The sequence below is a fragment of the Zophobas morio genome, unplaced genomic scaffold (assembly GCF_036711695.1).
Source record: "Zophobas morio isolate AGI-343-1 ecotype UQ-CSIRO unplaced genomic scaffold, CSIRO_AGI_Zmor_V1 ptg000113l, whole genome shotgun sequence".
In the NCBI taxonomy this organism is placed as follows: domain Eukaryota; kingdom Metazoa; phylum Arthropoda; class Insecta; order Coleoptera; family Tenebrionidae; genus Zophobas; species Zophobas morio.
In genome coordinates this window covers 128436-194956 of record NW_026972218.1, presented here as the reverse complement: position 1 = coordinate 194956, position 66521 = coordinate 128436, and the positions used below count along the sequence as shown (strand labels likewise).

Here is a 66521-nt window from a genome sequence, read left to right as displayed (position 1 = left end):
GTATCCCAGAGTTAATAGTGGCAAAAATCCTGATAATTTTAGATTTTCTTCTTGTTCCATTAAAAGCATTATGGAGGTTTTAAAGGAGAGGGCTTATTGTTTACAATCTTATTCCTCCTGTGGCAATGGGGTCTTGGATGGCACTGAGGAATGCGACTGTGGATTCAATTGTGAAAAAGATCAATGTTGCACGGAGCAGTGCACTTTGAAAAAAGGGGCCCAATGTAGTCCACATAATCATGTGTGCTGTACGCCATCTTGCCAGATTTCCAAAAACAAAAGTATCAAATGTCGAACTGCGTCAGAGTGTCGTAAAGATGCCTACTGCGATGGCAAGAAGGCTGTATGCCCAAAGAGCGAATTCAAATCCACATCTAACACCTGTGGGAACGACGCCTACATGTGTCAACCCTCTAGACTCAACCCTGGGGAAACGGAATGCACTCGCGATGTAAAAAATAATGTTTGCTTGAAGTATCACCTTGAAGGCTCTAACTGTCTAAAAAATTCCTTGGGTGAAAAAAATTATCATCCGGATTGTGTTGTTTGTTGTAAACATAGACTTAATGGTAATGAGTTGATCACTTCGGCTGTAGGATTAGCTAGATATAACAGCTCTTTTAAGCCCCATTTTTATCCTTCTGATAAGACATGTGCTGACAATACTGGATTTTGTGACGGAAAAGGGGGGTGTAGGATTATTGGTGACGTTGACGTCATTGGCACAATAGAAGGGTTATTAGGCGTCTTGCCTCCCGAGGTGGATAAAGCTTTAATGTTTATACAGAAGAACTGGTATTACTTTCTGCTAGGGTGGTTGCTTATTTTACTAATTTTTGTGGGCATCCATTCTTGGGAGAGAAAATGTAATAAGGAATTAGAAACGGAAATCAAGGGATAATTAAAAGGACTAGGCGCTTAGTGCGAGGAGCGCCTTAAATCGAAAATATTAATGATAAAGTACTATATACCATTAGTGCCTCTCTTATTTTAACTGTTAATTTAGTCTTTATAATAGCAATAAAATGCGTAAATATCATTGTGGTCTTGGTTTAGAGTTGCAAATTACCCTCTTATTGCCAAGTAATAGCGCAGTAGAGCTTATCTTTGAGTTAGCGTCCGAGTCACAGGGCTTTCCTTAGCTGTGTAGCTCCTGTCTTAGTAGTTTTTTGTGGCTAAGATAGTGTCATTCTTTTCATACTTCTGCTATGCTGGGCCCTCGTATTTAAAATACTTTTTCGAGGCTGTAATCTTAGCAACTAGTTTTTGGATAAGGAATGGTTTGTCGCTGTTCATGATATGATACCTTTGAAAAACAAAAATTTTTACAGTTAATAAAATTAATAAAAGTTATAGTATGATAATAATAATAATAATAATAATAATAATAATAATAATAATAATAATAATAATAATAATAATAAAAGAATATAGAAATAGGTAATAGCATTACAATTAAAACCATATAGCTGAGCAGAGAAATGTAGGACAGACCTTTATTAACCACCGCGATGTGAATCCCCTTAAGTGAGTTATAAAAGGTATCGGAACCGGTGACATTAAAGCCGAGCACAGTCTTTACTCTTCTCGCCAACCGCAGAAGCTCAGGGAAGTAATACTTACACTTTTCATGGCTGGAAGATGCTAGAGTTCAAGCGTACTTGGATTGTGAAGGTGTGGGGGGTGTTTTCTGGTTTTCGTAAGTAGCATGTCGTTAAATAATATAAGTCTTATGCGTAGAAGCTTCTAACTTATCGAGTAAATTTATTATTAACCTTTCAATATATATATATTAATTAACATTTTGCCTTTTTACCTAGTGCTTATCATTTTTGGGATACTAACCGCTTTTTCATTGAACTTTAAATGTTGGTTAATTGGATTTTATACTATGTAACTTTTAAGTTTTTAAAATTTATTAATATTTACTATTGTATTAATTTTTTTTATAGAGTTTTGGGCATGATTATCGCTTCATTTGAGGCATCCTTCATCGAAAGCAACAGATACACCATTTTCCTTTCTAAATATCTTCAAGATTTACAGCACTGGCATAAATGCCTCTTTTACTTCATGTAAGGTTTTTATTCCTTCCTGTCGTCTTTTATAATCTTTATGTAGATCGAGTATTCCCCTCTTCTTTTGCTTGGGAATCTCGGGTATCCTGGCCATCATACTTCTTTTTACAAATGGTATGGGTTACTTTGTATTAGTCATTGGGCCTAAAGGGAATACATCCGTACAAGCAACTACAACTGGACCTCAACGCTTTGAGGACAGTGAAGATGACGAAGAAAATATATTTAACGAGGGCTTACAATTATAAATATTAAAATAAATTTATCTTTATATATACTAAAGATTTTAGACTTATTCCCTTAGAAAATATAAAAAATCAGATAGGTATAAGCCGCTTCATTAAAAAGAAAATAAGTTGTAAGGAACTTATTTAATTAACCATATGTTATATTTTTATCTTGTGCATTCATAAACATGAGTTTAAGTTTACTGCTTAATTTATATAAACACGTCCAGTTAATATTCTTGAAAGCGACCCCAAGTTATTAGTAGAAATTATTCTATGCCCGCCAATAATAGATTAGGAATTCGTGAAGGACGTAAACGAGCTACTCTAAAAGCCTTGGTGAACGCAATAAAATACTTCAAGATTAGATCGCTTAATAGTTATATATGCATATAACGTATATATATTGAAGGTCGAGGACGAGGACCCCAAAAAGTGATCTTTAGCTATATTGAGTAATAGTTGGTTTGCCGTCTATCTAACCTGGTAGAGCACTTTTTCAGTTAGAGTAACAAAGTAGTGTACAATTAAAAGTATCTTTGTATACACTAGTGGCCCAAGTATTCATCTTAATTTTTTATTGCTTTTTTATAAAAAGAGGGCTATGCTAAACAAGGGTGTAAAAAGTCTTTGCTTGAATAAAAAGAGTTTTAATTTGCACCTAAAAGAATCTTAAATGTAAAGTGAACCTGTTATTGGCAATTATATCTATGAAAAGCTGTGTTTGCTCGGTATGGATACTCTTATGTCGTTATTATCAATTCTGAGCGATGACCAGTCTGCACCCTTCAATCTTACAATTGTTTTGTAACCTTCAGTTTTTGATGGTGAAAGTTATAATTCAAACGGTGTAAGTTAAGCATGTTTAGATCCGTATATTGCATTTAGCTTAGTTCGTTGAAAATAAGATTAAGTGAAAAAAAATAAAATTTAAGGTTATAGTGCTTCTATTAAGGGTTTATTTTAGCCTCTTTGACTGTCTGCAAAAAAAATTTTTACTTTATTTTCATAATACTATATTTAACTAGTCTCTTCTTTTTAGGTTACCAACGACAATTTATTTTTAGCTTAAGTAAACTATTGGTTATGTTTTAATTCCACAGAAACAAGAAAATCTTTGTAAAAGTAATCTTTTAAAAAATTTGAGATATGGTGCAGCGTAGCCCTATTATTACTTTATTCTATCACAGAAGAGCGTTTCTATACTAAGGATGCTGAAATAAACAGTCAAATCATAAGTTAACAGAAGACTTGTGGTGTCCGCTTCTAATGTATACTTTCTTACTCGTAACGTGTCAAGTGGCGAAAGTAAGATTCTTGTAAAAGCGAACTTTTTCCTTAATAAATAATAGGTTTACAAGTCTTTTAAGGCAGGACAGCTGCGCAAAGATATGCCAAGAAAGTGATTAAAATAAGGCAAGGGTAGAACAAAAGTTACTTTTTATTCGCCGTTAGTAAATTGAGAAGGAAAAAAAGCATATCTGCTAACTACAAAGTAATATTCATGTATTTCCCATAGTAAGCTTTCTTCTTATATTAGTATTGCGCGAAGGAGGCAACAAACAAGACAAACTAAGACCAAGTATCGTAAAAAAATTTTTTTTTAGACCATTAGAATTATTGCTATCTGCGCGTTAGAGGGCGTTACAGCGCAATTAATATTTGTTCAATTGCTTTTTTTAAAAACAAACTATTTCGGATGTGTGCGCGGTCAAGCGAAGTAGTACCTAGTACCCCGTATTACTCGTCAGATGTAGGCGCTAAAGTTTAAGGGCCGAAAATACGCATAAGGAGCTGGAAACTAACACTGTAAAGAAAAAAATTAAAAGAAAATTTACATAAACTTTAATTTATTTAAACAGTCTGGTCTTATCTTGGGTTAAAAGGGGGAGACAAACTTATAAAGTAAATATTTAGACTTGAACTTGTGGTTTCTTTTTAATAACAAATATAAAACATAATACAATTGTTCTCTTTTAAAGTTAAGTAGATGGCTCATAAGATATTATTTGAACACCTTTAATAATGCTTTCATACAATGAATGAAACCAATACTCGTTACCTGAAACAATAAGATTTGTCAGCAACAAAGTTATAATTTCAACTAATAATATTTACCGGATATATAAGAAAAAACAAGTAGCCGGAAGCCTTTCGAAAAGAGGCTTTCCCTTATTATTACTTTGAATTTCACTTTCTTATAACCGAAATAGTGATGCTGGCATTTAAAAACGTTTCCATTAGAGTTAGATCTTCTGTTCAGAACATGGTTCAACTTTATTAGGTGTATTATATATATTATTTATAAGGCTTATTTTTTTATAAAAACAAATCAAAAGAATTGTACTAATAAGATAACTTATACAGCTAAACTCAGTATTAAGAAAGTTCTTCGTGTCTTTCTTGGGGCTATTTACTGTAATCTGTCTGGTGACAACTAAAAGGAAAGAACCTAAGTACTTCGGCACTTATGCTAAGCGCTGCACAAGCGGTAAATCTTTTAGAGTATTACTGATCACGGGATTTAAAGCTGCTACATGCGTGAAAATCTCTACTAAGACAGCATTAAAAGCAATAGAAATACTCAAAAAACCATATATATAAAAAAGAATGCCGAAGGCTGCGTAAAACCTCTAAAATTTTGGGCACTTCCTCGAGTAAAGTAAAAAGCTCCTTTTTAGTTTCGAAGTTAATAACAGTCTTCTGAGTGCCCAGACCAAACAAGGAGCCAAACCAAGAAGACCTGGTCTTTGCTTTCCTTCAATAACAAGATTAATATTGTTATTTATAATAATATTATTACTATAAATAACATAATGTGAAGAGGTGGCGAAGAAGGTATTCTCATAAAAAGAGGGGCAGAGTTTCGCAACGGTAAGGAGTTATATTTTTTTAAGGAGGGAAGTGCAGCCAATGCGGGTGTCCTTTAGAGAAAGTAATCATAATAGTGTCAGTTACAACTGCTCACCAAATAAAAAAAAGTTAATAACACGGAACGACTCTTGTCTGGCCTATAAACCATCCGCTGATACTGCAAAAGCGTATCAAATTGGCGAGCACTGACGCTGCTGTCCAAGCGCTTCCTCGGGACATTCACAGGCGAGTCCCGCGACGAGTCCACGTGGGTATCCAGAATGGCCGGCCGTAACAACTTTCTTTCCAGTAATAAATAATACAACATTTTTTCCACATTGCCTCTGGCGAATTTTTATGTGAATGTTTATTTAATACATAAATTGTATTGACGACCCTTCTTCGCAGAGCTTCTTAATTAAATCCTCTTTGGTAAACTTTCCCAGATGTATAATGCTCTGCAAGACTTCTTGATCCACAAGTTCGTGATGAACTATTGACTTTAAATAAAAAAGAATAAGGATAATTTGCTTGTAGATGAAAATGTCGTAAAGGGCTACTATAATAAGTTTCCTTCACAAATTGGTCAAGCAGTTTATAAATATTATAAGAAAAAATATACAAATTAAATTAAACGTGAGTTTCTCGCTTTTAAAACACAAAAGAATTATCAGTACTCTTGAAAAGTTTAAGAGACTTGGTTGTGTGCGCTGCATCAAGCCGCCGTTTTTAAAAACCACGGATGTTGCTTGATATCAGCAATCTTATAATATGAAAATCAAAAATAATATCATAAAAAAGGGAATAAAATGGTACAGTGTAGCGTCTCTTCGGATCAACTATTAGAATCTTTTTGATTAAATCTTGAGCCGCTGAGGACACGTGGTGGGGAATATGAAAAATGCCTATTTTGATCTGAAATTTTTTAAAAAAGTTGTAAATAAATAAAATAAATAAAAAAAGGTTCAAAAAAAAAAATTAACTTTCTTTAATAAACTTGAAGTATTATCCTCGTCAAAAGGGAGAGTCCCTAATATAAAAAAACCAATTATTTATAGCTATGACTTTTACTGAACTTTATCAAATATCACAGTATTTCTTTACAATTACGATGATATATATATAATAGTGTTAAGCAGTTCCAATAACTCCCAATAGAAGCCCTAACAACATGTGGGAACAGCCAAGTGGGCATCCGAACCTGTTAGTAAGGCGTAGAGAATGACACCACAACTCCATACGTCCGCCAGTCGGCCGTCGTAGGGATGACCGGAGATCACTTCCGGACTGGCGTAGTGGGGCGACCTGGAAGTAACCATTAGTACTTGTGCGCAACGTTGGCTGTAAAATTTTAAACGTTTAAACAGGAACTATTAGTGAATTCTGCGACAAAACTGAATTTCCAAAAGGATAACATATAAAGAGGTTTAAGTATTCTAATCAAGTAACTGCTGCAGATCTTATAAAAATTTTACTCACTAAAAAGAGAAAGTTTAGATACCCACAACTGGTTCTGCAAAATTCCTCATTTAGTTGTATACTGGCCATTCCAAAATCAGCTATTTTTACTTTCTTGTAGGAATCCAACAACAAATTTTCTAATAAAAATTATATACACAAACGTGTAAAAATAAAGTATGGACAAGCGATGACCTGGCTTCAGATCGCGATGGCAGATGTAGTGATGATGACAGAACTCAAGCGCGCTAATGATCTGCCTAAAAAATTCCAAGGCTTCCGACTCTTTAAGTTTTCCTTGCTCAACCAAATAACGAAAAAGTTCTCCCCCTTTTACGTACTCTAGTATTATATATCTTCTAGGAAAGTTATTCAAGGGAATCCGATCATAATCAAGAAGGACTACAAGTATTCTTCACTCTCGTAGACGTCAAACAAAGAAAGCACATGAGGATGATTGATAAGTTTCATTATCGTGATTTCACGCTCGATATTAAAAATATAAGACTGTTTTTTCTTAAACAAATTCTTTGATATAATTTTTACAGCAACGGTGAAGCCAGTTTTCGCGTGAACCCCAAGTTTCACTTGGCCTGAAGTAAGATAAAATAAATTTTATAACAATTATTGAACAAAACTTTATAAAAGAGAGCAATAATTTTTTAAAGTAATAAGTTAAAAAGTTTCTCAAAGATATTATATAACTTAAATAATATATCGTTTTATCGCACTGATAACGACGAATACCAAAAATAATACTCTACTATCTTTCATGAATAACTAAAGGATATGTTAAAATCATAAAAGTGTAACATGCCATTGACGGTTATAATAGATGCCCTATACGATAATATTTCAAGTATAATAAACCTGCCAACTTGTACTAGGCATTCTATATATATGTGTCATTAAGTTAAGAAAGCAGTAAAATAAAGCCCACAGATTTCTTAATATATATTCTATAACTTAAGGTAAAGAATACACGTAAAATAAATGAATACCCGTCGAGCCAACACCAATTGTTTTCTTAAGCTCATAGGGGCCAACTCGCTCCACTATAGTATTATTTTTCTCAATATCTTGCATAACGGAACTACATAAAATTTCAGGCAATCTTTCTTAAAAAATAAACTTATTGTAGTCAAGTAGGAGAACTCACCATGGCGCCTACAATGTTTTAATAATATTGCAAAGTAGTTGTTGGAAAACACTACACACGATGGCGTTACTATCATTAAACCGCTGCTATGTATGAAGTGAAAAATCATAATTGTAACTTAATTTTTTAACCCCACAAGCTGTATTGTGGTTATGTAGAACCTCTTAGGGGGTATAATTTTAATTGACAGCGTTTATGTTTCTAAGCCATTATAAATTTTCAAGTTAGAGTAGCATTTTACAAACCTGCAAGGCTACTGCTTGTACTATTTAGCTTAAATATGGATGACCCAGGCAAAGGTTTTAGCGGCGATAATTTTTAGTGGTTTAAGTAAAGTCACATGAAATGACTCTAATAATCTATATTTTGTTGGTCAACTTTTTAAATGTAATTAGCCATCATCATATTATAAAAGAAAGGTTTTTTAGTTTATAGCAGTGCGACTATTTAAGTTGATAACAACGTAATTATTATGTTTGTAACAGAGTATTACATTATTCTATCATTTTTTTTAGTTACGTCATTTGGTAATATTTAGTAAGCAAACTGACTCTTAGTTATATATATTCACTATATTAATATAAAGACGTGAACTTTGTATGTAGAAAGTACCGCAAAAAAATTTATGGCTAAGCTGAAGTCGGTGGTACCCCCTAAGATAGATGCCCCAATATTATATAATCTCCTTTCTCCTACCCTACTCTAGGAACTTCAGAAATTTTTTGAGCATACTGTGAAAAATATATATATAAAAGATAATATATTAGAAATATTAATTTTTTAATTATGCTTAGGAAAATTATTAATTTGGAATAATTGCTTTGCCTTTACTAAGAAATGACGAAATAGCACTCATTTAGTTCTCATAATTATCATTAGTTTGTAACATATATTTTAAAAATCCATAGTTTTGAAAAGTGAATATTTCTACTTATCCCCCCTAACGTTAAGTTTTCAGACTATAAGCTTTCTTAATACTTAGAAAGATTTTAGTTGACTTTAACCAGTTAAACACGTAAGGCCATCATACCGGGGTTGAGAGTTGTCATCGTAGCTCAACGGTTAAGAGCATTGATGCGCATAGGTCTAACAAACAGCTTAAACAGAAACCCTTAAGCCGTGCTGTGCTGCAACTAAAGTAGCAATAACGAACGCCAACCATTTTCCATCACTCTCCCTCTACAGGGTGGTTACAAGCTAATGCTAGCCGAAACTATCACATTTGATTTATTTGGTTATTTAATAAAGAGTTCTACTTGAGTAGAACTAGGGCACATTAGTGAAAAAGAGATGCAAAGCAAGAGATATACGTACTTTAAAAGCATACACACTCAGCTAACCAGCACTATATAAATACCTCGCCCTCGCAATGCAATCCGTGAGGAGTTCATTTTACTGTCCAGCTCGAGTCATTCGTTCACTCGAAGAAAAGCAAGGATCCAAAAAGTCCAAATGAAAAAGGAAGATTGTTAAATCGTTGGCACCCTATTGAATTTATTTAAACTGACATAACTTTTATTTTAGGCTTCTAGAAGCAGTAATTAATGGTTTGTAAAAAGATTATTAGGGTGTCATTGTATATTAGGAAAGACAAAAAACTAATAAGGGGTTTTCTCTTCTCTACGTTTTCTATTAGCTCTTTTTGCATTGATTTCTAAAGAATATGAAGGCACATTAGTATTTGAAGCCTAGAGGGCCTTTACATATTAACTAAAACGAGAATTATAGGCATAGAGATAGACCAACCCTCTTAAAATCTAACAATAAGTTTTACAAATTCATACAGTTTTGTAAATCCTATATTTTTTTCCGAGAGCAACTAACTCAAAAATCCAGCAATTTAATAACTACAAAGCAAGAAATATTAAAACTTTAAAACGTAAACAAAAAAAATTTGTGGCTATTCAAAATTATGAGTTGTGAATGGTTGCAAAGGTTCCAATTAATGAAAACCACTTATTAGTTTTGTAAAAATAGTTTATAAAAATATTAAAAATAATAGTATTATTTAATATTTAAAATTATATGGTTAAATATTAGCTAAACAAAAAAAAAACAGACCAAAAACTGGTTATGAAGAAAGTGTTCTTAAAATAATTGTTGGAACATTTTCATTATAATTTTATTATATAGGTTGAAGTTTTAAAATCTTTTAATTCCATTAGTTATATTTCAAGCAAAACCTCTTTTGCTACTGTGTTTGATTTGTCAAAGCGCTCCCCGTAACTGTACTGATTTAACATTAAAAGGTTTTTTGGTTCCTTTTAAGGCGCGAAGTACTGTCTTTAAGCTATTTTCAGTATTTTTGGGTTATAAAGTCGGTCAGTTTCTCTTTATTTCATGTTTTAATATGTGTGCTAACACTCTTGTAAAAGAAATAAGTTAGCATATACTAAGATAAGAACTATTAAATTGTTAATATTGTCGATCTAGATAAAAAGCTCAAAAAATCGCTGGTAATATATTATGACCAACCTTTTTGTTCGAGAGTACCACTTTATTTTTTAATTAAAAATTTTAACGTGCCATTTTTTCATTTTTTTTTTTTGCATTCTTCTGAATATAATGCACATATGTACCCCTGCCCTACATTTTCAACTAAATTGAATAAAAGTAAAAGTTTTTACTTTAATTTTTTATATAAATTCTGTCAAGGATTTTATAATAATATATATTTACTATCCCAGTTGTAACCTTACAACTAAATTACTACTATAAAGTGTTGAAATATTTACGGGGTTTCAATTAATGTCTCTCTACAAGGTTTATCTTCACGAGGTTTTTTCTTTAAACCGAACCCCATGCAACCCTTCTTTGGAGTGCTAAGCCAAGGATAGTAAACAAGCAAGAGTTAAACACCAGCGAACAACTACAAGCAAAAAAAACAGAGCTAGAAGAGAAAAACTCTCTTATCTATTTTACCCTTTTTTTTATTAGTGATTTCTTAGCGCGCTCGATCGGGTTGTAAAAGAAAACACCGAATTTACGAGCTCTCAGCAGGGTGATATTGTACACTTTAGCATTAAGCTTCTGTTAAAGCAACTCCCATATATGTATTAATTCTACCCCTAGCTTATATTATCTATTTAGAGCTCATAGCGCGGTCAGCGATAGCGTGCGTAGGCCAAGATTTTGTAGTTGGCCTCATTTCTCAGTACTCGATTGGTGTGCTGACTGAGCCGATAGTAGGTAGCGATAGCCTTGTCTCGAACGTTACCCAGAGGTTCAACCTGAAAGTCTTTATGTAAGGCATCGTTGCGAACAAACCAAGGCGCAACCATCATAAGGCTTAATAGCTTGTTTTTCTCACTTGAAGCGAAGAGACTATTGCCAATGAGTCGTGGACCCAGGCAGTAGACGCCTATGTCATGATCTGTAGGATGCACAGCAAATACTAGAGCCTCTTGTTGTGCAACGAGAGTTTGCATCGAGCACAAAGTAAAGGATAAAGAGTTTGAACTACCGCCTTGACCTTCACCGCTATATAGTTTACATGCTGGTCACCTCGAGAGTTTATTGTCAATAATGACCCCCATTTACTTTTTTCGCCTGAGAACACCAAAGAATACCTCATTTACATAGGTCAGCGGCAGTAGTGGCGTAAAGCGCTCCTCTGTAATACAAAGGGCTTTGCTCTTTTCCGCTTTATAGTAATTTTCCAAGGACGACACTAATTGGCAAGCGTCACTAGGTTGTACAGCAGATGCTGGCGTAATAGGGCAAGTGACTTTGACGGGAGTAAATCGCCATGCCTTCTGCATATAAGGCAATCCGCGCGTGGAGGACATCAAGCTGTGGTTACGTCGCGTAGATAAAGTGCAAAGAGTAAGGAAGACAAAAGAGATCCTTGAGGGGCTCCGGCTGTTATTTCTATACCGCATACGAATTTTTTTATTAATAAAAAGAATAGCTTGAACATCTTCAAGACGCTTTGTGATAATTTTTTCGGAAATTATTATGAGTGATGAGCGCGCATCGTCCACATGTATATATATATCGAAGACGCGGTCCTCCAAGTAAGATTTGATCAAGTGAAAAAGAATAGTAGGAAGGGCTATGGCACGTAATTCGCAAAGCAACCCTTGTGCCAAACTCGGACAAATGCTTTTTCGACATCAAGAAAGACGGCAACCGTTGTCTTCTTTAAAATTAAGGCAAGGGCCGTCCACTCTGTAATGCGGAAAATTTGTTGAGTAGTGGAGTGTCCTTGTCGAAAGTCAAATTGAAACACAGACAGGGAGTGGCTTGCATCAAGAAATTCTTTCAAACCGGGCCGTATGGCCTCCTCAGTTACTTTGCCAGCGGCTAACAAGAGACTGATAGGCCTGTATTTGCCTTAAAGTAGAAGCTGGTGTGGTGCCTTCGGGAGTATCACAACAGTTTCCGTCTTCCAGTGCAATGGGAAGGTGCCGAGCCATCGCAGAATTGATGAGGCAGCATAGGCGTTCTACAGCCACAATTGGTAACTGCTTTACATCACGTTGGTGATACCGTTGCAGCCAGGCGCCTTCGTCTTTCGTCTCGGAAAAGAGTAATAAAATCTACGACCCCCACTATAGTGATTGGCTGATGCTATTCCTCAGCCCCAACAAGGAAGTTTGATTCACAAAGCGCTTCAGCTGCAATTAAATAAGCAGGTGTCATACACTAAGTAGCGAGGTGATCGGCAAAACGTGTCTCTTTGTCAGTAACATTTTTCGCCAAAAAATTGGCTTCTCGCATAGTAGGTAACGGTAAAACCGCTCGGTTTTTGTATTTCCTTATGAAGTTCCAGAAGGGACGCTACCGTTACCATGTAACAAGCTTTGTCCCTCAAAACAGCTTACGGGGCGCCAACAGCCTTTCCCTAATGCACCGGTGTAGTCTGTTAAGCGCTAATTGATCTTCAGAGCGCTACGATACCGTGGCCCCTCGAATAAGGGTCCAACTAGCGGAGAAGGGCCTTCGATCATCAGGCGAGCAGTAAAGGAAGTACTTAACTTCACGTGTTGCCGAGGCGGTTGATACGCTACGGCCAAAGTGCCTTAGAATTCAGTAACAGCCACGTCAAGTTAGGCGGGCATATTAAGCAAGGCGGAAATTGTTGAAAAGGTTATATCAAGAGCCTCAGAGAATTGAGCCTAGTCCGTAAAAGTTCTCGTATAAGTCCTTAGTAACCCTTTTCCTCGATCAAATCAAGCAGAACTGGCAGATGGTCCGATAAGAATTCGTAGAGAGCTTCAATTGCCGTTGAAATGTCAATATTATAAAAAGGCGATACCTAGTACGTCTGATATCCCTGTCCTCTCCATGTACGTTAGGTGCTGTAGTCCTAAGACACGCTGTCCGCGCTCGTCGGTGTAAGATTCGAGGATTCTGCCGCTTGGGTTATCGACACGGCTGTTCCAGGCGGGATGCTTGCAGTTAAGGTCCCCACATACAATAACTGAGAAACAAGTTATAAAAAGACAATCAAGATTTGAGGTAACCTCTGATTTATATATCTTATTAATTACAATTAATGGTGCTCGATCGAGTTAAAAGTTTCGAATACTCGAGCTCCATCCGAACTGATTGCAGATATATTAAAAATAGCATGCAGGGTGTCATTATTTTTTAATATTAACAAAAGAAAAAAAAGGTGCTTGAGCGCATCACGTGGGCGACGATAACGTGCCCAGTCCCATGGCTAGCAAATAAGTTCGCTCAACCGCAGGCGATTAGTGTGCCTGGTAAGCCTGTGGTAAAGGACCACGGCATGGCGTTGGAAGACAATGTTTAGCTGAAGGCGCCGGTGAAGAGCATTATTTTCGCACAACCACAGCGCCTTTGTCAGAACACGCAGCAGACGCGAATGTCATTATTGACTAGATGTAAGACAAATACAATTGCCGTTCGTTTCGCAGAGAAAGCTTACTCTCGCCGCAGAGCAAAGGATAAAAACGCCTTGGTTTCTACCTTGACCTTCACCACTACGTAGACCACGTGAGGCCTTCAAAGAAATTTGTTGTCCAATGAATATCCCCAAGTATTTCGCTTGAGAACATAATGGAATCTTCAGGGCACCAACAAAGGGATGCGTTTCTTTGAAATTAATATAGCTTTGCTCTCCATGAAGATTTATACTAACCCTCCAATCACGGCTCCTGTCAGCAGGGGCGTCAAGATAGGGCTATAAATGCTTACACAGCAAGGAGGGAGACTTCGAAGAAAAATATACGATTGTACCACCGGCGTAGAGGGTGATTTGTATTTGGGGCTGGACGGCAAGGGGATGTCGCTCATGTAAATTGCAAATAAAAGGAGCGAGAGAAGCGAATCCTGAGGGGTCCCTGCTGTCAGAGATTGAAATGGCGACCGGGTACCTCCCACGCGTCCGCTGAAGAAGCGACCATTCAGATATGATTTCAGCACTTTATAAGGGTCATGAGGAGCGGATAACGAGCGCAGTTTGTGCAGCACACCTTCGTGCCAAACTTGATCAAATGCCTATTCAACGTCAAGGGAGACAGTGCCTGTTGCCTTCTTATGGTTAAAAGCGCGAGTGATCCATTCAGGTAAGCGGAGGAGCTGCTGGGTCCGTTGAGTGCCCTTGCCGAAATCTAAACTGAAACCGGTAAAACTTTCCGAGACACTGCAGTAAAATAGTCTCATCCACTCTACCGGCCGCTGACAGTAGGCTGATGAGTCGGTGCTCGCTAAATGCTGATTCCGGTTTAAGTGTTTTTGGTAGCATCACAAAGATCACCGTCTTCCATCGAATCGGAAAAGGGCCAAGGAGCATTGAAATTTTTATAAGCTAAAGATAGTGCATCCTAATATTGCAATATTCTTCAGCACCTCATTAGTGATTCCATCGGGGCCAGGCGCTCTTCGTTCAGGTAGCTCTTCGAAAAATGCTTGCACCTGGTCAACATTAAGTAGATTAAGTGGTTCGTAGTTAAGGGGAAGAGATAAACTGAGTTGTGGGAACGCATCATCATTAGCAGTACAGTGAGCAGCTGGCACGTTTCGGATAGCAGGAACATTGGCGAAAGCATAGCTTTATCTCTACCACTTTTGGCCACTATATTTCCTTCACGACGAGGCGGTAGTGGTGCAAGCCCCCGATTTTTGATCCTTTTAACAAATTGCCAAAAGGAGGAGCAGCCGCTGCTGCCTGATTCTGATATACGATGCTGTTTGCACTCCATTTATTGTTAATATGGGTCAATAGTTTTTTTCTAATGTACCTGTGAAATCGATTAAGCGCAAGTTTGTCTTCGGCACTCTGCGGCAACATGACTACTCGAATAAGACCTTCACTTCGACAGTTAAGTGTCTTTAGTATGTCAGGTAGCCGATTGGGGAAGTACATTACTTCATGAGTTATTGTGGCAGTAGTGTGAGCCATGTTCAGTGCGGTTTCGAAACGGCAATAGCATTTTCCAGCATGAAGGGCGTGGACGGTAAATGACGATCACAGAGGCAGCGTGGTTTTTAATACATCAGCATATTTGCCCCAGTCGGTGAAAATACGGGTAATGGTCTTTGTGTACCCTTTTCATCTCCTAAATTGAGAATAACTGAGTGATCGGAGGACATCTCGTGGACCGCCTCAATTGCCGTACGTATATCTTTAAGTATTGTAATATCCAGTAAGTCTATTGCGCCTCCAGTCGCCAAGTGTGTTGATTGCTGGGGACCTAGCACGCACAGACCGTGCTCATCAGCATAGGCTTCAAGGATGTGGCCATTCTAATTAGAGGCTCGGCTGTTCCATTTATAGGGTGCTTGCAATTAAGACCCGGTACAAAACAGCGGAAGAGGCACTCCCAAGGATGGCGAATTAGCCTCAAGGAGGCTCGTGGACAGCGATTACAAAAGGGCTCCTGGTCAGGCATGCATAAGGAAAGTCTCACTGCCTCGACATCTTGTAGAGCCGGCATAGAAATTAAATGATATCGAATACTCCGTTTCACCGAGGGAGCCACCTCCCCCCGCGCGTGCATCAGTTTTGTCGTGGCGGTACGTAACAAAGTAGCAAAAACTAAATGCAACCTAAGGAAGGAGGTGCGATCCGTTGATGGCGCATACATCAATTCCTTTCTCTTAGTAACAGCTCCTGAAGCTCATGCTTCTTACTCTGAACAGCATTTGCATTCCAGAATGGGAGTCGAATGTTGCGGCGCGACTTTGGCTTAGAAACCGTTGAAAACAGAATCCATCACGAATTCGTCGTTATAATTACTAAAATCTGCCGTATTGGCGGCTGTGACTGTTCAGCTTCCTCAGTAGAAGCGTGGCCAAGAGCTTTAGAACCTAACGGGATACTGGACAAATCCTGATGAGGTTTTCTCCTCAAACGAGACGCGTAAGAGGCCCCGGGGTAACAGTATTATTTGTAGTTGGCGCCGACGAAGTAAACTTCGCGGATTGGCTGGCTGCCTTAAGCGGATAATATTCGCAGCCTTGATAATTAACTATGCGCCTTGCCACAAAATTCGCACATCTAGCAGGGTGAGTCTCGTGGTTTGGTGCACTCTGCGGTCAAATGACCCTACCCGTATTTAATGCATCGAGGCGCCACAGCGCAAAAGCTTAAAGCATGGCCAAAGGTTTGGCAGCTGTGACACTGACCAACGCGACTGCTTTTTCGATGTTCTTCTATTTTGATCGGAAGACGGGAAATAGTCATCTCTAGAAGCTTTTGTCCCTCCTTTCTGGGTATATGCGCCAGCGCTAGTGGTAACGGGCTCTTTTTCCGCTCACCAGCGCCCTCAGAGTGCATCTGTGCAACTCGGAGGAGTGTGATGCCTTGGGCGCGCAGGCCCGCCTCGACGGTGAGATATCGAGTTTGCAATAAATTCTACGAATAACAAACTTGTGTGTCTTGTCTTCAGGTCATTTATAAAATAAATGTTGTAATTCTTGCTCGCACGTTATCCTTGAGCCGGTGCGGAAATATTTTAATACCAAGGCGTATCTCTTGACCTCGGGGTCATGACCCCGTTGGATTGCAGAAGTCGTACAAGAAGGGCCACTTTTATTTTTCGCAAAGGGTAATAGGAGGTATTTTCTCTTTACAAGTTTGCGGGGGGGGGGAAGGGGGGGTTCTGCAGTATATGGCCGTTCATTTTAAAGAGGGATAGTGTCAGAAGCGCCGTCCCCTCTATGTCTACGGTCTTGTAAAGCTTTTGTGGGCTTCACTGAGTCTCTAATGATTTTCGGGTTACCGTTCCCCTCCCTGTGGGGAAATTTACCGCTATCATGACTATCAATAATATTTCTATTTTATTACTGGATAAAATTTTTTTAACAGCTATTAGTGTTGTTGCTAACTATAATATTATTATTATTAATGCCGTCAGAATGGGAACTATTAGCCATAAAGTTATAGCTACTGTTATTATTATCCTTAATATTAGTTATTTCCCCGTGACTAGACTAGCCTTTTGTAATCTTTAGAGGTTCGCTATCTTCCTGTGCCACTTCAGAAGCATCTGGTTGATCTAAAATCTGGAAGGCCGAAATAATTATTATTGCTAATGGTAATATCAGAAAGCTCCTTTCGCCATTTAGATTTACTTTTGTCCTAGTGTTTTTAGTAAATTCAAGTTTTACCTTTGTAGAATCTAACCCTTTTCTGAGTTCTTCATTCATAGCCAAAAAGTTAGCGATGAATACTCTAAGTTCTTCTTCAGGGGACAGACTCATAATTAATGTAAGATAAATTTTATATTTGAAAAATTAGAGATTAAAAGGAAGAACAATAATAATGAAAAAATAATAATATTAATGAATATATAATATATATAAGGCCTATAATATAAGGTTAGTATATATAATCTAAGTAGTTTAAATTTGCTAAAATGTATAAGTATATTCTGAATAATCGCTAAAAAAAGTTAAATATCGCAAATTCTAAGTAATAAATTAAACACACGAGATTAATTAAAATATGTCAATTAAATTCGGTCTCAACTAAATTGTATGCTGTAAGAAAATAATATAGTTGCCATAAACCACCAAAAAAACCACATTATGTAACATAGATCACTTTGTCATTGGGTTTTGTGAATAAAATTTAAATTCATTTATTTTCATGTTAATAAAAATAGTAATTTATTTTAAATATTAAGAAATTTGCTTTAAATATTAATGAGCCCTTGAATTTGCTTCATCTGTATCAGTTTCTAATGTTGTAATCTGTTTGTGAGGGCCCAAGAAGAATGAGCTTCTTCAAATGTCCGTCGGTTAATAATGCGCGATATTTATATTTTAATAAATTCATAGTTGAAAATATTTGCTCACAAATATAAGTCAAGTCAAAACCGCAAGAATAGTGGAGCCAAATATTAAGTTTGGAAAAACTGTCTGGGGGGGGGCAACTTTCAAAACGAGGCAAACTTCTGGCTGAATGGGTTCAAATATTTCCTTTTCATGTAGTGCCACGCCAAAAATTTCCACTTGGAGGCAAGCTGGATAAATAGAAACTTCGATAGATTAATTAAACAAGGATTTGTAAAAAGTTGCACATACTTACAAGTAAAACTCGTTTCCTAAACTTCGTGAAGTCTTGAATTTTTGTTTCTGACCTCAGTTCTTCCATTCGAGTAAAATGGTGGTCACCTTTATCCAGATGCTTTCCAAGAGAGTCAGTTTAGATTTCAAGGATTGAACCAAACTAATAAGAAGGTTAGCGAAAAATAGGTAAAAGAAGAATTAACGGAAAGACAACGAATGAGGAAAAACCTGTTAACCATTTATTACTAGTTATCTTTCTATGTATACTTTACAGAAGTAAAAAATAATAACAATGCAAAATTCCAACTTTAATTAATCACTAAGACATTCTTATGTTTATGTTTCAAATTATATGTCGAATGTGTAAATTTTAAACCTTAAAAGATAATTGGTGGTGAGAGAAATAGTTTATTGAAATTTCTATATTACAAACTGCACATGGTTGGGGAAAAATTAGTTTCGCTTTACAATGCTTATTTAAATTATTTATATACCCATAATATCTGTCACAAAAACTAAATCTCACAATTAATCTTTATATCTGAGAAGTGAGCACTCATCTGGGAGCTGATAACTCTAATAAATATCCCAAAACTAAATCTCTTAAATTCCAAGACCATTCTAAAGGACTTCGAGCTAGCCAACGAACACTGAAATGTAGTAATACACGCTGTTCTTTTCCTTCATTTGAATTTTAGAGAAAAAATTTGATAGAATTCCCATCTAGAAGGCCCTGGCTCGAGTATGTTTGTTGCATAGTAATACAGGATTAAGAAAAGAACAAAAGCTCATTCACTTGGCACAGAGAATCTTCTTGATGAATAATTCACTAGTATTTAAATGCTTTGAGTTCTAAAAATCCTTCCAATAAACTTAGAAAACATTTTAACTTCCCGGTCATTGCTAGAGCTCTATCTGTACGAACACATTAATTTTTCCCAGTTCAATTAATTAATTACATCTTTAATTTTACGGAAAACATCTTCACTAAAAATTAGCTACCGCATGTCTAGGTCCTTTTGTGATGTCGAATTGTTCGCTGACTCAACGCATATAAATGCGCAATTGTGCAGTCTCAGTTACATCAAAGCACGCGGTCATACGTTGAAGTATTTGTTTACCGACATCATTGCCCTCGATTTTCTCAAAACAAGTATTTCTGAAAGAGCAATATCATCTACCATTCTCAAAATTTTTAGATCTGCTACAGTTTAGCAAAAATTTTGAAACATGGTTTCACTATTTCTTCAAATGTAAAAATAATCTTTTTCCTAGCTAGAAGAAGTGAAAATTCGTAAGAAACTTGACCATAGTTTCTTGCTGAGTACTAGCCTTCTTAATAAAATGTTTGTTCTTTAGACAGAGATTTTTTTGTTTCGCTTAGGAAACCTGCATTCGACTTTAAATTTTGGAAAACTTTGTTTTGAATCAGGATGCATTAAATTATAATACCTCTCCAAATATAAAGAAGACATACTGACTAGAACCAATGCGTTTTGCAAACAAAAACTGGTGTTCCTATTCAATGTTAAATTAGTGAAGAGCAATATCATCTTCGTACTTTCTTCCCAACTGCAGTAAACGGCTTATTTAGACTCATTATGGAACTAAAAGTATACTAGTTAATGTTTAAAAAGGAAGGTCAAATTACTTTTGGCGTCAAAATGCAAGATAAAAATTGAACACCATCGCAATAGTCACGTAGTCGATCCCCTAGTGTATAACTGCAGTGAGTGGAGAGGGGGCGGGATGGAGGAAGAGGCATACCACAATCTGGCCATCCAAGTGTTAAAGTAATAACGCAAATAATTTATACCTCTTTTTATCCAATATATAATAGTTTAAAGCTACTTTTAGAGTAAAGCAAAATTAAAAATAACAACAATCTGGAAGAAGAGTTAAAGTGTTCAGCTATTTATTTAATTTATTTACTTATTCATCTCCCTTGCCAGCCACAGGCGATAATTTCCTTATCATTGTCTGCTTAACTTATGGTCAGCTCAGTGCAAGAGGGATATTTTCTGCTAAAGTATTGCAATAGGGGTCAATGGTATTTTCTATCCTTCTTTATAATTCTTACATATCCCATCTGGCAACACGGTCACCCAATGTTTATTGGTGTTAAATAGGTTTGTCTTTTTTTTCTTAAAATATTTTTTTTATTTACTTACTTTGTTATTATAATAATTAGACTACTATTTTTATAATTTTGCAATAATTTCTACTTTTGATGTATCCATTGTAAATTGTAGCAAAGTTTTTGATAATCTACTATTGAGAGTGTTTTTTACCGTTTTAAAGCTGTGTTTCATGCAGTTAATGCTCTTAAAGTAATAAGGGTCTTTTACTAAAGAGTTGGCAATTAATTCATTGTGTTTACCACATTTATTTGAGGACTTGGTGGTAATTTTTGTAAATTTAATCTAAAAGCAACTCATTTTTTGAGGCCTCTATACGGCTGTGATTTGTGCATAAACCACGGTACGTAAGGAATTGTTTGAGTTAGTTTTGCAAAACTTAATGCCTATTTATGTTAAAGACAAGAATAGGCCCAAGCCTTGGGAGTGTAATAACTAATGGTTGACCTAAAAATAGCTTTAGGTATAAATGATTTGTTATTGTTTTTTTATACTACTTCTGCATATAAGTAAGAGGTTTTTGTTTACCTTAGCGGGAGCATGGCTGTAAACTGACACTCTCCATTCGTTCGAAAACACTCTTTGGCCTCTTGTTAAAAAATATAGCATATTATTAAATTTAGTTAGTAAACTCTGATAAATTAATTGCTCATTACCACAAGATTTATGCCATGTGCTATAATACCAGTGTTATTGGTCACGTGACACATCACGTGCTTTTTCGGTCCCACATTTTCATTTTCTTGAAGGATAAATAATCTTTTTCTACGAGACAGTAGATTAAAATCGCTCCTTCTTTTCCTTTGTACATTATATAAGTTAATCCATTGTAAAATGTTTAAAGATTGCCCGGTGATTCAAGCTTGAAGGCTTAAAACTCTAGTATAGCTATGACGCATATTTTAGATTATAAAACCGTGAATGGTAAATAATTTAAGCGTTTAATTAATGAAATTTATGGATATTAGACAAGCGGGCCCTATATTTACTTAAAACTCGGTGAAAATTTTCTCTTATTCCGTGCTCCTTTGTTTTGAATTATTCATTTTTGTCTACAGCTCTTAGTAACCGTTTGGAGCTCAAACCATAACCAAAAATTAAAACATACAGACAAGAAAACTTAATTTGTGATCTAAAGAGTTACTAATAACACGGAGCATTATAACAGGACGTATTCCTTTAATTTTAGTGTGTCCCCATTTCTATTACATTCTTCAAATCCTCACATAAATACCTTTATTTTGTTACTTTTAACGACTGAAAATTGTCATATCCTTTAAAAACCTTTTTAGTTCTTATAATTATATTAAAATTTTTTAGTTAATCCTTGTTTAATCCTTTATTAACTAATTAGTCTCTTATTCAATGCAAAATCTACCATGTTAATGTAGTAACTGGTATTTTTATAAGCATGATTAATGCCCACAAACCAAATATATTGAAAGTTTATCGTTTTTTCAATGCTTCCTTAAAGTCTGAACAATAATTCTGTTAATGCTATATTTAAACAGGTCAACAGTTTTCGGTGATAATGCTTTTTTTAGAAAAACATTCCATTTCATGACTAACAACGCTGAGTCCTTGTCTGTTATATTTGTACTTGCAAGAATTTCTAGTTGTCTTAGCTCATAAGATCTAGTAAACCTTTTTAATATTTAGCACACATATAGAGAGGGCATCTATATCCACTGTAATTGAGCGCTCTCATAGGCAAATTTAGTCTTTAAAAAAAAATTATTATAGGCCTAGCTAAAATATGCTTATACGCCTCAGTGAGCTATATTTGCCTGCATAACTTAGCATAGGCTTAAGTTAATTCTACTTCTCGAACCATATGCTGCATTAGTATTTGTATTTAAGAAATGGATTTATAATATTTTTATTTCCACAAGGGTTGTCGATTTTTAACTTGTGTGCTAGGTGCATGTTCAGTTAAATGAGCTCTGTTGAGGAATTACTGATTTATGCATACCCAAATAAAAAGTTAGATTTAAAGGTTGCGTGTATACAAAGTGTAAAAGTAATTATACTAGTTATAATGTTTGCATTATGCGTGGAAAACGAAGTACTCGCTCGAAAGGTTAAAATATGTCCATTCAATAAAAGAGTTCAAGTTTTATCTTTGCCTTAATTAGTTACAGTTTAGGAGCTATAGTTAACTCGTATGAACAATGCGAAGCTGGACTTTAGAACTAACGTTCGTAACAAGTTAATAATGTGCAAAATAATTGTTGTTAGATTTCAATTTCTCTACAAAGTAAAATAATATATTTGCCTTAACATTAATAATTTACCAAAAAACTACCTTGTGAAAGTCTAAATTCTTTTAAAAACGAGACCCTATCACGTACTTATTTATTAAACGTCATATTGCGACAAGCCAGTTTTAAATATAGCAACTCTCTATGGTTTGACTTCAAGATGGTTTTTTTTCTGCTCATTCCAAAAAGGGTTATTCCTTGTCTACTGTTCAATAATTTTTAAATTATAATATTATAAACTTAAAAACACACTAGTGTTCTGCCTTTATAAGGCTAAAATTAACGTCTCCTATACCAATATTACTTGCTTCTATTTGAATAATAAATTATTTTTGGGTCTTTGATTGTTTAAAGCTTGGTCTCGAGGATATTAAAAAAAATAATATTTTTTGTTCATGTTTTTTACTCCTCTTAGATTAAGCAGTTTTTCTCGTAAAACTCTACCCAAGGGTTCACTTTAAAGCATGGCTTAGGATATGCATGTTCTAATAGTTTAACATTTGCGGAGGTCTGCCTAGTTTCGCGCCTGCATGCTATCGCGAAAATTCTGGGGCCCCTCTTTTACAAAGTTATGGTCTCAGCCACCTTCCAGAAGGGTCAATATATTATGTTATTCTGTCCAAATCTGGAGAGCAGATTGCACCGAGGTTACAGTGTTTTTATTTAGTTTTGTTACAAATTAAGCTATGATTGATTGAGTTATATCTGAATAATGTAACTCCAAAAAAAAAAAAAGTTATTAGATAGATTTTTACCTGTCACTTAAATAATCCATTAATACATTAATTTAAAAATCCCCCAATGGACCCTGCGATCGATTGATTTACCTGGTTTTGAGGGTATAAAAAACTAGTTTCCTGCTTTCATAGCATTTAACTTTTTATAAGAAACAATATAAGGTTTAATGATTAAAAGATAGTTTTGATTTTTAGCTATTTGTTTACTTCTTATCCTTCATTTAATTATAAATTATTTAGTTTGCGCTCAAGTTCAAGACTGCGCGCTAGGCGTTCCCTAAAAAAAACCATAGCCCAATTAAAAACCTTATAATGGTCAATGTATTAACCATACTAGAAACTACGATATAATTGTTTTATAAAGACATGATCCTATATAACAGATAGTAGGCGATGACCCAGCATAATCTTAGAGGGAGTTTGGGTAAAACTCTAAAGGGACTTGTCAACCTCTCAAGTTCTAAATTCTGTTTTCTCCTATTCGTCGATCGATAATAGACACTGTACTGTGTCTTAATATTTTTAATTTCCTTTTTTATTTCATTTAGATTTTTCTCCTGTTTCCATGATGTTTTTAGTTTCTTACCTTAATTAATTAATTAAGTTATGTTTTTTTAGTTTTGACCAATAAAAAGGTCTTTACTTATTAGTTGTCTATTTACTATTGCAATTCAGGCAGTTAATAATTTATAAATGCATACCATAGACAACTATTTCTAGTAGCTTTAAAAATAAAAATTAGCAATTATTAAGCTAACTTAAAATTAAAAAAACTGGAAATTCTTCTCTCGAAGAAAGACACTAAGACGTGAGTTACGAATTAGACTAATTTAATACCTTACTTAAATCGCTTAGCGAGGTTACTGAAATTGTTAAACCCTCCCTATTTAACCACATCCTGTAAGCATGTCATTCACTCGACATAAACCTCTTCGCAAATATTTTTTTGGTATAGTGGTTTTTAAGGGGGAACATATTTGAAAACCGAAATTTCATACAACAGTTCAAAAGATATTTCAACGAAAAAAAATTTAATTTAAAAAAGAGAAGACACATTGAAGATAGTCACTAAATTATTGACCTAAAATTATTTTAATGATAGAATATTAATATTCGCTACTAAAAAATTTGATAATCAAAAAAAATGTCGTTTAGAAAAATAATATTTAAATAAAATAACGTGACTATTTTAGATTGCTTGTATGGTTGCTTATAATTGTTTACTAGAATTATAAATCTACCCCTAAAATATATTAATTGCTACATATAGAAACTTAAATGGTGTTGCAATTTATTATATAGTTTTAAGCATCCTAAATTTTTAATTTTAATGTATAGAGGCTGGAAAAAAGTTATTGCAAGGTAAGAAAAAATTACTGTACTAAACGAAAAGTTCAGGTAACAACTTGAGTCGTTTACAATTTGTTTACTGTACAAATTTGTAAGGCAGCAAAAATATTTCCAAATAAAGGCGTTACTAAACTTGGGAATTTTATCTAAAAGACAAGTTTCCAGGTCACTAATTTTGTATCTACTGTTTTCTCCTTGTGCTATGCATGCGTCTCAGGATTTTTTATATAATGATAAAAAAATAAAAACTTTAAAGATTAATAAGGAGAAAGGTCCAGGGTTAACTGATTATGAACATAAAAGGTTTTTTAGTGCAGAAGATCGAGAACCAACTTTTTTTCGAGGAACTCCGCAAAAACTATATAAACTAAAAACAACTTATTTTAAAATCAAATGGCTTTTTTTATATATTTTAGTACTTATTTTATTAACATTGTTTTGGAATTATATTAAAATAAACAAACTACAAAGTTATAAGACAGTCAACAGCAGTGCCCTAGCTAAATTAGCCTTTTTAAAGAAATATGACAAGTTACATGATGAGTTATCTCTTTACAAATTAGAATATGGTTCAATAAATTATGATTTACTCTACAAAGAGGTCTCGGTGGTAATTATTCTTCATATCAAGCTAAAAACTATATACATATCATTGTTTCAGGCTCATGAGAAAAGATCAAGTTTTGAGTATAAAAGAAGGTTCTACATAAATAACAAGCAAACCACTGAAAACTCTTTAAAAGGAAAAGGCGAATCAGTACATTTATTTTTAAATGAAGATAACTATTATTTTTTATTTTATAATATATAGCCTCCAAGATTTATATTATACAGGGCTATTGGAAATGATTTACCCCCACGTCATGCCATCGGTCAATCCTATTCCAACGTGAAGGTAACTGTAATTATTATGCTTATGTAATTAAACATTACTTTAAAACTTTATTAAGTTGTAAATGGGTGTCATTTTCTAAAAACTACCCCAACCTCTGAGTTGTTTTAAAAAGAGAGGTAATAGCCCTTTTATTTAATAAGCTGTAACTTCTCAGTACTTTTTGTCGAATCTGTGTACGCCTACAGCGGAGTATTCGCCCCCAATTGATAATTGACAGATTCCAACTCTCTTTGGGTCTTGGGTTCTATTTTTATGTAAGACAAAACCATGGAACCAGGATTAAGAGGGCCCTGTAAAAGAGCTTGACTTCTTAACTAATGGGCTATTCTAGTTCATTGATCAAAGTGGAGCTTAAAAACTTATCTGGCATAAGGGAAAGAGGGGGAATTGGGCCTATGTACCCTCATAAATAATTAATCGCACTCTAATGAGGGTTTCCCCTCTCAAAGTTGCGGTTGATAGAGACACTTTTTGAATAAATATATTGATTAGACTTTTTAGTTAAAAAATTTAGAACTACTTTCAAACTAGGGATTTTGAAGTTTTATATAGCTACCATTACTGTAAATAAAATATTTTAAGTTAAAGTTCGCTTTAGTCAAAATAACATGGTATAATTTTCTGTCTTAATGGTTGTTTTTAGTTCATACTTCAAAATGAGAAAAAATTGAAAGGAATGACAACCAGATGGGTTGTAAATAAAATCGTTAACAGAACTGCAGAAAAAAAAATTATTGAGGTTAAATTTTATAATAAACATAAAAAATTCTTGTTTTCAAATTTTAACAAAGTTATTAGAACTTTATAACCAAAGTTACCTTCATTTGCCTTTTTTTTTGACGGAATATGCTAAAATACAATTGGATGTTGATTTTGCTTTAGAGGATATCTACCACAAGAAAAGCTTTTACACATTAAAGAAAACAATTACTGCTTTAAATCATAAGGCTATTATAGTGGTAACATTTAACAATTCAATTTTAAATTTTACCCATAGAATTTTCTGTAGGATCGAATGCTTCACTATAAAAATATTTATACCATGAATAACAATGCAGTTAGGAACTTAATGATAAATGAAGGGTTTAAGGAAGGTGCCGAGTGGGTGTTGCCATTTGATGGGAACTGTTTTTTAAGAGAGGAGGTTTATGGCATTAGGCAACTATATTTTTCTAAACATTTGAAATTAATTAGTTTTGATATATATATGCATAATAAAGGTTTGGTCCGAAATGTACAATAAAATTTTAAAATTTAAACCGGATGTGAAGTATTTTACGGTCCCCATGCAGCGTACAACCGACAATAAAAAGCTTCTTAAGAAAAAATTTATTCCAGATCCCTCAGAAGAACCTCAAATTGCTTTTAAAAGAAGTTCTTCTGCTAGATTTAACGAAAAAAAAAGGTTGTATAGGCTTGTAACTATTTAAGTTGCCATTAACAATTTTATCAAATGGGTGTAGGTATGGGACGAGACCCAAAGTAGACCTTTTATGGAGATTAAAAGTTCCTGGTAGCTGGGATAAGTGGTCTCGGGGAAGTGGTTATTGGGAGAGAAATAGTTTGCGTACTGTCAAAGATATCCCAGAGGAAGGGGGGGTGCCATCGATTGGCTGGGTGGCCCGACTTAATTCTGGAGTTAAAGAGTTAGAGAAAATGGGGAACATTAACCATAGAGGGTTAATAAGAATGGTTGCAATAGAAAGGTTATTGCTTCAGCTTGATGCGAAAGTTATGAGAGAAATCTACAACTTTAACCCTAAAGAAAAGTATGTTTAAAACAATAAAGATTGTATCTCCTTTTATAAACATTTTCCATTAAGGTTGTTTTTCTACAAAGAAGAATGGTTGCTAAAGGCAAAGACCATCTATTATAAAAACAAAAGTAGTCCTTTAAGAAAGGTTATTAATAAATTGGTAAATTGTGCCAACATTGCTTTAAAGAATAAGCCAGAGACCGGTAAGATTAAATTTAAATTCCTTTTACTATAGTACAATCATATATATCCAGTCACGGAAAAGTTATTTTTAGCCCCAAGTCTCGATATTCATGATTACTACACCATTGCACCTTATTTTTGGCCTAATCCCAAAACTGCAAGTGGACTACCCTATGTTCGCAAGGATGGAGAAAGAGTTCCTGGAACAGGATTGTTTGATGAAGAGAGCAATCGATACGATCGGAGTAGATTGGCATCCCTGTTCGGTTGCAAGTTAAAGTTATGCTTGCACATTATTTTAACTTACCGCCTATATAGGAAATGTTACTTGTTTGGCTTTGGCTTGGTACTTAACTGAAAATTTTGAGTACGCAACGAAAGCAGCTAATTATATTGAAACTTGGTTTCTATCCCCTGCGACCAAAATGAACCCACACTTGTTATACGCGCAAATACGTTATGGTTACAATAGTGATAAGGGTTCCCCCACTGGTAAACTCTACTATCTACCGTTACTACTTGCTATAAAATGATATGCAGCTAAACTTTTTATATTGATTTAGGTTGTATAGAAACAAAAGACTTTTATTATTTTCTTGACGCCGTTAAACTGGTGGAGCGGTCTATGGCTCTTTCTCCCGAAAAAATGAAAGATCTGAGGCATTGGTTTCTGGAATTTGCAAGGTTTTTAAAAAAATCTGAACAAGGTTTCAATCAGTGCGAATAGATAAAATGTACTTGTTACATATAAAATTTAATATTTTTACAGCTTAAAGCTGTGTTAGTTACGTTTTATAATATTCATCGTAGACAAATATATTACTTGCCTTATTATTACTCTGTGTATTCTGGCATTAATTTACAATAAATTTATGTCATGTAGGTCAAAAGGAGTTTATCGCCCCTAACAACCACGGATTATATTTTGATATTCAGCTTGCAACTATCGCAGCGTTTCTAGACAACATACCACTTTTCTTAATCCACACTGATCGTGCAAGAATGAGAATGCAAGAGCATTTTGATGAATTTGGTCGTATGCCTCATGAAATAGTGAGAAAGACCCACTTGCACTATATTATGTTTACTTTACAAGGTTATTTAACTTATTGAAATATACTTAAAAAAAAAATTAATTTTTTTCTTTGACTAACTAATTTCTAAGGCTGGTTTACTCTTGCAAGGATTTGTGAAAACACGGGCATTGATATTTGGTCTCGTATACCTCTAAAGCTGCTTTTAAAAAACAACAGCACAATGCCCATTTTAAAAAGAGCTTCCATTTATAATATACCCTATTTTAATATTACTTGGGATAATGATCAGAGAGGTAAAGAAAACATGGATAGAATGCTTCCACTTTATTACATTGCCATATCTGTTTACCCCGAACTCAAAACATTCAAAGTTGCTCAAAATGTAAATAACTTTAAACAACTTTATGATGTGGAGCCCCTTTTTAAAACTCATGACGGGATAGCTCCTTTTTGGAATCTTGCTTTTGATCATGATAATATAGAAATTAACGATATTAACTTATAACTAATCGCAAACACTTGTTATCAGTGTCTATGTAATGCTTAAGTTGCTGCGTTACTTCTGAAATTTCGACCTTTATAAAGTTCTAACTTATTCAATTAATATAATTTATGATAGGAAATAAATCTGGTACAATATCATGTGAAAAAGTTTTAATTATAAGTAGTTATTATATGGTCAACTATTAACATTTATGTAAATTACTTTTTGAAGGTCTATTATTGTTAGAATTGTACTACCACTGGTAGTAGCTATACCCAAGGTAGGATTAAATATACATGAAATCTATTAGACAAATTATATATAAAACAGTAATTAGCCTGCCCCTCCCCATACCACAGCACGTTCCACCCAGGAAGCAAAGATTAGAAAAAATTCCCCCTACCGGATATGTTGTCTTTATTCACACTATCGTGCAAAATTGTTTCAGTGTTTTGCATTTTTTCATTTAACTTAATAACTTTTCAATAACGTATTGGACTACTTTAAATATTATACACAGTAAATTTCTACGTTCTAGCTACATTTTGTTAATACTTGTCCTTGAATGGGTGTAATATTCGAAAATATATGAGCTTGTAAAGTTGAAAGATTATAGAATCAACTTTGCAAGTAGAAAAAATTTAATTTAATAAACGAGGTTTTAATAATTAGTATAGCACCCTTTTGCCGGAACACTGCTTGTGTCCTCCTTGTTATACTGGCACCCGTGTCCAAAGCTCGTTCAAGTTAACAGGAGCTGATTCGGATGTCCCATCTTTCTCTTCAAGACTCCCCACAAATGCTCAATGTGATTGAGATCAGGAGATTGCGGTGGTCAGTCCATCACTTGGAACAATTGTAATTGGAGCCATGATCGCACCGATAGCACAGTGTGATAAGGGGTATTATCCTGCTGAAAAACCGTTTCACCAAGATCAAAGCCATACTAATCGCATGTCCTAGGTAGGCCTTTCTTAATAATGTCAAAATACGTGCTTGCGGTGATGCTTCCTGTCACTTTTTCTAAATGTCCGACTCCCTTAGATCTTATACAGAATCAAATCATAATCGATCCTCCCCCATGTGTATACGTTCACCACCTGGTAATCGAGTATTCGAATATCGCCGGATCGCTTCCAACGCCACCTTAATAGCATCTGAACCATATCAATTGATCTTGGTCCCGTCCGAAAAAATTACTTTTCCCTAGTAGAAATGGACCAGTTTTCGTACTTATTCGCAAACTCAAATTTTAGTCCCTTGTGCCTGTCGGTCAAAGCAGGGCTAATTAATTTTTTTTTTCGCATGGAGACCAGCAGAATGCAATGCTCTCGATACGGTCGATCTTAAAGCTGGTTTATCTAATGTTGTTTCTATAATTTTTGAAGCTTTCCGTGCAGATTCAAGTGCGCAATCACTTGACGTACAAGTCGAGTTACATCCCGGTTTTACAAGATCTTTACTCGCCCAGGTTCATTGCAAGGAAGAATTGGATCGTATTGAGCTTTGATCCGGGGTATTGTGGTCTTACTGGCACAACATTCACAGCGATCTCAGTATAAGGCTTGCCTTGATGTAAAAGACAATTTACATCAATTTCTTTATCGCTTGAAAGTTCACGTTTTATTAAATTAAGGACTCTACATAAGCTATTGGAGTCACTCAAACGCTTTAAAAAAAACCCCCTAAGTTGGAAATTCGTATAGATAGAAACAATTTTACACGAAAGGGGGTCACGAGAAAATCATTTCGATCGATAATGCGATAAAGGCTTAATTAAGAAAGCAAGGCCTCTAATACCAACTATAAATAAATCACAATCTAAACTTCTATACATAGAAGGTATCAATATAACCAATAATTAATTAAAGCCTTACAGAGTTTTTACGCAAAAATTTAAAACAAACTATTTTGAACGATAGTATATTCATGGCCATGCTAGTTAGTAGACGCGCGTGGCTAATAATTTCAAAAATTTACTATTTACTGATTAGAGTAAGTTTATGATATACTTTACTTTTCAAAGCTTAGAATCACATCGCTATTTCATTCTAATAAAAAAGGAAAAGAATTTTTTAAAAATAATAAATTAATATAAAATAAACATCTATTTCCTTTAGCTTAAAGCTGTCGAAAAAACAAAGGTTAAGGTTTCATTACAAAAGCACGTGCAGCCATGAGTTATTTACGTGAACATGAGAACAAATGTTACTTGTGTCTATACAAAAAAAATAGAATATTATGAAAGGTACTGACTAGCAATTTTGTTAATAATTAAAAATTATCATTTTATACAAGTTTAATGCCTTTATAAATAATAGCCTTTTTTTTTTCGGTTAACGTGAGCGGAAACATTAAAAATTAGAAGCATGAAGTCTTTACAATTTCTCCGCCTTTTAAAAATTAAAAATTTCATCTTCAATAAGGAGGCTACCGTTATCCGGTTATAGTAAGTGTAGGACCCTACAAATTATTGGTGTTAATAACGGAGGGTGCCAAGTAATAAAGCTTTGAGGGGGGTTTGCCCTACTTATTTATGAACAGGACTGTAAAATTTGCTTGCTACGAATCCTAAATATTTTTATTTTATTAAACCACTTTGAAATTTAAAACTTTGAAGGCCGGATAACGAAGTTATCTAACTTATTTTAGTACTAACACTCAGTTTCATAAGAAGGCTTTCAAATTATAATAATGACTATAATAATTTTAATACTTACTCCCTCCCTGAGTGCGTTCTAGTACAAACTGTCATACTAGGAAAATATAAGTAAGTCTTGACAGGAAGATTAAAAAAGTAATGAAACATACGTTATATTAAATAAACAATATGAATAAGTAGGGAAGTAAAGATAGATTTCTGGTGCATTAAAAAGGGAATCTGAGCACTAGAGCATCTAATACAGAATATAGAGCAAGAACCCCATAACTTGTTAATATGTAGTTAATTATGTTTAAATAAAGTTTCTAAATCTGTTTAAATATTTAGTAAAACCAGTTAACTTAGTATTTACTTAGTTGTCCTCTAGACTACTAAGCTATTTAATCCAGCTATAACGGCCTCTAGGCTTTTATTCTTTACTCTAGCCCCCTAGACTAAAACTATAACCTTTATAATATCGCCGGTCTCTAGATCGACCAACGGAAAACTAAAACACTAAAGACGCGGTAAAAACCGAAAAAGAAGGGAGGGGAGAAAGAGCAAGAAAATATGGGTCAAGCCACCATGTGCCTTATTAAAAAAAATATATATATATATACCTCGTATTGTAGCAATAGATTATAAAAGTTACCTAATAAAATATATATAGGTTTCCTCAAGAATTCAAATTTTTAATTCCGTGCTGTAAGGTGACTAAATTCTTAATAAATTATGCACAACTTATAAAATTACATATTTAAACAATACCTGCTTTCTTTCCCGTTGTTTTCTATCGCAAGACCAACGGGTAGCACAAAAAATCCTCATCTTCTAAATATAATATTGTTGAACTTGCCAATTTTGTGTAATTTCTCAGATAATTAATTATTTTTTTATATCTTATATAGAGCTTCAGTTGGCGCTATCCTTCTTCCCTTTGCTCTTGACCTTTTATTTTGTTAACTATTACTTATTGGGCGTGGAAATAAAGTGCCACCTCTTAGGTTCCTTCTGGTCTTTTCGTTAAATATCACTATTTAAGTTACAGCATATTACTAAATCGCTTTAAAGGAGTCATAACTGAGTTACACACATATTATAGAGCATCAGTTGGTAGATCTTCATTTAATGACCAGTTAATAGCATATGCAAAGCAAAAGAGCGTGCCCCAATGTCCTTAGCAATGTAACTGAAGTACATATATTAGGTGGGCTGGGTTGGAAAGTAAGTTTCGGGCTGTCAGCCATGTGCAATGTACCCTCGGGCGAGCTACCCGAAAAATACGTCCCAAGGAGGGGGAGGTAAACTGTGTGGTTGTAGTTGAAGTAAATGCTCCTTTTTGCTTTGTTTAGCTGTGGTGTTGTTCTTAGTTTCAAGTCTTTCCTGTTTTTTCTGGGTTTTATAATAATTACAAGTTTAAGTGTTTTAATATTAGTAAAGAAAAAGAAGAAGCTTATTATTATTATTGGGTTGTGTGAAAGCGGAAAAACAACTTTGTTACTTCGGGTATGACTTAAACTTATTTTGATTCTATATATATGGGCTGAAGGAAATAGTTATGGTTTTGGCCTTTCTGTTTATCCTTTTTTTTTTTTATTTTATTTTCAGTATTTAAAGTGTTTTAAAAGTTATCATTTCCTATAAAAGTATCAGAGCTTTATATTTGGTTAATATTGAATAAAGTTGTAAGGTGTTACTGTCTTTTGGGATATAAAGGCACCTGTGTGTAAAACAGAGAACTTTTGAATATGCATACAGTTATTTATTATCTATAATTCCAACAATACCTGGTATGGAGAATAAATAATACTCTGTGCTAGGAAGCACGCCCCATCTTCTAACTTTGAAATGACATACTTTATAAAAACTTTTACTTTGTATAACTATTGGCTTTTAAGTTAGCCTTGGGCCAGAAAAGTTTAGAGTCTTGTACTTCGACAATACCGAATGTTATCGAATATCCGAATAGTGGTAAAAGGTAATACTCTCCGGAACTACTAGTGAGGAATATTTAATATCTATTTATACTCATAAGGCTCGCACGCATCGTAGATATTCCCGGGCACGAATGCGTACGGAAGACCTTTTTGAAGACTTACAACGATAAGGCTGACGGAGTTATCTTTGTTGTGGACAGCAGTGCCCTGAAACAGCAAGCTGGGGACGTCGCTGAGTAAGCCTCTGCCTTTCTGAACTAGCCGTTGTCCATACTATTTTTGCCACTATTAGCGCCTTACAAACCCCTTTTTTGATATACTTTAGTTACCTCTACTTTCTTCTGGAACGCTACTCCTTATTAAAAAAGAGAGTCCCCTTTCTTGTTTTTTGTAACAAAAGTGATAGCCCTCTTTCTTTGGACCTGAAGTTTATAAAAGCTTGTCTGGAAAGGGAATGGTTCGCTTTTTTAATAAATACTGTTATAAGATAAGCTAGCACTCATTTTTATATACAAGTAGTTCCTCCCTTAGCAAAACCGAGATGATGAGCCAAAGTTCTAGGCCTCTTGCAAAGAAAGGTCTTTAGATTTTTTTATATAGTTGTTTTCGTCTTACTGTTAACTTTTATCTAAAAATGTGCTTTAATAGAATTTAAGTTTTCTCAGATTACCGATTTTGCCCAGTTTGCTAAGGGGTCTTGTGCCCAGCAAGCCTTGGACATTGGTGGCTGCCTGCTTTGGCTTGATCAACTGGTGGGTAACAATAAAAAGTAAATATTGTACCCATGTTTCTTCTTTACTTTTAAATTGTGAACAAAAATATTTTAGATTTACTTTGTAGAGAAGAACGCCCAAATACTGACATTACATAGCAACAAGTTAAAAGTGGTCTTCTCTACCGCCATATTATCGGCCCTCACAAAATTTGCTCTTGAGAATTAGTAGACTACATTTATAAGTTATAGAGTTATATACATGAACGAGGACTTCAATTTATAATTAAAGGTTATGGAGTCTATTTAATAAGTGTGGTAGAGGTTAAATTTAGAATTAAAGGCAAACTAATTTCTAAACATAGCTGCATTTTATTACCATCATTCAAGATCCTCATAGGTATACCCCAGTAAGTTATAATTTATACTAAGCCGCTGTTATCAACAATGATTACATAAAAATCATAAAACAAAGTACTGAAACCTCAAAAATTTGCTTTTTTGTGATCTTCTCATTTTGAGAGCAGAGCGTTTGTAGTTCTTCAACGGCCGCTTGACAGACATTCTTCCAGACATCTATCAAGCTCATTAAGCGCTCCTTTTCATTCTGCTTTCATTAGCGAAGAAGAGTAGTTATTGTAAAGTGTTATACTACTGAAAAAGAAAGTTATATATCGTAACTAACGGTCTCCTTGTACTTTTTTAGCAATTGTAGCCTCCTCAAGTAATCTTTCTTTTTCATTATCAGTTTAAATATTTCTTCTTTACTGTGCTGGTCCTTGTTGTATTGTCGGTTTTAAATGAAAAAGTTTTTATCTAAACACTTTTTATTTACTTTATTGGACACTTGACTTTCTTGGGACTCGGAAAATTTTGAGGTTAAAATTTGATCTTTAGAAATTCTGCTGTACCCTTCTACAGTAACTTGATCTGGAGGAATGGATAGTATACTTAAGTTACCTTTCGAGGGCACTTTTTCATTACTTAACGCTAGCTTCATATGATTACGTTTAAATTTTTCAAAATATTTACACTAGCCTTTGAGTTTGGTACCTAGTAGCTATAAAGATAAAAAAATGAAAACTTTTGTACAAAGCCCTACCTTCCTGTTTACTATGTGGGGAGGGATTAGGGAAACTATAAGTTCATCAGCCGGCGCACGTTCCTACCTCCACTAAAGTTGGATTCACCTTTTAAAAATGGCCCATATTGGCGGAAAAAAAGACAAAGAACCAATCGCCGGAACCTTGCTACGTTTGGTGTGCATCCATCGCGTATTTATCTACTATCGGTTGCCCAGTCATTCTTTTTTTGCCGTTGACACAAGCAATAATACCTTAAAACGTAAAACTATATTTATGCATTGTTTAAAAAATTTTTCTTTCCTAACTATTTACTAGTCTCTATACAATTATTAAAATATTGCAGCCATTTTTTTTTTAGTAAAAGTGTTGGTTAGTATATATCTTTTACTTTTTAATACTTAACCTTTGTGGTCTATACCCAGATTTTACACTAAGGCAAGTTTATAGTTTATTGGGAACAGGCATGAGTGCCCTTAATTTCAAAGATTCTTTTAAGTAACGTAAAATAATAATTCTTTTACTAATAATTTTTTTTAACTTTTTAAAGGTTTATTATGGTTTGAAATGTAGTAGTTTACTCGAGAGTCTTATTTACTAGTAGCAAAATCTTAGACTTAACGCAGTTGCACTGTGGGTCAACAGACCTTCTGTGTCTGTTAATTATGTATTAACTGAACTAGGAGTAAAAGAGCTTCTGTCAAAGGTACTGACAAAGGTGGGAAGGGCTTACGCTTCTTTGCTATGAAAGTTTGCCAAATTCTGCAGTTTAAAGGTGTTTTCTCACACTTTTGATTTTGTAAACGCCTTATTTACGACTTTTGTAGGCAAAGCAACTTACGTTGAGGTCGCTGAAGAACTGGTAACGGAACTCTGTCTCCCAAGCTACCGTGATCCCCTGTTTGGGCCCCTCTCGAGTGATTTAGTAAACGAATAAGTTGCTGTTGTTGTGCGCTTTCTAGCTAATGCCATAGTATGACTTTACAGCCGGAGCCAAAAAATATTAAGAGAAGAGTTTACGACGTATTAAAAGTTCTTTTAGCAATGAATATTGTTTCTAAGGAAAAAAAAGTTTTTAAGTGGAGCGGATTACCCAGCAGCTCCTCCCAGGAATCCGTCTTTCTCAAGGTCCATTTTCTAAAATCATAGTGCTCCACTTTTTAAAGCCACAAAGGATAAGAAATTGTGTCTTGAAAGGAGCGTGAGACAGAAAAGAGTACTCCTTAAGGAGTTGTTGGTTCAGGTGCCTTTTTGTTTTATTAACATCCTATTTAGCGGCTTTCTTTTTCTTATTTAATAAAATCTTACTAGCAAGTGTCCTTTAAAAATCTTTTATTCCGGAACACTGGAGCTCAGCAGCAGAGAGGCCCGCCAAGAATTAAAGAGCGCATCCACTTGCCTTTCATTCTTCTCTGTGCTTCCTCTGAAACACAAATTGACTGCGAAGTAGACAAAGACGCGTAGTGTCACTTAATAAAGGTAGACTTTCCAAGTACTTTGCTAATTTACTTCTTTAACTATCTAGGTGCCATTACGTTTTTCGTCTTAACGGCCCGTTTAGACTGTGTGACGAAACGGAGCTTTTGCAACGAATGGGGTTGTCTCTGGGCCTGGAAACAGATACGAATGCAAGAGAAGCCATTAAAAAGTGCAAAAGTCTGGTACCGCCCCCCGTGACTTCGTATTTCGAAGGTGGCTGGAACACCGTAACTTAGTCCCCCTCCCAAAACCGATCCTTACTTGCTTTTGTGAAAAACAGGAGTTAACGGGAGGAACCATTTAGAGCAAGATACTCCTTCAAGCAGTCTTGATTGACTTTGTTGCTGTTCACATCTGAAGAGAGCCCAGAGCAAATAGCAGTTTCGCTTTAAAGCAGCCTTGTAAAGTAAAATTAGGCCAATCCCTTCGTACGTGCGGGGGTTTAAAGTATACTAAAATACAACCCTTGTTTGTTATCCTTTTTTTTTCCTGTGGCCACCCTCCCAGGCACCTACTACTTCACTGCGAGCACGCAATATTTTTGGGCGACCAGACCTCTAATATTAGTGCATTTTTTAATGCATGGTTGGTATTTCCTTGTGCTCGAACAACGAATTTACAGACTCCCAATAGGGTGATAGCGTACAGATTAGGTTTAAGCTTGTGTTAAAGCAATTTCATATATATATATTAACTATATCTGTATAAACTTGTTTATGCTAAGGCTTCAGTTTGTGTCGGCAAGGACTTATTTTACATATTTGATTAGGTCCAAGTTTTTCACTACGACTAGAAGAGTAACCAGCAACTTGATATCTTGTTATTTTATACTCGGCTTGCATGTATATAATATTTCCATCATATAACTGAAGACAAACTGAAGGAAAATACAACTTTATAACAATTATGAAAAACGCAACTTTAAGATCCTGTTACCTTAATAAAATGCCTCTAGGTGTATATTCTATTGAACATGTGTTCATCGCGCTCATTAGGGGGGCCCTCTTTTGAGTTGCGGTTAATTTTGACAAATTTTTTAGAAACTATCTACTTTAACAATGCGATGACAATACCGCCCCCTTATAAAAATTAACAAAAATGGAATTTATGACTATCTTTACCTATGATAAGTGCACTTGACCTTAAACTACCGCTGGCAGTCTAAAGTAATAATAATAAGTATACAACTTATAACGACCGAAGGGATCGATAAAGATAAGGTAATTATGTGACATAACTTATCAAAGTTTATCTTAGTCCCATACTTAAATTTTTAAAATAAGCTAACTAGTTAAAATTTCTGTAGGGGCGCTCCTTACAACTTCGAAGTAAGGAGCAAAAACAAAGGGTCATTATCTTATTTACATCCTCATTCTGCACAAAAAAAAATTCGTTTTATGTGACCGACTCCTTGTAAAATAAATTGTGACTTCCTTTTTTCATTACCCAGGTTATGCGTTTGTAAGTAAATACTGCAGTAGTGACCTGATAGATTTAAAAAAATACCCCATAATCTGGCATACTTAAAAAATTAAGTTACTAAACTTTTCAATGTTTCAAATAATGTCTTGATGTCTAGATATATTTAACTGAATAGCACTAATGTGTAGTACACTATACAAGTTTGTGTATAAGCTTATATGTATTGCAATACCTGTTTATAAATAATAAAAACTATGTAATCGCTTTTTCTATACCTCTTTTTGTTAACTTCTATTTAGTATATTTCCTCAGAACAATAAATTCTTTTAAAAAAGAAACCTTTCATAGGAATTATTGTTAACCTAGGTAAATAAAGCTCGTTTGCAAGTCTAATCTATTTAAGGGAATATGTGGCCAATAAAATATTAGTGTACGCGTATAATCTTTGCACACGGTTCAAAAATTATGATAAATTTAGAATAGTATTTAGTACCCAAACCATAAAAATTAATATTATTTAAAAAGAACTCAAGTAAAACTTATTTTACTATACTAGTGTCACAACAGATAAGCTTTTCAAACTGAAAAAGAGAGACACGGAATCGAACCCACGTCCCCGATTATTGTTCTAAACTACTGAGCTAAGTCGACAACTCCCCATCTTGGTATGATGGCTTTACATACTTAAACCTTTTAAAACCTGGCAGGTAGCAATGCTGGTCGGGGATTCCAGGAAATCGAAGATACATGGACCTAATTCAAAATAAAGCGGTCTCCCCTCGACTTATTGGGAATTACGGTAAAATTAAAATAAAAAATCTGCATAAAGTTGAATAACCCTTTCTCTCACGCGTCCCAATCAAAAATTAATTATTTAACTTTCTGTTAAACCCGATTTTCTCAGAGATCCACAGATAAACTTAATATATAATAAGGTGTTAACTGCATAGAGAAAAATGTTTTTACATTCATTGACACCCAGTTAACAATTAAAAATTTAAAGTTCTCTTATACAAGTTTTTAAAAAAAAAGTTTTCAAGCATTAAATCGTTGTAATAAAATGTTACGCACCTTTTTTAAACCTTCAGCAAAATTTAGAAAAATCGTGAGCCATTTTCGAGAAAAAATGGTAAAGGCCTCGGCAGCCAAACGTCAAAAAAATTAGGCATAAGAGTTTTCGTAGCTATATAATAAATTGATGTGACTTTTTTACTCAAACAACTTAATACTGTTTAGAAGGCCAAAATAATAATCTAGAATGGTGTTGTTTAAACAAGCTTAAGACCTGGGCAAAAGAATAATTATATGGCTACTATTAAAAGTAAGGTAGTTTACTACCCATAATCAGAAATACTTAAAAATATGCATTATCACTCAAGTGAAGACCCAGACGAGTATACAAAGCAAAAAAAAGTTGTTATTTAAAGTTTTCTTTTTAACAAATAATAATAGAAAGTATACACTATATACATATTTTTAGTATAGTGATAGCAATAATAACCCTTTTAATTGTTAAAATAACCACCAATCATGGCGCCTTGTAAAGCTTAGTTAAATGAAACTACCTTCGCACTTCCTCAAGAAACCACGAGAAAAAGAGCACATTCTCCTCGTATATAGAAACTGGGTGGCTTACTTTATCCTCTTAAAAAGTTTCTGAAAGTAGGGAGACAATCTTAATTATAATAAGGAACGGAGGCCTGTAAAAGTTGACTATTTTTTGTTCTCTACCCTCTTGTAATAGTAAACGGAGATTTAACGTTTAATATGTGTGCAAGTGTGGATCTTTGATTCTTTTTTTATTTTTAATAGCCTTCTTCAGTAGACTCAAATACCCATCCACTCTGCAGATTAGCCGCAAAAAACGGTGTAGCCCTCTTACTAATTTTAGCTTAAACTTTTTAAATTTTGTCATTTAGTAAAAATAAATTGATACTTAATTTTTCTAGTAAGTCTAAAAAAAAGTTTTTTAAAGTACTGAATCTAACCAGGACTTCTTAAGTTGGATCCTTTACAGGTGCGCCTTATTTTCAAATAATTATATCATGACTTGAACTGAAGTTAAAAAAAATTTATTAACGCAGCGCTCAAGTGTGATGATTTAGTAAAAACATTTATATATAAATATTTTCGGCATTTTTAGATCATTAAAGCCCTTTTTTTGTAATTTATAAAACTTTTTTAGGTATAAAGATTATATGGATACGCAAAATTTTAAATTTACTACAGTATAAGTTATACAAACAAATTTGGCAGAAATAAAAATTAATGTATATTACACTACAACAAAAGTGATGCAGAGAGTGGGTAAAGGTTTTTTAGGTAATAAGGCCAAACGCATTAATAGTAAGAAGCAGCTTATCTCTATTTTCTTTATCACAAATTAAAATGGTGTATGAGTTCACTAAGTCAAACCTCTTGCAGAGTCTAAGCCGACTTTATAAAAGTCTTCCATCTAAGATAAACCACTACAGCAAAGTTCACGTGAATTTAGTAACTGTGGTGCTGTATTTGTTGCTTAACTTTAAAATTTTAACGCCATTTACACATATTAGCTATATTAGGAAGGTCTAGAGCACGAATTTTAGTCACAGGAATACCTAGTTTTTTAGTAGTTCGCTTCACATGTCAAAACTACTTGGACGCTATTTATTGTTGGGTCGAGTCTCTTATATTAAGAATACTTTGGCTTTTTATCACCCTAAAGTACTATAGTTATAGATTTATTGTAATTAAGCTGTAACTTTCGAAAAATATAGCTCGAGAGTTAATACTAGAACCATACCTTTTGAAAGTTAATTCTGTTACTTTGCGTTATACGCAGCTTATAAATATTATCAGTATACCGTTGTTTAAGTTATTAGCGGTAAAATTCTTGTCATATTAGCCATTTTTAACAAACTTCTATATTCGTTAGAACTCAGTAAATATACATCCACAGTTGACCCCTGTCTTTTTGCTTTAAGCCTTATATTATACAGGTCATTGAACATTACGAACGGCCAAGAAACGTAGGTTCCCTTAATAAGTCCGATCCTCGGGTTGGTACTGGCCTTGTTGGTGCCCCAGCTTGTGGTGATGTTATGAAGCTACAAATCGAGGTTGACGAGAACAATGTTATTACCAATGCCTGTTTTAAAACTTTCGGTAAATAAACAATACTTTTTTCTTTGCAAAAAGGCGATATATGCTTATCAGGTTGCGGCTCTGCCATCGCTAGTAGTTCGTTGGCTACAGAACTTATTAAGGGAAAGACTATCGAAGAAGCATTAACTTTAAAAAATTCAGCAATTGCTAACGAACTCAAGTTGCCCCCTGTAAAAATTCACTGCTCCCGTATCTATTTTTTTTAAAGTAATATGGCCTTCACACTAATTTTTTTCCCCTTTACTTATAAGTTCTCGCTGAAGACGCTGTTAAGGCGGCTGTTTTAGATTATCAAAGTAAACAAAAGGCAAACAGGATACCTTAACTTTAATAAATATCTCAGAATAGTAAAATTTATTTCCATATTATTACTTATCTTTAAATAGTTGTTTAAATGACTTTCTCAGAGTATTTAAGTGAGAATAAAAAGACTACATACATTTTAAGCCAGTAAATCTTATAAGTTACCCTATACCTAGCAAAAGAATGTATTTATGATATTAATACCGATATATAAATATATATACCCACCGTCTAAATTGGCAACAATAAAACTGGGCACAGCAGCATGTTTCTTGTGGATATTAAAAATAAAGGTACCACTCAAGTGTAAGTAAAAGATAAAAAAATTTATTTCTTTACTTATTAAATGTGACTTCTTTTAGTAAAGTAAAAGCCTTTATAATAAATGGGCTCGTTTAACCGATAATCAAAGGAATTTGTTTCTTGAATCAGTTTAAGCAAATTTTTTTCAGCTTTCAAATTATTTTCCAAAGAAAGTGAGTGTAAAAGTTCACCCTTCTCTATTCATGTTGTAAACGTTACAATAATTGTATGTGTACAAGGCTAGGTCATACCATCATATGTTTTTATTAATAAACCTCTTAACTTTTCTTCATCTATGACTTTTAGAAACTGTACTGCTTTGTTGTGAAAGTGAAGAGGAGGAAGCTTCTCTTTAACAAAAATTCTAAATAATATAGTTAACTAGATATTGTATACTCACTCCAATAATTATTTATTAAAAAAAGAATTACAGCAAGTTGTTGGTCTTCTCTAAATTGAGGGGTTGGTACACTGCAAATTTCTTAATGACTGGATTAAGAATTATTTCGCAATCCTCCAAAACTTTTAAAGAACGCCACATGATACACTTCTTAGTTTAACTAAAAATTTAATCTTAACAAATTTAAAGTCTACAAAATAATTTAATGACTGCTATAAGGAGGAGTGCGCGAAATGAGCACGACTGCGAGGCTCTATAGTTAAAAGAGGTATATTTTAACAGAAGGGTGGCGACAGTAGTAAATCACGTGCTTGATTAGCGGAATTTTCAAGCTGGCTAATCAGAATATTTTACACATTAGAGCAGTTAGTGTAATGACTTTAAACGCGATGAATAAAAAAGTATGAAATAGACTTTCATATTAGGCTAGTGCTAATAAAATATTTTTCTCCAAGGTTTATCCTTATAACTTTCTTTTAGTCAGCTAAAGTATATGACATATTTAAAGCGTTGATAGCAAAAAACTTTCATGTTTACCTTTGGATTTTTTTGTGCATTCTCTTACTTTTGTGGGGTTAATAAGCTTTGGTAATTAAGACTCTGTTTACAAGAAAAGCTGTAACATATTATGTGTGAGGATGAGAAAGTCAGGCATTTTGAAGGAATTGTAATATTGTTATTTGCTCGCCTAACAACTACCTATAAGAGAAGGTTTAGATGGATTTCCATGCATGAAAAGATGCAGCATTGCTTACATATTGAATTCACCTTGAATTTATTTAGACTTGAGTTTCTTATTCAAATTTTTGATTTATAAAAAAGGCTTTGAGAGCCTTAACCGGGGTTTGTTTAAATCACGACAACAACAGATACTTGGCCTACATTAAGGCTTAGTTGACTTAACTTTAAAAATAAATAGTAAATTAAACTAAAAAAACCATTAACTAAGCTATTTATACAGTGGATTAACTAAACCTTTTAATACATGCTAGGAGTAAATGTTATTTATATATTTCCTACAACCTTAGCTTACTCTATTTACTGCAAGCAGATTCTACTATATTCCAAAACTTAAGTCGAACATGTATAGAAGTGACCATTAACAATATATTAAATTTGAGGTATTTCGAAGAATAATACAAATACTTAGTAAAAATATAATTTTTTAAAAATAAGAGCAAGTTGTGAATTTGCAACCAATATAGATAGCAACAGAGTTATCAATTAATAACTAGAAGTCGTGGGTGAAAATCTCTTAATTTAGGGCGTTGTCGTACTGTAAAGCAAACTTTTTAAACGAGAATATTTATTAACTAAAAAACCGGGCAAAAAATAATATCTAACCTGCAAATTTACCGACAAGCACGAAAAAAAACATGTTTTTTTCTGACTTAACTTTAATCATCTTGTTTAACAATTAGACGTACTTTGACATCCATCACAAGCGTAAGATAAAATAACTTAAAAAACTTTAAAAAGTGAGAGTTTCGCTTATAGAAAAGCAAATTTTTTTTAACGTAAATATATTACTTATTAAAACAATAAAAAGAATCAAAAACACCAATAATTATACTTTTCCCCTGCAACCATATGTTTTAAGTGTTCCGAGAAAAAGCTAAATCGTTAGTGTAAGGCTAAAACCAAACCTTGTGCTTGTATATCCAATTTTCTTTACTCTAAAGTTTAAATTAATCACAATTAAAATATATATCCAGCCGTACTAATCAGATCAATAACTTACATAGAAAACTTGGGTAATGTACTGGACGCTTGAAAACTATTATTAGCAGCCAGCTTCAATAATTGAACATATCTTTCGTAAATATCTTCAAGGTCGTTGTTAACTAGAAATTTTAAAAAGTGTCAAGAAGAGGGTACAGGTAAACCCCACAGACAGATTAGGAAGGGTGTCCCTATGCCGTGGTTGCTCCTCCGCTCTTTTGACTGCTAAACATAAATATTGTAGGAGCTTATTAATGAATTATGGTTATAAAGGAAAATACTTCCGACATAGGGAATGGGACAGTTAAATCTATAAGGAAGTTTAGTAGGAGTAAGAAAAAAAATTGGAGGAAATTTTTAAGTACAAAAGGTTTTATTAGCTCTAACAGGTTAGCTAAGTTTTTTACTTTGATACTTATATATTACAATCTAGATGTCGAAGCAAAAGCGGAAGAATTTCTTTTGGAAAATTTAACCGGGGGCCCAGTTTCTAAAAAAGCAGATGCTGAACTTTTTGTCATAGACAAGGGTTTACATCGCGGGAAATATCAGGAGTCTTTTTTGCAAGCGTCAAAAGCTAACTCTGCTAAGCAAACTCGAAAAGATTTTAGGGCAATTTGTAACTCATTATACTGCGAGAGGGTACCTTTATTATTGGTTTCTTTAATTTAAATAATATATAGTCATGAAAGTAGATGCTCCTCCCTAACCCCCACGTAGAGTCCATTCGTGGAAGAGAGAAAAAGAAAAGCAAGAAATTCTGTTATAAGAAAGTAGCCCAAAGGTTTTTAACTGGAAAACAAGGTCGCGCGCAGCCTAAACTCGTTTCTTACTATAGTTTTCGTTATCTTTACCGACTTGCAGATGAGTCTACTTTTGTAGGGACCCCAAAAGATCTATGGTGTGAAGAAGTACACAATGCCAACCTGTCTTCTTGGGCCAACGTAAACTTTGAAAACTTTGTGAAACCCGCTCAAAAAGCTTTTGCGACAGGGAAGTCGAAGCCCCCTTTAGCGAAACTTAGGAGGGCTGTAGTTGTATGAAGTTTTTTTTTAAGCTTTACGGCCTTTTTGGCTAACAGCGCTACTCTTGTTTTTGCTCGCTGATGGCGGTAGCCTTGCCATCCCGGGTTATCTTGCAATCCCTCTCTTGCTGATCATGGAAGAGCGCTTCTCACCACGGCAAGTCAGATAGCCTTCCAGAACATGAATTCAATACCTCTAGGTCATCAATTTCCACTCTCTTTGGCGAAGTCATTTCGGACAAATGTTAGCGCTAGTAGGCGAACTTTTCATAAGAAGTGTAAGACGTTAATTTTATCTTTTTATTTTTTATTGTTTACCTAATTACTTTGTTGTAGTTCTTATGCAATCTAATAGTGAGAAGAATTTAAGCCTTAGAAAAAAAAGCATCTTTCAAGTTGCTAACAAATCAAACAGTAAGATATGCGGTCGCTCTTTGATCTCCGTTTGATAACCATTTTTGTGTTTACTAGAAGTTCAGGAGAGAAAGAAGACCGCCCAACGAAATAAGGAAGCAAGACAACGAGCCCTCCAACGCGCTGCTCGTCGGAAAAAGTTCGAAAAGAGACGGTCTCACGAGGTGGTGTTGCAGTCACTGCAATGTGGTATTTTTTCTTACATTTCTTGGGCTTTTAGTTTTTTCGAGCCAGGAAGCATGTGCTTGAGATAGAAAAGAAAAGCGAACTGACTCAGTTAGCCGCAAAGAGACGCAGGATGAAAAAACTTTTGTCCGTATTTGTGTTAGTATGCTCGCCTATTCTGTTGGTACTGCCTGTGTGCTCAGTTCAGAGCTGCAGCCAAAAAGATTCGGGAGGCTGAAGTATCAGCCGGAACACCTCGATGTTCAGATCGGTATCTTCTATGTTTCCTTGTGCCTAGCAGTCCTTTAAACTTGTTGCCTCGCTCAGGTGAAGAACTCAGCGGGACTCTCCGCGCTATAACGCCTAAATCCGATTTTCTACGAGAGCGATTCCGTAGCTTTCAAGAGAGAAACATAATCGAAACCCGGAAAAGAAACAGACAGAGGCGCAAGTACAAACTTAAAGAATACGAAAAACGTTCCTTCAAAGCTCGAGCCGACGAATAATGGCTTTCATGGATGCAAGGTTTTGCGAATACGTTTATTAGCTGCATGTGTCATTATACCTTCCTTACCTAAACCGTCTCTTCGCATTCTATAATGTTTCTACTCAGCTGTTTGACAGCATCGGAAAGCCTTTCGTCTTTTGGTCTGTAGGGAGACTTTTATGTTAATAAAGCTGAATTTATTGCTGCATTTTGTGTACCTTAGAAATGCGGTTTTTTTATAATAATACAATGCTAAAGGAAATTGACGGAGGGTCTCGTAAGCGTGACCAAGCTTGTACCACGCCCGGAACTCATTCGGGTCAATTTCTTGTATCGGCTCGACTTAGAAATTGTCATAAGAAGAATAAAGGGCAGTACCGAGTACAGAATGATACGCCTTGATGGCTTTGGAGACGTTGTTCGTGATCAAGTACTACCCGAGAAAAAAGCATTCTGTAACTGCAGGCCAAAGAAACAAGTAAAACACTTACCTCGTGCCCCAGAAAAAGCCAAGCGCTTAGACAACTAGAATTTAGGTGAAGCGCTTTTTTGAAATATAAGATTGCCTTCTGGTGGTCGTCGTATACACTATAATAGTTTCCTAGCTTGTTATTACGGCATGGAAGGCCTATAATCAAGGGGATAGAAAAGTTACCAACAATACAACAAGACTCGGGCCTGCGCATGTTGATTTCTGTGACCTCGTGCGCAAGTTTAGCTAGTTGCTCCTGTAAGTCGATTATGAATAGACCTCGTTCACCCGGGCGTAAGGTAAGGTAACCCCACCTTTTTGCCTTGCACGTGGAAGATGTTGGAGAGGGCGTCGAGACCCTCCATACATCCGCTGGTGCCCTCGCAGGCCCCCAGGAGCTCCTTTTGCGCCCCCGCCAAATCTGCGATCCCGTAAACGTTCAGCGCGGTGTGAGTACCCTGAAAGCTTCTTTATTACCTCTCGCATTATATTTGCAAAGCCCAATTTTGGTATGCAGGAAAGAGCTCTTCTCGAATATTTTTGCCAGTTTCTCGTAGATGTCGATAGAGTTTTCTTCGCGGTGGCAGTCTATAGATTAAGTATATAAATAGTGTTATAGTTTGAAAGGCTAAGTACTTGACCTAATTCATACTGAGCAGAAAAAACGTCTACCATCCAGTGCGACGGTAGAGAGAGATTCTATTCAACGACTTGTAACTTTTAAAAGTACCTAGGTGGCTAAAAGATAATAAACCGAATAATATTCGGGGAAGGTAGACGCCAGAGAGGAGAGCTCCACCCATATTGCATAGAAAAACGGTGTCTTTTATAAATAAAGTAACGCTTAAATTGCTCGCAGACTACTAAATACAGTATTTTTTAAAAAAAAAAATATAAGTTCAAACTGAGTATAATTCAGCCCGCTTTCGAATAGTTCTGGCAAACATTATAGCGCAGTTAAAAGACATATTATTCACGTTAAGATACATTCAATAATTGTCAACGCTAAATTGCGTTATAAGTTAAAAGTACTTTATTGCAGGCTTCAACAAAAATATTAAGGGCTTCAAGTAGACATTTTTTTTCTTTTAAAACGATTCCGTATCTACTAGGCACAAAAGTTAATAAGACTTCTTAAAAAGTAACAGTTTATAGAAAGAGACAAGTATAGTTCAAAACCGTCAAGTTCTTTTTTCAGGTGAAGAGCACGTAACTTATCATGAATGTAAGGAATTTCTTTGTTTACTATGGAACATGACTTGTTCACTGTTAAAAACTATAATGTACCACGAAAAGAAAGAGAAAACTAAAAAGTAACTTTTTAAATTTCGTTGCATTTGGAAATCCAATTTTAACCTTTCGCCCTCCTGGTATTACACTATATAAAATTTTCACATATAGCTCTATAAGACTTTTAACCAGATATAGGCAGTAATAATATAGGAAGCGGGTTATATGAGCTTGACAGCCCGCTATAAAGTGTGCTGCTCGTTTAAACTCTTTTAACTCAAAGCAACTTTTGGCCAGCTATATAAATATGTAATAATATAATTAATAATAGAAAAGATGTGTACAGAATACATATAACCAAATATTGAGGCAATTCTTTCAACAACGTTTTATCTGTCTCATATTCCATAAAATTATTATCTACGAATAAAGTGCTTTTTTTTAAAGTTTCTAAAAGGTTACCAGCCCTAGTTATAATAAGTAAAGCAATTTTTTCTAATTTTTTTTTTATAAGTTATAATTAAGGTTCAACACAATAATAAAAGTTCACCAGTTTGAACTATCGTATAAACCTCGAAGAGTTGTCTCGTAAACTGACTTTCTTAAGTCAGACACAATTTTAGAAACGTAAACTCTGTCCTCTAAAATCATTTTACCTTGCTTTTACAAAAAATGAAAAAGGTTTTGATACTACTTTTTATTTATTTACCTTATAAAGTGCATTCTCTGTAATATGCAGGGCGTTAGGATTTAATCAATTAATTAATATACTTATTGCACGGCATGCTACAGTCGTTTCAAGTAACAACATACTGCTTAATCTACATTCTTCCTAGTGAAAGGGTTAATGAAATTCACCCCCCTGCAAAGGTGCTGCCTTTACAAGCCAGGTTTTAGTAAAAATTAAAACCGCTAACATTGAAAATAACCTCTAAAAGGTTTATTTTTTTTCTTTATAAGTTAAAAATAAGTTAATATTCGCCGATTTACTACTATAGTAATAATAATTAATGTCATAATAACTACTATTTACTGTATTTTTACTATTACTCCATAGATATTTTCACTAATAGATTACTAATTAATATTTAACTATTTTATCTACCGTTATTATCAGTATAATTGTTATGTTTCGCTATAAAACTTGCATAGTATAAAGATGTTTCGGTTGACTAAAAAATAGTGAAAGTAAGAGGGTTGCTTTTAGTTCTCGGCTAAGCTCCTAGTATACTTCAAATATAGTTTACGTTCGCATTCACATTATCATTGGGAAAATCTCATAAACCGAGGAGCCCATGCTAACATTTTTAAAAAAAAGTTGGTTTGTATCAGTTGTAGGTCTATCTTTTGAAAAAAAAAATATACTTCTTCGTAACTCTTAATTGGACTTAAAAAAGCTTTGTAGCTAATTAATTAGTTATTAAGGTTTTTTTAATCCAGGTATAAAGTGTTGACCTTCCAAATTAGTTTGTTATCAGTAAAGACACCAAGGGATTGAGTTGCTTTGCCCAGGATAATAGTATTTTTAAAAAATAAATAAATCTTTGAGTAAATATTTTCTTTTCCTCAAAATAAGTATGGCGTTGCTACTTAAGATTAAGGGTTACTTTCCACTTTGTTAACCCAACCTCAATAAGTTTAGGTAGGAGCGCATATTTTTAATTGCTGGAGGTGGAGATTTTGAGCTGCTGTAAATAATGATGTCAATGGCTTACAACGCTAAGGAGGTTTGAGCGGAGAGAAAAGAAGTTAGTCACGTACGAGGAGGATAAAAGGGTGATTATAAGAAACAAAACCTTAAAAAATTATGTACTACCTTTAAAAGTGGGGGTTAACTTTATGGCGTGGAGAAAAAACTTTACATAAAAAATTTCTAAAGGGGCTCTCCTGCACAAATTAGCCTTCTAGGGTTTGGGCCCTCACAGCAGTTTATATTTAAGTTAATGACATAGAGTTGCTCGTTAAATCGAGAGTAAACTACCTAGTTTTAATTTTAATTAAGTTAATTGTGCGTAATAAATTATTTCTTTTAATTATATATATAAACATGAAAATTTTGACCAGGCAGAGCTTCGCGGAACATCTGGAAGCGAGAACACATACAGAGTCTATATGTCTTGAGCCCATTGGTAGCCGAAATGTGTTATGACATGTTTAAAAGCAACCTCTGTGCTTTGTAAAAGTCTTTAAATTGTATTAAATTAAGGGGCGAAATAGGGTGCACCAGGGCAGTCGCTTGATTTTTCTCGAATTTTTACGTTTAGAAGAAGACGCGCGCGGCAGCAGTAGGGCGCGGACGTGTTTCCGCTATATTGGTTCATATTCAATAATGAGACGGTACACCTCCTCTAAGCCCTATGGGGTCTTAACCTCATGGGGGTAAAGTCACGGAGAAATGTAGTGCGTCCTCTCGAGATTAGCGCTTACTGGACATGTCCCGTATGTACAGCGCTAAGGACAGAGTTTACAACATAGAGCCTCGCGTAGCAACGGCGTAGTGCCTATTCTCAAGTTTAAGGTTTGTCCCCACATTATCGACGTGGGATGCGGTAAGACCTGACAGGCGCCTAAGCAATGACGTGGAGGTAAGAAAGAAGCAGAAACAGAATTATTAAATTTCTTTACAATTACACCCAAATAACCAAAGTGAAATAAAAAGCGCGCCATACATGCACTAATCTTAGAAAACATCAAAATGCTTGATGGTTTTTTTAATTTGTGTTCTTTAACCTGTTGCCCGCGAAAGTTTTCACTATGTTCTTACTCAACTGTTCCACTATATGCTTCAAATTCATTCCCGCTGTTGGGGTGCGGATGGGAGGCGGAACCCTGCAGGCGACGAGTATTGACGAAGAGCGCGGTCTCCGAAGCCGCAAGCTGGTGTGTTGAAAAAAATCTTACTGTATCGCGTTCGGGCGTATTGTTTTCTAATTAATGGGTTGCAAAATTTTAAATAATAAATTACCTTTTCCGTAAATTTTAGAAACCTATAGGATGGATAAAAAAAATCAAATATTAAACCTTTTATCCCTTTTTAGTGAAGGCAAAACATTATTCATAAAATAATTACTAATGAATCTGAAAGCCAAGCACTAGTCTTCAAGTTTAGAAGAAAGAGAAAATTAAATACCTTGATACTCCGGAATGTAAACATTCCTAAAAAGAGAAAAAAAAATTGTCAAGTATTAAGATAGAGGATGTTCAAAGCTTGGTTTCGTTGTAGCCCCTGGCGGTGAAAACTGGCCCGTCATTTGCATTTGAATTGTACAAATAATAATCTACAAAACTTCTATGGAGATTACGTCACCAAATAAACTTCAGAGAAGGTCAACTGAGAACTATAAGGAATAGTCACAAGTCGCTGCTTTAAGCAGGTTATTCAGTTGCCTTTCGACTAACTAAAAAACTAAAAAACTGTTTACTATTAGTGATGGTTTAGTTGAACTTAGCATATTAGCGCACAGAAAAATTTGGGCCCTCAGCTATAAAAACTAGAGACTGTTTTCCAATAAACTGTTCATAGGAGTACTGTTGACATGCTCATCGATATTGAAAAGAAAGTGGGGAAAAAAAATCGAGATGTCCTGTGTTTTAAAAAATGGTTGATAGAAAGGAATTCAGAAACCATGCTATTTTGCTTTTCTTTGTGAGGAATAGAGAAGATGAAGATTTAAGGAAGAACTTTTATGTTGCCTTAATTTACTTGTACGGACAGTAGTTCGGAGGTATCTAATACTCTTGATGACTATTTTTAAGCATAGGACTCAGATGGACGTAAATGCGTTGGTGTGCGTACGGGCGGTCGTTGCTAGCTTGATTGGTCGTCGCTCATCAAGAAGTTTTTTGTTCATACTCTGTACAATCCACCGGAGTATCTAGCTGCGAAGAAGCACTTTTCTGGACTAAAAACTGTGATGAATGACGCGGTGAAGGTAATTAACGAAATATGTAGTTTAGCTGGGAACTCAAGATTGTTCACCACAAAATGTGAGAGAATGAACTCACTTTACCAACAGGTTCTACTCCAGGCAAAAGCGAGGTGTTATCGAAAGGAAAAGTTTTTGTACGCTTGTTTGAACTAAAGGAAGAAGTAAATCAATTTCTGGGAGAGCCTAGAAGAGTTTTTGTAAAATGGGAGAAGGGGGACTGAGCTTGTGTTTATGGCGGACATATATAACCTTCTGAATGGACTTAATATTTCTATTTAGGGCCTTGTTCCAGATTTTTACATTAATATATATTACGAATGCCTCAAAAAAGCTGACTTTTTGGGCAATAGCGTACAGTAGGGACAGAAATAATTCCACTTTTGGAAAAAATTTTCATATGACATTGAAATCTGCCAATGACGTACTCTCCGTAACACGCGGTAAAATACGCTATTTTAGTATAACCATTAATGACAGAACTAAAAATATTAGCATTTTTGGAACACATGGTGTAAGGCAAAACTATTTTGTCCCAACGATCATGTAAAATGGGTACGCTTATGCGCTACTATTCTAAAAAATTTTATTAAAAAAAACTGTCCGACACTTTCCAGTTCTTCACGAACTAGGTGAGAGAAGGATACCACCGGAAACTGTCACTCGGTCTTATACCAAAAAGGGCAAATTTGCTGCTCTTCTCAAGATCACGCCCGCCCTGCTGGATGGTGCTATTGCCTGCTTCGAAGCTCACTGGCACACACTGTCTATATCAACAGGTAAAGTACCGCCCCCATCGTTTGTCAGACCAACATAATTTATCTGCCCACGTCGACGGCTTTTCCGAGTGGCCAAGCTGTCGCAAAGCGTCGAAGAGAAACTAAAGCTCAACCGACCGCATAAGTGTATTTAAACGAAATTAATGGCCCATTATAATTGCAGAGCACTATATACCAAAGTCAGGCAGCTCCTCCTTTTAAAAATTTGTAAAATGGGTCTGAAATCGCGGACATGCACCACTACCACCACTTCGCGAAGTAAATATTGCGGCTGAGAGTGGTATAGACGAAGCTACCTTTTCGTGCCACCTGCTCCCTAAACTGCCAATGACGTGCACCTTCTAACGAATTTTCTCCTGATTGAAACCGGGGAACCACTTGAGTTAGTAATACAAACGATTTTCGGGAGGATTATCGAAGCTACTTAAACGCAAGGAGCCTGGTTCCGAAAGCATGACTAATGAGTTGGAAAAAATGCCGTTAGCAGCGATGTATTACCCGTACCTTTAAGTAAATTCAGTGATGGTCGGCACTTCTACTAAGATCAAAGGCAGCAATTGTTGTGATCTGCCGAAGTCACCGAAACCGCAGCCTCTTGTCAACTGCCGGCAAAGTAGATGAGACCACTTTAACGCGCCAATTTGGGGAGGTCGTAGACGCTCGCATCACCCTGACAAGTTCTAGTTTGGAGTTTAGCAAGGACACTCAACCACCCAGCAGCTCCTTTGCATAACCGAATGGACTACTCGCACTTTTAACTATAAAAATGCAGAAAGCAACATCTTTCTTGACGTTGAGAAGCCCTTAAAATAAATTTGGCATGAAGGTCTGTTGCGGAGGCTGCGCTCGTTAACCTTCCCGCGCGGTCTTTTACGGGTGCTGAAGTTTTACTCAGACGGTCGCATTTTCAGCGTGCGCTTAGAAGATACACTGTCTCCTTTGCGACCACTGTCATCAAAGGTCACGCAGGGCTACCTTCTCTTGTCCTTACTGTTCGCAATTTATATGCGTGACGTGTTCTTACCAAATAATCCTCACACGCGTGTCGCCCTATACGCCGATGACACATCCATTTAGTCAAAGCCACCCGGCATGTTGTTACCAGCACCTGCAGCGCTATCTAGACGCGCTCGCCGGCTGGTGCCGTAAATGGAAAGTCACTTTAATTTCCACGAAGCAAGGTCTTCCTAATGACGAGAAAACGCGTTCTCTCGTTGACCCCTTCAACCTTTGATGGGCGTGAAGGTCTTGTGTTGCTCTCAAGCGAAATACCTGGGAGTCATTATTGACAACAAATTTTGATGGCGAAGGTCAAGTCAGCAACTAAGGCACTTTACCCTTTACTATGCTGCAAGAACTAACTTATACACCTCGCAACGAACAACACTTGTAGGTGTCTTGCATCCAGTTAGACCCATTGAACGCCGTCTTCCGACGCAGTGCCATTGTCTTTATGCCCGGTTAACCAGGCACACTAACAATCTGCTATTGAGAGAGCTCTATTACGATGCATGGGATAAGGCTCGTTATCGGCGCCCACTAGACTCACTTAAGCAATAGTTTTTTTCTGTTTACATGTTTGTTTAAGAGATAAAATTCAAAGAAATTATCGATTTACAACCGGAATGAACCTTGGCCGCGATTACTCCTGATTGAGAGCTCGAGTATTCGAAGTTTTTGGCTTGCTCGAGCACCAAGAAAAGCCATTTATATATAAATAAACAAAAAAGGCTTTCTCGCTTTCTGCATGTGTTTGTCCGTTTGGTATTTTGCTTGGTTTGAGTCCCAATCCATAGAACTGGATTAGCCCTTGTTGTCATTAAATTGTAATTGTTGTAGATTCTGGTCTACAGGTCTAGAACGTAAAGGCTCATTATCCATCTATGAGGTGATCGTTTTAGTAATTAATTTTAGAAATAGTTGTTACTAGAGGATATTTATAATAGATTAAGGCTATATATAAACCACACAATCACATTCAACATAAGCCTATATTTTAGTGCGTTGACTGACAACTTTGTAATTATTTCCCTGAAAATGAGACTCCACGTATAGGAAACCTATTAGTTAATATTTTTTTTGATGTAAAATCATGCACTCTTGAACCCTTAGAGAAAGAAAGCTAACCGAATGGTTTTCTGATATCACTCTAATGACCACACTTAAAATGCAATCATTGTCTCATCAAGTGGATACAAACCCATCTCAAAATTATAAAGCTAAGTTTTTGGTAGTTTTTTCGGCTTCCTAGTTGTGTGAGGAGATTTTTTAGCTGTGTCAGCTATAAAAATAAAACAGAGGAATTGATTGGATGTTAATGCAGCCCTTTGTCTTTCAGAAACAACACCGCAGCCACGTATATCTCAATTAGTTACACAGCGGAAAGCAGAGACGCATTAACCAAATATTAAAATTTTATAAATTTTGGTTTTTATTTCGGTTGATGCCTGTTCGCCAATATATTTTATGCTTTCGCCGGACTGCAAGTGTGAATTGGTTGGAAAACACTGTTCTAAATAGAAAACGCACGTGTTTCTTCCTCATATTCTTGATAAAATTATGAAAGTTCTCATTGGTTGGCCTGCTTATTCGAGGTCCTTTTGGTAACCTATGTTATTTACTTCTTTAGTAGTAATACCTACTAAGTAATTGCTACTTCCGTTTGACTTTGTAGAAGGGCATGGTTGTTAAAGTAGTTAATGAACAGGAGCTGAAAGAAGCTATTTCCAACGTAAAGGATGACCACAGCCCTATAAACTGGGCTATGGCTAGCCATCAAGGTAAATGGTGTTATATGAATTTGCTACACTATCTTTTTTTTTAATACTTGATAACAACTTTTGCTTCAATTTTAAAATAGTTTATGAAATATTTATCTTATTTTTTTAAACAGTTAAGCTTTAAACTCCAGGTTGATTTGTTTTTTCCCTATTTTTTATGTCAGTAAAGAGTAAAAATAAATTATGTAATTGTTTAAGTCTATTTTGTATTTTTAACCCGCTTTTATAAGAAAAAATTATAATCTTTATATTCAAAGGGTTTCCTCATTTTTTTCTTATACTTACCCTTACGATTCGAGTATAGTCATTATGTTCTTTAGGAAGTCCAGAATTGATTAAACTTACTGGCTCTGGGACTGGCGGCTTAAACGAGTTGCTTTCGGAAGTTAAAAGCGATAATATATCATATGCTTATCGTATATCTTTTGTTTCCTACTTTTAATGTTTAAGCTATTAACTTCCCTCAGTTCGTGTTAGTGAGCAAGTGGAGATCAGCAGCACTGTGAAGTTTGTTCTTTTGCACTTCGTTGGTATTCATGTTCCATTGGTTAAAAAAGGAAGATTCGGGATAACAAGGAAATTATATACTTATTTATATTTATATTTACCTTAATATTATTATAGAGGTGACATTGTGGAGAAATTCTTTTCTCCTCACCACGTTTCTATTTGCGACATAGTGGACCCTTCGGAAATCAGTGAGGCCTCGATCACTCGTAGGGTTGCCGAAGTATTAGCTTATAAAAGTGGTTTTTTATTCCGCGGCAACTTAATAATTATTATCTTGAAGGTTTCTGGGACAGCCATACACGAAATTGACTCCGCCGAGGGGAGGCAGATGAGAGGCTTTACCCAAAGATCTGCTGCTACCAACATTAAGAAGCCCGAGTCTACTTCTAAAGTATTTGTTCTTGAATATTTATTACTTTATGGTTGACTTAGTAACACTATCTTTGTAAGTTGTGTTTGCGGAGGCCTTTCATAACCTCATTTTCTTACTACAATTTATTTAAAGCATTCGGTGAATGTTAGCTCTCACGCCTTGAAATTCAGCCAGGAGTTAAGGGATGCCATGACGGAGTTAAGAAAAGACGGCGGCAATGTAAAACTAGTCATTGCTGAGTATGAAAAGCAAGGTTATATAAAGGTGCGGTTCATCTACGCAGTGTCTTTTTACTGTAAAGGTAGATCCCAGAACCGATAAGCTCAATCTCGGGAAAAAAAGCGCCGGCGATATCGCAGTAAAGCTCTGTATATAATACACACTTTTTTGTAGGCTTTGGCATTCTTGTGTCCTGAGCAAAGGGTTTAGGCTTTGGAAATCGCTAACAATAATAATACTTTATCATGAAGGAATTTATATCGAGTTTTAAAGATGAGCAAGCCCAGTATGGTCTGTTACGCACCACTGATAACTACGAAGGTGGTTCTCTATTTCGCTTTTGCAAGCATTAATAATCAATGTTTTCTCAGGAATAACAACGGTTAAGTTCGTGTATGTTGCGTGGATCGGAGAGAAAGTCACTGGTCTTGCCCGAGCGCGTGTTACTGTCCATAAAGGCGCCTGCTCAGAACTTTTTGCTCCTCACCACGTGGTATGTTTTTAAGAAAGAAGGATGCTGTTTACTGGCCCGTATGCCTTCCACCCCTCTTCTAATTGAGGATTCTTCTACTCTTATCGCGCTTCTCTTTTCTTTAGACTTTACAATTGTAACTGTTACTCTTTACCTTACTTATGGCTTCTTACAGACTTTTGAGGCTACCCATAGATCAGACATTTCCGAAGACGAGGTGAAGAGCAAAGTTCAGTCTGCGAGTGGCTCAAAAGTTAACGTTCGCTAGATATTAATGTTTATTCCTCCCCTTTTTCGTATGTTAAGGAGGAACTCCACTGATTAGCACTTTTTCGAGCCTTTACGGATGAAGTGTTATAAACTATTTGTACCACTATATTTTATCTTTCACTTTATGGATAATAAGTCTTGGAGTGCCTTCTCCCTATAAACTATGAAGTGCACTAAATTTATTGGCATACTTGTGGAGTTATCAACTCTTAAAGGCTGAGAAAGTTAGTTTAAAAATTTGGAACTGTACATTCAATTTTGTAGACGACTATCGCCAGCATTGTTTCTCCTTGTTTTTTTAAAAATTAAGGTTACCTGTTGGATTGGTTGGCGGCATGAGCGGCACAGTGCGCGTCTAGGATTTCGCCAGATTCTGTTTTGCGTTTAATTACTAGTAGTATCTATTATACTATAAATATAGTCGCTACATCCAAATGTCATTGTTAGGAGCACAGTAACTTAAACAAGAGATACACAATCGAAAAGGGCTGAAGAAATTGGTTATAAAAGTTAACTTTATAGAGGCAAGCAGAATATAATTTTGTTTAACGTTAGTCACTGCTAAGAATCTCCGTCCATTATTATAGTTAAACTCGAGTTAAAAATTTATCTTAACTGTTTAAAACCTCGAGGTAAGTCAGAAAATTAATTATTTAAAATTAAAATAATTTTGTTTCGCGCTAAGGGCCATTACATAGTAGAACTTGCGAGGCAGCTCAGTTGGCTTACCGCCACAGGCGGCAGTTTGTATTTATTAGAATTATGAAGCCTAGATTAACTACGCAGCCCGTCAAAGATGGAAAAAGTGTCACATCTTTGGGAATCGAGCCCACGACCCTGACTTTGCGCGCCAATGCTCTTAACCGCTGAGCTATGACGACATTCAAAACTGTTATTTAGCATCTCATTAGTGATGCCACGGCAAAAAGTAGATTATTTCGGCTTATTAACAACAGCGCTCAGCTCGACCGTTTCAATAAAGTGAAAGTCAGCAGCCTGATAATCGTCACCTGCTGCAGCCCAGTCCGAACTAACCGAGTAGCATGATTGGTTATTAGCGTCGCGTTTAACTATAGCATTAAGCAATGGTTATAACGGTGTGACAGAGGTGGTTGATACGCCTACGAAGGCATGAACATTCGTATTAACGTTCTACAAATTTAAAATAACGCTCAATTCAGTATTTACAATTCCTGTGTGATCTTGAAAAATCCAACGTTAAGAAATTCTCTACAGATTCAGTTTACTAATTAATTTTATAAGATTTAAAGAAGACACATTCTCCAATTTATACTGGGTAACTTTTAACGAAGGTAATGACTAACTGGGTGTCCTGTGAAATGTCAAGCCGGATCTCCGCAAGTGGGTCCTGGGGAGCCGCCTCCACGGCTACCCCGCTCTCATTCCTTAAAATCTAGGATTAAAACTACGATATTGTAATAGCCGTCGATCTTATAAACAGCTAAGAGGGTAGAGAAACAAGTTAATAGCAATTCCCCACGAGTTCCAATAAAATCTGCTATTAGTAATTTTAAGGTTCCCAGTTGATTAAAAGTGGAGTTTAAACAAAATAAAGTACGGGAGCCTTTAATGAAAAGTTACACACAGCAAGATAATTTATTTCTTAGAATGGTCGCTAACAGTAATTCACCTCAATAAACCTCCCCTTAAACCATTAAGACTTGACTGTATTGAGGAGAATGAAAATAAATTCTTTTAAGTAGTAGGTGCTCGATATGTAGAATATCTAACTATACTCCGAAACGGAATACTAGCAAGTCGTGAAAGCACGTATATGTGTGTATATCTCAACGTCATAAGGACTTCCAACACAAAGAAGTTCGGTGCTTGAATAAAAGTAACTACCTTTAAAATACTAACACTTATAAAGGAATTGCCACAAACTAGGAAGGCTAGCACACGCAACGTTAGAAGTGATATAAGTATAACACTTTTAACCATAAGCTAAGGCTACCCTAGTATGAACGAAATTATATTTATCCCAAGCACTTTTCAATACTTTGCTTAGGCGAGAACAAAAGATAAAAACGCACTTGATCTATAAGGTTCTTACAATTGCAACAAACTCAAGGTGAACTAAAACTTCTTTAACTTAATGAATTAAAGATTAGAAGTGCAATCATAAATAACTGAGCGGTGCACGACCAAAAAAAAATTAAAGCATAACACCGCGTTACAGCGAAGCATTCAAGTAATTACCGATAGATCTTAACACTTGTATAAAATTTATAGGCCTTATAGGCTACAAATAAGCGAAATCTTTTAGTAATAATAGATAACAGTCTTCTTGTCGTCCTAAATACAGTGAACTCTAAAGTGACTTAATCATAAGCTTTAAAAATGGTTTTCCTGTTCATAACGGGGATGACGAGATTGGTGACCCCTAAAGCCTTGCCTAGAGTGACTTCTACGGTCTCTGCGAAAGTTCCTGTTGTCGCTACCCTCGTCTTCGGCGTGTGAGTAGTAACGAGGTTCGTAATCACGTTGTCTTCTCTGGTTATAACCTATGTACTTTAGATAAATAAAAGCGATAAAAACTAAAGTTTAGAGGGACCTCCACTCCTATAAGAAGGTGAAGAAAATCCATTAGAAGGCTTATAAGCGTGGTCATCATAATAATTATCCCGAGAGGGGAAGTGGCGCCTTTGAGGGCCTTGACAGTCTACGCCATCTAAATAAAAGAACCCAGCAAGTTAAAAAGCATAAAAAAAAGTTTGCATAGTAGCAACCAGGCCCCGTAACATTCACAGCTTTCGCTCTACCAGTTCCATCTATCTCCACGGTAAATTCCACACGCTCACCCTATTTTTTAAAAAATTAGTTTGATGTAAAGAATAAAAGCAGATAATAACCTCAGCTAACGCACGGAAACCTTGAGACTTTAAGGAGGTTTGGTGGCAGAAAAGGTCTGGGCCACCTTTGTCTGGTGTAATGAAGCCAAAACCCTTCCTAACATCAAACCACTTGCAAGTACCACACTGAACGGACATTAAAGAAGGAAAGGAAAAGCAAAGAGGGCCTCGCACGCTGGCCTGTAGCCCTTATACGATTTTAAATATATACTCATACTTTCAAAATTACAATTAATTTCTCCAATCAGCTTTTACGCTTCTAAGTATGGCGTGAACACTTCTAATGATAGTAAAGGCTTCCAATATCTAAGCCACTATTTAAAAGCTGAGTTTTCATTAAACGCATGAAATAGTAAAATCATTTCCTTGTATTTACTTATTTGGAATTTAGTAAACTTTATGCTTAATTTGTAAATGAAACCATTTTAACTTAAACAAAATCAGAGTAAACAATCATTCACATGACGATACCTTTTAACACGTGTTAGAGATGGCTGTAAGCGAGTAGACCTTTTTTAAAAGCATCAAAGGTATCATATTAGCGTAATACTATTACCCTGAGGAGTTTGAATACATCAATAAAAATTGTAACTTTTCGTTGACCACAGTTCAAGTTTAGGGTGTAGTTATATTAAGATTTTTATAACCGGATTTACTGTACTTTTTACTTCAATTTTTCCACATAAGTTGTTAGTGCTCTCTTACATTATAGCCTTTACGAGACGAAGGAGGGAGAGAGAAAGATGTCCTCAAGTAAGGTCGTAAAAGATATGAGAATTTTTAAAGTTTAGATAGCGCCAAAAATATTATGTGAAGCCTAACTAGAACTTTGACTCTGGGGCAACACTATTAGATTTTTCGTTTTCTATTAAGTTGTTTTAAGAAGGAGCAACTAGTAAAATTTAGAAAAAAAGTTACTTGTTTTTTTTTAACTAAGTGACCTTGCCTTTTTTAAATAAATAGTATTTCCAAGTTATACGAGGTATTACATGTTTAAGGGTAAGCTAAAAATTTTACTCGAGTAATATTTTGTGTACAAAAGATTTTAAACATAAGTTAGTAGGTGTAGCGCTATATTTAATGAAGGAAAAGAGATTCACACGAAATCTATATTAAATACTTTTTAGAGGAAGCTAACAGCAGAAGAATAGCAAGATTTCTGTTAAAGATAACTTTACTAGCAGAAAAGGTGTGTGGCATTCAGGACAGTTTATTAACATACAAAGTTTTGCATCAGAAGTCGTAAGACACCTTTCCTACCAAGTATAATATTCTATTATTAATATAGTTCATCTTAGAAGGGTTTTTTTTTTGGCAGGCCGGTGTTTAGAGTAGTTTACTATGTAGGATGCGCTCGCCTCAACCTTGAAGTGGTAATTCTGTAAACTCTCAAGTTACCAGCTTTCAGTTTATTTGTGCCACGCTTAAATCGTAGATGTTACTTAATACTAGCATATAACAAATGTAGAATTTATTGTGAACAAATTTGTGTAGATAACTCGCTATTTTAAAAAAATTTCGAGGTTAACAGAAATTTTTCATATATTATAATAAAACCTTTAAGCCGTCTAGAGCACGTTAAGTGTTTTACTATAAACAGTCGATTATTTAGAGTAAAAGCCATAGTTGAGCTCTATAGTAATCTTTTAAGCGTAAAGAAATTAACGTTCAGAAATTTTTAGTTTTTCATTACGACACCTTTCCAAGAAGTGCTTCGCGAATAATTTCAAAACTTTTTTTCAAAACTTTTTTTAAATTATAACTACTTTGTAATAATACTATACAATCCAGGTATTTTCCCATAGACAACAAAACCAGAAAATCTAGGCAAATTAATCTTAAAATTCGAGCCGCACACAAACTTGACCAATTATTAAAATTATTAAGTGTAAAATGTTCCTTAGACTTTGGTTTTTAGCATACATAGCTATAAAATTTGGCTTGTTTAAATAATATAAAATCTTTATTTCTCTGTGGAATAACAATTAAGCATGTTCACCTAATTATAAAGATAATTTTATTGCGTTTTATTCTGTACACGCTCCGTAGTTACCTTCCTCTGTCACCGAACAGTTACAGTACCTTACCACAACGTAAGCGCCAAGAGCAGGGATTACAAAAAAAAGCTTTATGCTTTAACCTTACAGTGGTCGCAGGGGGTATCTCACAGACCTGGAAGTTCGAAATTCATATATATCTTAGTAGTCATTGCATATTACGCTTGGTAAAGTACTCTCTTAGGCTGATACCAATTCGCATCCGTTTATGTATATATATCTCGGGAGTTAGAGCACTGAAAATCTGAGAGGTCCCCTGCCACTAACCGTGTTTTTGTGTCACTATTGTTCTATTTTTAGTATTAATTTTAGAAGTAGGAGTGTAGAACTTTCGTATAGTTTTTTTGCACTTCCAATTTTTTTCTGTAGAAAATAAGTTATGAAGCAGAACAACTCTTCTTTTACATTTGGGTGATAAAGTTCAGACAGACGAAGACATACTTGTTGCTGTGATGAGGATCACAGAGGCGAAGATTTCAATTATGAAATACAAGGTCAAGAATCTTACACGAAAGATGAGTTATTAGATAACGACAATGAAAAAGTAGACGCTGGAACATGGTAACTGGGAAAACACGGGAATACTAAGTGGCGTAAAAAGGCTCCACCATTATACGTTAGAACAAGAACACAAAATATAGTAACTCCTTTACCCGGAGTAACTGCTCGATCTAAAGGGGAAAATACTCCTATAAATTGTTGGTAATGTTTTTTTGATGAAGAAATTATTGACGTAAGTGTGGAGGATACCAATAAATTTATTTCATCAAGCATATTAAACTTTGCTCGGAAAAGAGATGCTAAATTAACTAGTCGAAGTGAAGTACTAGCTCTTCTTGGCTCATTGTATCGTATTGTTGATTTTACCAAGAGTGGTAGGCAAACATTGAGCAACTATAAACCACAAATGGTACAGGGTTAGAGATCTTCAAACTTACTATGTCTCTTGTGAAATTCCGTTTTCTAATGAGGTACATACGATTCGACGTTAACCACACCCGGATCGAAAGGAAAACAGATTAGCTGGCAACATTATGGCAAATTTCTATATATTTGTCGAAAACTTTAAAAACTCTCATGTTCCATCCGAGTATCTGACAATAGTTGAAAAACTGGAGACTTTTAGGGGAAGTTGCAGTTTCAAACAATTTATGCCAAATAAACCAATAAATAACATGGTGTTAAAATTTCTGCTCTTAGATGCGAAAGTGTACCGTACTAAAAATATGGAGGTATATATCGGAACTCAACCGGGGGGCCATTCATAGTATATAAGATACTGCTAGTATTGTCATAAGACTTAGTGAATCCAGTGTGGAATACTGGAAGAAACATTACTATAGATAATTGGTTTACCTATGTTAATTTAGTTAATGTCAAGTTACTGAACTACCGACTAACTATTCTGGTTACAATTAAAAAGGATAAACGGGAAATACACCCATTATTTCCGATGGTAAAATCACTTCACCGTTTCCAAGTATGTTCGATTACCGAAATAAGTCCACGCTAGTTTCGTACAACCCCAAAAAAGGGAAGGTTGTGCTTTTATTATCAAGTTTGCATGTAACTGACAGCATTGATAAGAATAATAGAGAAAAACGGAAAACTGAGATAGTAACAAGCTACAATCAAACCAAGGGAGGTGTAGATATGGTCGACAAATTATGTGCTTTGTATAATTGCGTTCGCAACCCAAGGCGGTGGTCATGGGTAGTTGACTGGCATAAATTCTCGTTATATATGAAGGAAGCGTTGACCAAAATAAATTAGTGAAAAGAAGAAAAATTTTGGAAAATCTATTATCTGCACTTATTGAAAAGCATTAGAGAGAGCGTATGATACACAAAAATATTCGCGAAACAACTGCTAGAATAAATGAAATTTTAGGTATTTAAGAACGGGAATAGATTCAAGAAAGAAACCACTATAGAGAAAACCGCTCTAGTGTGAGGGTCAAAAGCGAAAACAAAATATCGTGGCGCAAAATGTAAAATATTCTCGTGTTTACAACGTTCCACTGTTATTTGTAACGATTGCTGCGAAAAAATAGGTAATATTTGGTCAAGTGAGATGGCCCTCCAAGCAAACTGTTTTTGATTATTTTATATTTTTTAGCTGTAGAGTAAAAGCTATTTATACAGCGTTCAGTAAAAAAATTTCAAGACAAAAGGAACCCTCACATTTTTTACTTTCGGTCGAACCATGGGCATTAAAAAGACAATTTTAAACCACATCCTACTATTCACGACAGACTGACTCACAGGAGAATCTGAAGTATAGATACTTTAGAAGGATACTGTATATATAGTGTATTTTAATTGTAACTTACAGTAAAAACCATGAGGCACAGGGAACATATCTATATATTACTAGTTAATAAAACTATCTAAACAGCGTCAATTAATAGTATTTTTATTTCAAAATCTCATCTAAGCCACTCAGACCGAGGATAGTTATTAATGGATTAAAAAATGACATTAGAATGGATACCTTTTCAGTAATAGTAATGGTACTGTTAATGATAACAATACAAAAAGGGTATTATTACTTAATGTAATATCTTAAAGAAAACAAAGCAACAACAATAAATGCAATAATACCATTAAAACCCACAGTAACGATGATTAACTAAAATAGTTAATATAACGGTAATGAGGATAATGGGGGCTATAATAGTAGTGATAATTGAAATATATAGCAAAGAAATAATAGAAATAACAATGATATATCAATATATTCTATCTTCAATGCGCTGACAACTAGTACTAAAAACTAACATCGTTAAAGTTACTGTAGAAAAAGAAGAATTGCTAGAAAAGCTGTAATTTTAACCAAAACTTCCACCTTATAAGAAGAGGCAGCTAAGAGTTTGAGGGTGCACCGACAGTTGTCCATGCTGCTGCGATAACTATCCGCGAGGTTGCGTATTAATATTACCTATTAAACCTTGGTCGTCAATGCCGCGATTGGTACCCCTGGCCGCCGCATAAACACCAACAACATACTGATACTAAACCGTTTTAAGAGACACTGCAGAAAAGAGCTGACCGCTTTCCACAATAGTCTTTTGAAAATGGAACTACAGGATGTGTCTGTAGCGCAGACGAAAAGCGGTCATCTTTATAACGCCTTGTTAAACGGAATAAAAACCACTGCCCACCACCTCCGCCTCTTAATTACAGCGGGATAGTGGCTGAAAGCGACGAAGATTAGGCGACGCTCTTGGTCGACCATCTTTCTGCTCAGAGCGTGTTTCCCTCTTAGGCTAACTATAACTATAAAGGCGTAGGCAAGACACAGCATAATGATATACCGTTATAGTTTACACTTCCTCTGCGGAAAGCAACTGACCCAGTCAATAGGTTGCCGCTGACCTTTGCAAATCCCGTGAGTCGTTTGTTTCCTTCTCGAAACGATGGAAAACAGCCATCATCGTGATGCTATTTAAAACTTCGCAGGCTTCTACAGACCGATTATTATATCGCCCCAGGAGCTACTTTCAGCATTTCTACTACAAGCAGAAAGAGTTTGTAACATTGCGCCTCCAGTATTCCAAATTGAATTCTAAAAATACCATTCGACGATACGACAACTCTTGCGTTTTGTTGAATGGACAACTGAGAGTTTTAACTTAAAATTTGCAAGCGTAGTTTTTCTCGGGTCAATAAAGTCTTTGACCACGAATGAAGCCAGGGTCTCCTACGCAAATTGCACCCATTAGGTTATCCGTGCCCCGATCGCACTGGTGTCTAACGCGTTCTCGAAGAGTCCCTTATAATTATTGGAACTTACAACGCTCCTTGGAAAAACATTTGCTAATTGTGCCTGTAGTGAGAGGTAAAAATTAATGGAATGGCAGAGTAATTTTCAATTCAAAAAGCTGCGCTGTAACAGGTTAATTAAGTAAAAATCTTTAGCTCAGCGGTTAAGAAGGTTGAAACGCATCATTCAAAGTCGTGGGTTCAATTTCCACCGATGCTACTTTCTTTTTCGGACTTATATAGTTGCGTATTTAGCCTCGCCCTAAGAAATATGATTCCTTGCACTACCTCCTCCCCCCTTTAACCCTCGAAGACTAAAATCCAATAAGGGTCTACGGCCAAATACTTGAGCGTCATAATTACTAAGCGGTAACCCATGCACTATATGGAAATAGTATATTAAATAAGAGTTAATTAGATATATATGTTATAATGCGTATAATTAAGTAAAATAAT

General features: G+C 35.2%; 10 protein-coding genes and 2 long non-coding RNA genes across 19 annotated transcripts in view; 7 read left to right on the top strand and 5 right to left on the bottom strand.

The window, feature by feature from the left end:
• Nucleotides 1-901, top strand: part of LOC135144936 (disintegrin and metalloproteinase domain-containing protein 10-like) — a 2187-nt gene extending 1286 nt beyond the window's left edge. The window contains exon 3 of the mRNA XM_064077071.1: nucleotides 1-901. This exon is cut by the window's left edge and continues 840 nt beyond it. Coding sequence (XP_063933141.1) covers nucleotides 1-901 — 901 coding nt within the window.
• Nucleotides 902-1613: 712 nt separating this feature from the next.
• Nucleotides 1614-2326, top strand: LOC135144935 (uncharacterized). The gene is made up of 5 exons (XM_064077070.1): nucleotides 1614-1699; nucleotides 1821-1893; nucleotides 1953-2075; nucleotides 2122-2159; nucleotides 2214-2326. The coding sequence occupies exons 1-5, from the start codon at nucleotides 1642-1644 to the stop codon at nucleotides 2324-2326; spliced, it is 405 nt and encodes a 134-aa protein (XP_063933140.1). The 5' UTR covers nucleotides 1614-1641.
• A 1950-nt stretch (nucleotides 2327-4276) lies between these two features.
• LOC135144939 (serine/threonine kinase SAD-1-like) lies at nucleotides 4277-7830 on the bottom strand. 3 transcript variants are annotated; one of them, XM_064077073.1, is made up of 15 exons: nucleotides 7776-7830; nucleotides 7618-7709; nucleotides 7023-7209; nucleotides 6812-6975; nucleotides 6660-6756; nucleotides 6360-6463; nucleotides 6142-6188; nucleotides 5975-6073; nucleotides 5836-5921; nucleotides 5555-5658; nucleotides 5296-5502; nucleotides 5119-5229; nucleotides 4937-5063; nucleotides 4424-4580; nucleotides 4277-4367 (listed from the first exon to the last, which is right to left on the bottom strand). In XM_064077073.1, exons 2-9 carry the CDS (start codon nucleotides 7700-7702, stop codon nucleotides 5874-5876), a joined length of 831 nt encoding a protein of 276 aa, XP_063933143.1. In that variant the 5' UTR covers nucleotides 7703-7709; nucleotides 7776-7830; the 3' UTR covers nucleotides 4277-4367; nucleotides 4424-4580; nucleotides 4937-5063; nucleotides 5119-5229; nucleotides 5296-5502; nucleotides 5555-5658; nucleotides 5836-5873. The 3 variants fall into 3 exon arrangements, with proteins under 3 accessions (XP_063933143.1, XP_063933144.1, XP_063933145.1); XM_064077074.1 differs by having other exon boundaries at nucleotides 4424-4560; XM_064077075.1 differs by having other exon boundaries at nucleotides 6812-6972.
• Nucleotides 7831-32988: 25158 nt separating this feature from the next.
• On the top strand, nucleotides 32989-34621 carry LOC135144934 (signal recognition particle receptor subunit beta-like). Its single transcript, XM_064077069.1, has 8 exons — nucleotides 32989-33044; nucleotides 33096-33249; nucleotides 33642-33721; nucleotides 33779-33916; nucleotides 34006-34137; nucleotides 34200-34258; nucleotides 34329-34432; nucleotides 34508-34621. The coding sequence occupies exons 1-8, from the start codon at nucleotides 32989-32991 to the stop codon at nucleotides 34619-34621; spliced, it is 837 nt and encodes a 278-aa protein (XP_063933139.1).
• Nucleotides 34622-34756: 135 nt separating this feature from the next.
• On the bottom strand, nucleotides 34757-35500 carry LOC135144956 (uncharacterized). 3 transcript variants are annotated; one of them, XR_010283275.1, is made up of 5 exons: nucleotides 35353-35500; nucleotides 35228-35304; nucleotides 35074-35170; nucleotides 34877-34999; nucleotides 34757-34827 (listed from the first exon to the last, which is right to left on the bottom strand). It is a non-coding gene; the product is annotated as an uncharacterized LOC135144956 (long non-coding RNA). The 3 variants fall into 3 exon arrangements; XR_010283274.1 differs by having other exon boundaries at nucleotides 35078-35170; XR_010283276.1 differs by having other exon boundaries at nucleotides 35078-35170; nucleotides 35228-35297.
• Nucleotides 35501-35591: 91 nt separating this feature from the next.
• Nucleotides 35592-37380, top strand: LOC135144933 (transcription factor Dp-2-like). The gene is made up of 9 exons (XM_064077068.1): nucleotides 35592-35736; nucleotides 35900-35972; nucleotides 36158-36249; nucleotides 36302-36399; nucleotides 36462-36602; nucleotides 36649-36717; nucleotides 36786-36934; nucleotides 37000-37166; nucleotides 37234-37380. The coding sequence occupies exons 1-9, from the start codon at nucleotides 35592-35594 to the stop codon at nucleotides 37287-37289; spliced, it is 990 nt and encodes a 329-aa protein (XP_063933138.1). The 3' UTR covers nucleotides 37290-37380.
• A 3383-nt stretch (nucleotides 37381-40763) lies between these two features.
• LOC135144932 (iron-sulfur cluster assembly scaffold protein IscU-like) lies at nucleotides 40764-41847 on the top strand. Its single transcript, XM_064077067.1, has 5 exons — nucleotides 40764-40868; nucleotides 40980-41081; nucleotides 41357-41522; nucleotides 41574-41711; nucleotides 41774-41847. Exons 1-5 carry the CDS (start codon nucleotides 40764-40766, stop codon nucleotides 41845-41847), a joined length of 585 nt encoding a protein of 194 aa, XP_063933137.1.
• A 2661-nt stretch (nucleotides 41848-44508) lies between these two features.
• Nucleotides 44509-46527, top strand: LOC135144920 (ribosome biogenesis protein NOP53-like). Of its 3 annotated transcripts, none has more exons than XM_064077051.1 (11): nucleotides 44509-44620; nucleotides 44684-44892; nucleotides 44946-45054; nucleotides 45133-45287; nucleotides 45366-45552; nucleotides 45611-45688; nucleotides 45746-45852; nucleotides 45909-46000; nucleotides 46057-46124; nucleotides 46181-46378; nucleotides 46467-46527. In XM_064077051.1, the coding sequence occupies exons 1-10, from the start codon at nucleotides 44512-44514 to the stop codon at nucleotides 46357-46359; spliced, it is 1293 nt and encodes a 430-aa protein (XP_063933121.1). In that variant the 5' UTR covers nucleotides 44509-44511; the 3' UTR covers nucleotides 46360-46378; nucleotides 46467-46527. The 3 variants fall into 3 exon arrangements, with proteins under 3 accessions (XP_063933121.1, XP_063933120.1, XP_063933119.1); XM_064077050.1 differs by having other exon boundaries at nucleotides 45115-45287; nucleotides 45749-45852; XM_064077049.1 differs by having other exon boundaries at nucleotides 45115-45287.
• Nucleotides 46415-48453, bottom strand: LOC135144921 (cell division cycle protein 23 homolog). Its single transcript, XM_064077052.1, has 14 exons — nucleotides 48401-48453; nucleotides 48232-48339; nucleotides 48131-48179; nucleotides 47976-48078; nucleotides 47845-47917; nucleotides 47567-47635; nucleotides 47454-47511; nucleotides 47290-47400; nucleotides 47127-47233; nucleotides 46996-47068; nucleotides 46832-46941; nucleotides 46719-46773; nucleotides 46559-46667; nucleotides 46415-46503 (listed from the first exon to the last, which is right to left on the bottom strand). Exons 1-14 carry the CDS (start codon nucleotides 48449-48451, stop codon nucleotides 46428-46430), a joined length of 1152 nt encoding a protein of 383 aa, XP_063933122.1. The 5' UTR covers nucleotides 48452-48453; the 3' UTR covers nucleotides 46415-46427.
• Nucleotides 48454-48592: 139 nt separating this feature from the next.
• On the bottom strand, nucleotides 48593-48834 carry LOC135144922 (uncharacterized). The gene is made up of 2 exons (XR_010283266.1): nucleotides 48752-48834; nucleotides 48593-48702 (listed from the first exon to the last, which is right to left on the bottom strand). It is a non-coding gene; the product is annotated as an uncharacterized LOC135144922 (long non-coding RNA).
• Nucleotides 48835-55425: 6591 nt separating this feature from the next.
• LOC135144949 (coactosin-like) lies at nucleotides 55426-57448 on the top strand. Of its 2 annotated transcripts, none has more exons than XM_064077088.1 (9): nucleotides 55426-55527; nucleotides 55848-55943; nucleotides 56005-56257; nucleotides 56318-56428; nucleotides 56543-56663; nucleotides 56716-56768; nucleotides 56881-56950; nucleotides 57001-57122; nucleotides 57277-57448. In XM_064077088.1, exons 4-9 carry the CDS (start codon nucleotides 56366-56368, stop codon nucleotides 57367-57369), a joined length of 522 nt encoding a protein of 173 aa, XP_063933158.1. In that variant the 5' UTR covers nucleotides 55426-55527; nucleotides 55848-55943; nucleotides 56005-56257; nucleotides 56318-56365; the 3' UTR covers nucleotides 57370-57448. The 2 variants fall into 2 exon arrangements, with proteins under 2 accessions (XP_063933158.1, XP_063933157.1); XM_064077087.1 differs by having other exon boundaries at nucleotides 55995-56257.
• Nucleotides 57449-59654: 2206 nt separating this feature from the next.
• On the bottom strand, nucleotides 59655-60406 carry LOC135144947 (Y-box-binding protein 3-like). Its single transcript, XM_064077084.1, has 4 exons — nucleotides 60245-60406; nucleotides 60122-60194; nucleotides 59947-60063; nucleotides 59655-59896 (listed from the first exon to the last, which is right to left on the bottom strand). The coding sequence occupies exons 1-4, from the start codon at nucleotides 60380-60382 to the stop codon at nucleotides 59727-59729; spliced, it is 498 nt and encodes a 165-aa protein (XP_063933154.1). The 5' UTR covers nucleotides 60383-60406; the 3' UTR covers nucleotides 59655-59726.
• Nucleotides 60407-66521: the final 6115 nt, after the last annotated feature.

Bases quoted from the DNA above. Each gene is read 5' to 3' on its own strand.
- LOC135144935 (XM_064077070.1), top strand. From the start codon at position 1,642: ATGCTAGAGTTCAAGCGTACTTGGATTGTGAAGGTGTGGGGGGTGTTT. The intron at 2,076-2,121 runs GTAAGGTTTTTA...ATCTTTATGTAG, and splicing joins AAATGCCTCTTTTACTTCAT to ATCGAGTATTCCCCTCTTCT. The intron at 2,160-2,213 runs GTATCCTGGCCA...ACTTTGTATTAG, and splicing joins CTTTTGCTTGGGAATCTCGG to TCATTGGGCCTAAAGGGAAT.
- LOC135144939 (XM_064077073.1), bottom strand. From the start codon at position 7,702: ATGCAAGATATTGAGAAAAATAATACTATAGTGGAGCGAGTTGGCCCC. The intron at 6,976-7,022 runs GTAGTCCTTCTT...TAACTTTCCTAG, and splicing joins TACGAGAGTGAAGAATACTT to AAGATATATAATACTAGAGT. The intron at 6,074-6,141 runs GTTAATTTTTTT...AAAAAATTTCAG, and splicing joins CTTCAAGTTTATTAAAGAAA to ATCAAAATAGGCATTTTTCA.
- LOC135144934 (XM_064077069.1), top strand. From the start codon at position 32,989: ATGTGCAATGTACCCTCGGGCGAGCTACCCGAAAAATACGTCCCAAGG. The intron at 33,250-33,641 runs GTATGACTTAAA...TTGGCTTTTAAG, and splicing joins AAACAACTTTGTTACTTCGG to TTAGCCTTGGGCCAGAAAAG. The intron at 34,138-34,199 runs GTTCGCTTTTTT...ATATACAAGTAG, and splicing joins GCTTGTCTGGAAAGGGAATG to TTCCTCCCTTAGCAAAACCG.
- LOC135144933 (XM_064077068.1), top strand. From the start codon at position 35,592: ATGGCCCATATTGGCGGAAAAAAAGACAAAGAACCAATCGCCGGAACC. The intron at 36,250-36,301 runs GTGTTTTCTCAC...CGACTTTTGTAG, and splicing joins CCAAATTCTGCAGTTTAAAG to GCAAAGCAACTTACGTTGAG. The intron at 36,400-36,461 runs GTAAACGAATAA...ATGACTTTACAG, and splicing joins GGCCCCTCTCGAGTGATTTA to CCGGAGCCAAAAAATATTAA.
- LOC135144932 (XM_064077067.1), top strand. From the start codon at position 40,764: ATGGTGTATGAGTTCACTAAGTCAAACCTCTTGCAGAGTCTAAGCCGA. The intron at 40,869-40,979 runs GTAACTGTGGTG...AGGAATACCTAG, and splicing joins GCAAAGTTCACGTGAATTTA to TTTTTTAGTAGTTCGCTTCA. The intron at 41,523-41,573 runs GTAAATAAACAA...TATGCTTATCAG, and splicing joins TGCCTGTTTTAAAACTTTCG to GTTGCGGCTCTGCCATCGCT.
- LOC135144920 (XM_064077049.1), top strand. From the start codon at position 44,512: ATGGTTATAAAGGAAAATACTTCCGACATAGGGAATGGGACAGTTAAA. The intron at 45,055-45,114 runs GTCGCGCGCAGC...ACCGACTTGCAG, and splicing joins GTTTTTAACTGGAAAACAAG to ATGAGTCTACTTTTGTAGGG. The intron at 45,689-45,745 runs GTAAGATATGCG...TGTGTTTACTAG, and splicing joins AGTTGCTAACAAATCAAACA to AAGTTCAGGAGAGAAAGAAG.
- LOC135144921 (XM_064077052.1), bottom strand. From the start codon at position 48,451: ATGGAATATGAGACAGATAAAACGTTGTTGAAAGAATTGCCTCAATAT. The intron at 47,918-47,975 runs GTCTCTTTCTAT...TGTGCCTAGTAG, and splicing joins GACGGTTTTGAACTATACTT to ATACGGAATCGTTTTAAAAG. The intron at 46,942-46,995 runs GTAACTTTTCTA...ATAACAAGCTAG, and splicing joins CGAGTCTTGTTGTATTGTTG to GAAACTATTATAGTGTATAC.
- LOC135144949 (XM_064077088.1), top strand. From the start codon at position 56,366: ATGAGAGGCTTTACCCAAAGATCTGCTGCTACCAACATTAAGAAGCCC. The intron at 56,664-56,715 runs GTTATATAAAGG...CTGTAAAGGTAG, and splicing joins TGCTGAGTATGAAAAGCAAG to ATCCCAGAACCGATAAGCTC. The intron at 56,769-56,880 runs GTAAAGCTCTGT...TTTATCATGAAG, and splicing joins AAAGCGCCGGCGATATCGCA to GAATTTATATCGAGTTTTAA.
- LOC135144947 (XM_064077084.1), bottom strand. From the start codon at position 60,382: ATGTCCGTTCAGTGTGGTACTTGCAAGTGGTTTGATGTTAGGAAGGGT. The intron at 60,064-60,121 runs GTTGCTACTATG...TCTTTTATTTAG, and splicing joins TGTGAATGTTACGGGGCCTG to ATGGCGTAGACTGTCAAGGC. The intron at 59,897-59,946 runs GTCCCTCTAAAC...TAAAGTACATAG, and splicing joins ACCTTCTTATAGGAGTGGAG to GTTATAACCAGAGAAGACAA.